Below are 72,089 nucleotides of genomic sequence, written 5' to 3' on the forward strand. Positions count from 1 at the left end.
ATGTGGCAGTGGATACGTCCCTGTCAGCCCAGTACTGTGGTTTGTCTGATCAGGCATTTATTATATTATGGGTCACTTGCTTTGAAACATGCCTCTACGCAAAATGATGAAGTTATGTATGTTCTAGTATGCAGTATCTTTATGACAAGTTTTCACGTTATGGCACGTCTATGTTACGTATGTATGTTCAAGTTTTTGTACGCAAATTCAAGTTCAAGTATGTATGTTCTATTTTAAAGTTGCATGCGGTTTTATTATGTAGTACTCGCTATTTGCCAGTTTATACGTGTTGAGTCTTTAGACTCACTAGACTTGATCGATGCAGGTGAGTATGTTGATGAGGAGACAGGAGGTGGCGACCAAGGGGCAGGCTTGGACTGAGCGGAAGGCTAACCCGAGGACCGCAATGTTTATGTTTTTATGCAAATGTTAATTTACTCTGATTTTATGTTTTGAGGAAAACACTTTGAGCAAACCTTTTGTGAGCGAATTTTATTGTAGTATTTTGAACAACCATGTCTTATGGGGGACTTGGTTGGGATATTTTATGGGAGACTTTGAAGGTTATTTTATGTTTAAGAAAATTTTAAATTTTTCCGCAAATTTTGAGTATGAAAAGTACGGTACTTTACAGTTGGTATCAGAATGGTGTTCTTGTAAAGGGTTACGCCTACCGCCAGCCGCAAGAAGCTCACGAGGTCACACCTCAAGTCTGTAAGTTTTAAAGTTTCAAAAAATTTATGCTACGTAGTATGCATTGAGCCATGATTTCAGCATGTTAATGTTTAAGTTCAAATTTCGTGCATCGTATGTCATTTATATCATATTCATGCATGTTTGGTTTACGTGTTGGGTAATTCATTGGAACAGTATGCCTCCTAGACGTATGATTAACCAGGAATCTAGGGAGGAGGACAGAGAGCCTCGAGATGAGGGAAGAGCCAATCCTCCACCACCACCTCCAGATATGCAGGCGCAGATGCTTGCTAGTATGACGCAATTCTTCGCACAGTTTGCGAGGAACCAGACTGCTGTAGGCCCCGAGGAGAGGCCTAGACCAGAGGCAGTATATGAGAGGTTCAGGAGGATGAGTCCGAAGGAGTTTTCGGGTACTACTGACCCGATGGTAGCTCAGGGATGGATCAAGTCCATTGAGGTAATATTTGACTTTATGGAGCTGACTGACGCTGACAGGGTCAGATGTGCTACATTCTTGCTGTCAGAGGATGCTAGATTATTGTGGGAGAGTGCATCAGTTGCAGTAAACTTGCGGATCTGACGTGGAACGGATTCAAAGAGGTGTTCTACGCCAAGTACTTCACTGAAGAAGTACGCTCTCGTCTGACCAGGGAATTCATGACGCTGAGACAGGGAGACAGTAGTGTGGCAGATTTTGTCAGAAAGTTTGAGAGGGGGTGTTACTTCGTACCCCTCATTGCGAATGATGCCCAAGCAAAACTGAGGCATTTCATGGATGGACAGCGGCCGATCTTGCGCCGTGATGTGAGAGTAGCCGGCCCTACTTCGTATGCCGTCGCAGTATCTAGAGCTTTAGCGGCAGAGCAGGACCAAAGAGACATTGAGGCTGACAGGTAGAGCAAGAGGCCCTATCAAGCGCCGCAACACCAGCAGCAGCAACATCAGAGGCCCCAGTTCAAGAAACCGTATCAAGGGCTGCCAGGGAAGAAGCCGTATCATGGACCACCAAAGGGCAAGGGTCCAATTCAGTAGCAGGGGGCGCCTCAGAAGCCCGTTGCTTACCCAGTGTGTCCTAAATGCAACCGCCAGCACCTGGGGCAGTGCTTATATAGATCAGGCAAGTGCTTCAAGTGTGGAGCTAGCGACCACATGCTGAAGGAGTGCCCGCAGTGGAAGCAACCGACTCAAGGGAGAGTTTTACCCATGCATGCTCAGGAGGTGAACCCAGACACTACACTACTGACCGGTAACCTTTTCTACCTAATCTCAGTATTATTTTGCCATGCATGTGGAAACTTGCTTGGGATTATTAGCGTGCCAGTAATATTTTGTGTGACATAGGATATGGAGTTCTATTATGCTTTAGGTTACTGTTTGTATGTTGGGGATATAATTTTTGTGTGGTGCTAACATATCTCAGGAAACATTTTTGTTAAGAGATTATCCACAACTGCACTGATAGACTCAGGGGCCACTCACTCCTTCATATCGGAGATTTTTGCTAATCATTTGGACCTCAAGTCCATTGGCCTAGACGTGAACTTTTCAGTGACAGTCCCATCAGGGGAAGAGCTGTTAGCTACCAGTGTGGTCAGAGACATCGATCTAGAACTACATGGCCACCTAGTATATGCCGATTTAATCCTATTGCCGATGCCAGAATTCGACATCATATTGGGAATGGACTGGCTGACTAAGAACATAGTTCTTATCGACTTTCAGAAGAGGTCAGTGTTAGTTAGACCATTGGGCATGGAGCAGTTTCTTTTTGAGCCAGCCAGGTGGAGGAGTTTCCCGTGTATGATCTCTTGCATGCAGGCACGGAGACTCATTTCGAAGGGGTGTCAGGCCTTCTTGGCCAGCATTATCTCAGCACCGGACGTGCCCACTCCTTCTATTTCAGGGGTGCCAGTAGTCATGGATTTCCCAGACGTCTTTCCAGACGACGTCGCAGGCCTTCCACCAGATAGAGAGGTGGACTTTGCAATCGATCTCATGCCAGGCACAGTGCCAATCTCTAAGGCACCATACAGATTAGCTCCAGCAGAGATGTTAGAACTTAAGCAGCAGATTCAGGAGCTCTTAGACAAGGAGTTTATCCGCTCGAGTTTCTCACCGTGGGACGCACCAGTGCTCTTTGTGAAAAAGAAAGACGGAAGCATGAGACTGTGCATCGATTACCGTGAGCTGAACAAGGTAACGATCAAGAATAAGTACCCGTTGCCTAGAATCGAAGACTTGTTTGATCAGTTACAGGGAGCTACCGTGTTCTCTAAGATAGATCTTCGATCAGGGTATCATCAGCTGAAAGTGAAGGATGCAGATGTTCACAAGACAGCTTTCAGGACCAGATACGGGCATTACGAATTCTTGGTGATGCCGTTTGGATTGACAAATGCTCCAGCTGTTTTCATGGACCTCATGAACCGAGTATTTCAGCCGTTACTCGACCAGTTCGTCATAGTATTCATTGACGATATTCTTATATACTCGAAGAGCCATGAGGAACACAGCCAGCACTTGAGGACAGTTTTACAGACCTTGCAGAGCCGTAAGTTGTTTGCAAAGTTTAGTAAGTGCGAGTTTTGGCTGCAGAAAGTTGCATTTTTGGGGCATATAGTATCTAGCAGTGGAATCGAGGTGGATCCAGCGAAAGTAGCAGCTGTCAAAGAATGGGTTGAGCCAAAGAACGCATCAGAAACCCGCAGTTTTCTGGGTTTATCCGGTTACTACCGTAAGTTCATTCGGGGATTTTCATCCATAGCAGTGCCACTCACTTCCCTGACCAAGAAGAATGCTAAATTCGTGTGGTGTGATGAGTGTCAGAATAGCTTTGATACGTTGAAGCAAGCTCTTATTTCTGCGTCGGTGCTAGCCATGCCGTCAGGGAAAGGAGATTTCGTATTATATACCGATGCATCTAAGCTCGGGTTAGGCGCAGTATTGTTGCAGCAGGGTCGGGTCATAGCTTATGCTTCCAGGCAGTTGAAGGTGCACGAGAAGAATTACCCGACTCATGACCTGGAGTTAGCCGCCGTTGTCTTCGCACTGAAATTTTGGAGACACTACCTATACGGCGAGAAATGCCAGATTTTCACCGATCATAAGAGTCTCAAATATTTCTTCATGCAGAAAGAGTTGAATATGAGACAGAGACGGTGGTTGGAACTTGTGAAAGATTACGACTGCGAAATTAGCTACCATCCGGGAAAGGCTAATGTTGTCGCAGACGCATTGAGCACGAAAGTGGCAGTTGTAGCTCAGTTTTCAGTGCAGAGATCTCTTCAGTCTGAGATTCAAAAGTTTGGTCTAGAGATTTATCGTGAGGGGAGAGCCCCTAGGCTGTCTAATCTGACAGTCAAATCTGATTTGCTAGACCGTATCCGAGCAGGACAGTCTTCAGATGAGCAGCTACAGAAATAGAGACTGAAAGATGAAGCCAAGGGCAGTGTTCTTTACACAGTGACAGACGGCATTGTGAGATACAGAGGTAGAATGTGGGTGCCTAGTGGTGAATCGATCAGACAAAATATTTTGACAGTGGCACACGCATCTCCGTATTCTATCCATCCGGGAGGTACCAAGATGTATAAGGACCTCCAGATTTTGTATTGGTGGCCATGGATGAAGAGGGACATCCGCCGATTTGTGTCAGAATGCCTCACTTGTCAGCAGGTGAAGGCAGAGCATCAAAGGCCAGCAGGAAAGCTTAAGCCACTTCCTATCCCAGAGTGGAAATGGGAGAACATTAATATGGATTTTGTGGTTGGGTTGCCGAGGTCAGTCAGAGGATCGAATTCTATTTGGGTTGTAGTGGACCGACTCACTAAGTCAGCGCATTTTCTACCAGTGAAGACGACTTTCTCCATGAAGCAGTATGCGGAGCTTTATATCAGAGAGATAGTCCGTCTACATGGATTCCCAGTTTCAATTGTGTCCGACAGGTACCCGAGATTCACATCGTCCTTCTGGAAGAGCTTACATGCAGCCATGGGAACGAAGTTGCTTTTCAGTACAGATTTTCACCCGCAGACAGATGATTAGTCTGAGCGAGTGATTCAGATTTTAGAGGATTTACTGAGAGCCTGCATGATTGATTTTCAAGGAACATGGGAGTCTAGACTACCTCTATTGTTGTTCACATACAACAACAGCTTCCAATCATCAATTGGTATGGCTCCCTATGAGGCGTTGTATGGGAGGAAGTGCAGATCACCAGTTCATTGGGATGAAGTTGGTGAGAGAGCAGAACTTGGTCCAGAGATAGTTCAGTAGACTGCAGACGTAGTGGTCAAGATTCGTGACAGAATGAAGACTGCCCAAAGCCGTCAGAAGAGTTATGCTGATAAAAGGAGGAGAGATCTCGAATTTGCCGTTGGTGATCACGTTTTCGTCAAGATAGCACCTATGAAGGGGGTGATGAGATTTGGGAAGAGAGGCAAGCTGAGTCCGAGATTTATTGGACCGTTCGAAATTTTGGACAGAGTTGGGACATTAGCCTATCGTGTTGCCCTTCCGCCGAATCTGGCCGGAATGCACAATGTGTTCCATGTCTCGATGCTGAGGAAATATCTGGCTAATCCTTCGCACATTCTGAGTTATGAGCCGTTGCAGCTGACTCCAGACTTGTCTTACGAGGAAAAACCAGTCCAAATCCTAGACAGGCAAGAGCGTAGGCTCCGGAATAAAGTGACTAAGCTAGTCAAGGTCCGGTGGCTAAATCAATCGGTGGAAGAGGCCACTTGGGAATATGAAGCAGATATGAGACTTCGCTACCCGGAGTTGTTCGGTAAGACGTAATTTCGAGGACGAAATTTTTATAAGTGGGGGAGGAACTGTAGTGCCCAAATTCAGTACACGTATAACCCATGCATTTATTTAATTAGTAAATCATTTAATTATTTTTACAATGAGTTTTAAGCCATGCATGATTTATTTGAATGCATTATTTTAAATTATTTATGTTTATGTGATGCACGTTAAAATGTTTTTCGAGTTTCATGTTTCAGGCGTTCATCCGAAGCGGGATTGAGGAAAAGACCCGGTGATGATTTCTGGCAATTTAAAAATGTGGTATTTTATTTTAAGTTATGGATGGGCATTTTAAATAAAGTTATTTAGCTTAGCATTTTAAAGCCTAATTTACGTATGTAGTGGTTTAAGAGTTTAAAACTTTTAAAATTAGCCTTTTGGGGTGTGTTATTTTAAATTAAGAGTTTGTTTAAAATTTAGTGTGTGTTATTCCAATTAGGGGATTATATTTAAAAAGGGTGTAGATATAGTATTCTATTTAATTTGTTAATTGAGTAACATTTTAACTAGCGTTTAAATTAGCATTTTATTAGTATGTTAATTATTTAATTAAGCCAAATTTTAATCCCCTAATCTAGCCAAACACACACACTGCACGTAAAACACACAACACACACACACACTTTTATTTTTCAGATTTTTAAAAGAAAGAAAACTAGGGTTCTTGGAGGAGAAAGCTGCCGCCCCCTTCTCCAATAATTTTCCAGCGAGTTTCGTGTATTTTGTGGCAAGAAAATCGTTGCACAATCGTCCCGGATCAACCTCGCTTCTATCTCCGCTTTGGTGACGTCGTTCGGTATTTTTATATATCAAAAGGCATGTATATTCTGTTCTTGATGCAACGATCATGTCATATTATGCGTGCGTTGTTATTTATGCGTAAAACCATGTATGCGACGTGTAGAAGTTTGAGCAATTGTGTTGGGATCACTTTTGAAACCATTTTAGGAATCAAAAATCACGTTTTACTGTTCTGGTTGAAACTGCGAATTTTCAGTCGAGATTTTGAGAAAACTTTCAACTAGAAAATTGTAGAACTTTTTGATGCCTTCGATTTGATATAAAAATCGAGATTTTTGGGTGAAAATTGAGTGAGTTATGATGTTTTTCGTGAGACTGCTCAAACTGTGAATTCCAGAAAATTTTGTTATTGATGCGTTTTTGAAGTTTTATGTTGCAGGCTTCGTTGGGGATCAACGGGCAATCGTTGCTGCGTCTAGGTATGATTTTTATGATGTTGGGTTGGTATTTGGATCACCGTTTGTGTCGTTAGGCACTAGGTTGAATCAAAAGTCGTAGGGAGAATAATGGTGACGAATTTCAGGTCGTGTCGTTGTTGTTGATTGTTGCTCCTGGGAACAATTTTAATGGCTTACATGGGTTGGTACAATGCTGTAGCATACAAGGATGTGTCTCGGGGTATCGATTTGTGGTCATTTGGTTTGGTTGGGGAGAAGGAAACATCACACTAACTTTTGCACGCAGGTTTCGTCGTTCAGTGTCTAGCCGGACCCGTACACGGACCCTGACACGGGGTCCGTGCCTTTGTTATTCCTTCAGTGTTGTTTTTGCGAGTCAGCACGGATCCCTACACGGATGAGGGCACGGGGTCCGTGCCTTTGTGTTTCACTCGATGTATGTTTGCAGTGCTTACACTGATGTTCACCCGGACCTCTCCACGGGGTCCGTGCCTTTGTTCCTTCAGGAGTGTCATTTTTCCGCACCTACACGGACCCTTACCCGGACCTAGAGACGGGGTCCGTGCCTTCTTCTTCTTCACGCACATAACTTAGCGAACCTACACGGACCCGGGGCCGGACCTGGGCACGGGGACCGTGTACCTTCAGTTTTGTGTTAAATTCTTTTATCACTTAAGGTTCGGTTCGAGGTTTTATGCTATGGTTTAATACGATGTTTTACAAGGTCGAGTCATGGGAAAATCTAAAACGTCCTAAGGGATAGAATGAGCATGTGAGTAAGCATGATTTTAAAGTCTAAGTTATGCAAGTTAGGTATGAAATTTCATATCATTATTTGCAGCAACGGCCCCAGTCAGAGTCCAACGAACCCCACAACGCCAAGTAAGTATGTGTGACGTGCAAGTAAATATTTTAAGTTTTTGAGGTATGCTAAATGTCTTGTGACCAAATTATGTTTAGGATTGGAAAGCGTTAAATTATGAACGGGGACCAATCCGCCCGTTAAATTATGAACGGGTTAGATCGAGGTTGGAAAGCGTTAAATTATGAACGGGGACCAACCAGCCCGTTAAATTATGAACGGGGATCTCATGTATGTGGCAGTGGATACGTCCCTGTCAGCCCAGTACTGTGGTTTGTCTGATCAGGCATTTATTATGTTATGGGTCACTTGCTTTGAAACATGCCTCTACGCAAAATGATGAAGTTATGTATGTTCTAGTATGCAGTATCTTTATGACAAGTTTTCACGTTATGGCACGTCTATGTTACGTATGTATGTTCAAGTTTTAGTACGCAAATTCAAGTTCAATTATGTAAGTTCTATTTTAAAGTTGCATGCGGTTTTATTATGTAGTACTCGCTATTTCCCAGTTTATACGTGTTGAGTCTTTAGACTCACTAGACTTGATCGATGCAGGTGAGTATGTTGATGAGGAGACAGGAGGTGGCGACCAAGGGGCAGGCTTGGACTGAGCGGGAGGCTAACCTGAGGACCGCAATGTTTATGTTTTTATGCAAATGTTAATTTACTCTGATTTCATGTTTTGAGGGAAACACTTTGAGTAAACCTTATGTGAGCGAATTTTATTGTAGTATTTTGAACAACCATGTCTTATGGGGGACTTGGTTGAGATATTTTATGGCAGACTTTGAAGGTTATTTTATGTTTAAGAAAATTTTAAATTTTTCCGCAAATTTTGAGTATGAAAAGTACGGTACTTTAATTTAACAAAGGCACGGCGTCCGTGCCTTTGGTAATTACGCCGTGCCTTTGTTAATTTACCGTGACACGAATACATAATGTGTAAAAATATCTATAGGACTTGATTGAAGAGAAAAGAAACAATATATGCGTGCCTGAAATTTTATTTTGAAGAAAACAAAACAATACAACGAATACGTCGCGGCGGAGTCGGAGTTGGGTTTCTTTCTCTATTCCTGCTGCTACCCCACGATTAAAGCTGCTGCTTTCTTTGTTATTTTCGAATGAGAGGGTGGGGGAGATGCTAAGAGATGAGGGGGAGGTTACAAGGAAAATAAAGGAGTTATGAAATGCATTAAGGTGGGAGATGCAAGTGATGAAATGGATTGGCAAATCAAATATTTCTTTCCTTCATGCTGCACGTGATGTATGGGTTGATAGGCTAGATTAGTGGGTTGAGGGAAACTAGGTGGGTAATGGTACTAGGATTTCCAATTATTAGGGAGTTAAAGGTGAGGGAAATCTTTTATACCATAAAGGCCAATGAAAGGTGATTAGAATGGAGGGTTACCAAGTATATTTAAATTAGTATGAGGGGTGGCCGAAATTTGCTTAAGAATGTTGCATGGTATGATATTGCTTAAATCATGTATTTTAAGTGTTTAAGGTTTTAAACCCCCATTATGTATTTTAGTGAATTAATAAATTAAATTAAGATAACAATTTCTTGCATGGCATGACTTGGTCTTACAATTTATTATTAAAATGTTAGGTTTTAATTTCTTGAATTTATTAGGCCTAGATTAATTTACCCCAATTGGTTACACATTTTAATTTAGGCTTTAACTAAATATTGCACATAGAAGAACTTATTTAATAACTTAATTCTAATTAACTTAATAAATCTTAAAAACATTCTTGATTACTAAAATAAATTATTCCTTGGCTTAAATTAAATTTATGAATATTTTCTTATTATTAATCTTATCTCAATTTTTCAAACTCCGGTCCGGCCCCGCGTATTTATCCTAAAAGATAAAACTAAACCTCTGCGATTAAAATAAATAATCATGACTTAGCCAATTTTAAAATGAATTAAACACTTCATATATATAAAAATTATTTTTAATTTAAATAATAGCAATTATGCATGGCTTATACGTAATCTGATTTTCCGGGTTCTACATATTGGATCGTCGATCGGGATTATGATGAGATTAATGTAATGGGAGCATGAATCGTGGGTTTGTAAGAGTATAAGACCATCATGCAAATTTATTAAAGTTCAAATGTGCTTTAATAATTAATTATATTTTAATTGGGTTAAAATATAACCCATCAAGTATTTATAAAATATGGTATTGATTTATGTAAAATGAAAATATTAATGATACCATAATTTTATAAAACTTGCACACAAAGTGAAATAAAAAAAATCGAGATCGGCAAAAATTGGCAAGCAATTTTAGAATCTTTAAATACCTTAATTAATTAGATTAATTAAGTAAATATAAGATTAGAAAATAATGATTTGCTATTATAATGAATGTATTTTTTTCGGTGGAAATATATGCATTAGAATGGCATGCATTCAAGATGTATTTTTTTAGAATCTTTTAATTAGCTTAATTAATTAGATTAATTAAGTTAGAAGGATTAGAAATAATAATGAGGATTATTATTCTTCATTTAACGTAACATGCATCTTCGTTCGAAACATTTTTTTTGGTGATTTGAAAGAAAATGTTTTCGGCTCTTCCATGGTGCTCTCGAAATTCCCTTTCAAAACAAGAAAAATTTGACCACTCCAAGTTTGAGAATTGGTGCCGGTTTTTAGTATTCTATCTCTTCGCAAAACATCTTCTAATTTTCTAGTGCATTTAGAAGAGAAACAAATATTCCTGTCGTAGACCGGATTAGAAGATCAAAGAAAGTTCGTAGGGATATACAACAAGAGCTACATCCGCTTATACCGGAGTTGTTGGTATGGCTCTCTATGAGGCGTTGTATGGGAGGAAGTGCAGATCACCAGTTCATTGGGATGAAGTTGGTGAGAGAGCAGAACTTGGTCCAGAGATAGTTCAGCAGACTGCAGACTTGGTGGTCAAGATTCGTAACAGAATGAAGACTGCCCAAAGCCGTCAGAAGAGTTATGCTGATAAGAGGAGGAGAGATCTCGAATTTGCCGTTGGTTATCACGTTTTCGTCAAGATAGCACCTATGAAGGGGGTGATGAGATTTGGGAAGAGAGGCAAGCTGAGTCCGAGATTTATTGAACCGTTCGAAATTTTGGATAGAGTTGGGACATTAGCCTATCGTGTTGCCCTTCCGCCGAATCTGGCCGGGGTGCACAATGTGTTCCATGTCTCGATGCTGAGGAAATATCTGGCTAATCCTTCGCACATTCTGAGTTATGAGGCGTTGCAGCTGACTCCATACTTGTCTTACGAGAAAAAACCAGTCCAAATCCTAGACAGGCAAAAGCATAGGCTCTGGAATAAAGTGACTAAGCTAGTCGAAGTCCGGTAGCTAAATCAATCGGTCGAAGAGGCCACTTGGCAATCAGAAACAGATATGAGACTTCGCTACCCGGAGTTGTTCGGTAAGACTTAATTTCGAGGACGAAATTTTTATAAGTGAGGGAGGAACTGTAGTGCCCAAATTCAGTACACGTATAACACATGCTTTTATTTAATTAGTAAATCATTTAATTAATTTTTAAAATGAGTTTTAAGCCATGCATGATTTATTTGAATGCATTATTTTAAATTATTTATGTTTATGTGATGTACGTTAAAATGTTTTTCGAGTTTCATGTTTCAGGCGTTCATTCGAAGCGGGATTGAGGAAAAGACCCGGTGACGATTTCTGGCAATTTAAAAATGTGGTATTTTATTTTAAGTTATGGATGGACATTTTAAATATAGATATTTAGCTTAGCATTTTAAAGCCTAATTTACGTATGTAGTGGTTTAAGAGTTTAAAACTTTTAAAATTAGCCTTTTGGTGTGTGTTATTTTAAATTAAGAATTTGTTTAAAATTTAGTGTGTTTTATTCCAATTAGGGGATTATATTTAAAATGGGTGTAGATATAGTATTCTATTTAATTTGTTAATTGAGTAACATTTTAACTAGCATTTTATTAGTATGTTAATTATTTAATTAAGCCAAATTTTAATCCTCTACTCTAGCCAAACACACACACTGCACGTAAAACACACAACACATACACACACACTTTTATTTTTCATATTTTTAAAAGAAAGAAAACTAGGGTTCTTGGAGGAGAAAGCTGCCGCCCCCTTCTCCAATAATTTTCCAGCGAGTTTCGTGTATTTTGTGGCAAGAAAATTGTTGCACAATCGTCCCGGATCAACCTCGCTTCTATCTCCGTTTTGGTGACGTCATTCGGTATTTTTATATATCAAAAGGCACGTATATTCTGTTCTTGATGCATCGATCATGTCATATTATGCGTGCATTGTTATTTATGCGTAAAACCATGTGTGCGACGTATAGAAGTTTGACCAATTGTGTTGGGATCACTTTTGAAACCATTTTAGGAATCAAAAATCACGTTTTACTGTTCTGGTTGAAACTGCGAATTTACAGTCGAGATTTTGAGAAAACTTTAAACTAGAAAATTGTAGAACTTTTTGATGCCTTCGATTTGATATAAAATTCGAGATTTTTGGGTGAAAATTGAGTGAGTTATGATATTTTTCGTGAGACTGCTCAAACTGTGAATTCCAGAAAATTTTGTTATTGATGCGTTTCTTGAAGTTTTATGTTGCAGGCTTCGTTGGGGATTGACGGACGATCGTTGCTGCGTCTAGGTATGATTTTTATGATGTTGGGTTGGTATTTGGATCACCGTTCGTGTCGTTAGGCACCAGGTTGAATCAAAAGTCGTAGGGAGAATAATGGTGACGAATTTCAGGTCGTGTCGTTGTTGTTGTTGATTGTTGCTCCTGGGAACAATTTTAATGGCTTACCTGGGTTGGTACAATGCTGTAGCGTACAAGGATGTGTCTCGGGGTATCGATCCGTGCCTGAAATTTTGTTTTGAAGAAAACAAAACAATACAATGAATACGGCGCGGCGGAGTCGGAGTTGGGTTTCTTTCTCTATTCCTGCTGCTACCCCACGATTAAAGCTGCTGCTTTCTTTGTTATTTTCGAATGAGAGGGTGGGGGAGATGCTAAGAGATGAGGGGGAGGTTACAAGGAAAATAAAGGAGTTATGAAATGCATTAAGGTGGGAGATGCAAGTGATGAAATGGATTGGCAAATCAAATATTTCTTTCCTTCATGCTGCACGTGATGTATGGGTTGATAGGCTAGATTAGTGGGTTGATGGAAACTAGGTGGGTAATGGTACTAGGATTTCCAATTATTGGGGAGTTAAAGGTGAGGGAAATCTTTTATACCATAAAGGCCAATGAAAGGTGATTAGAATGGAGGGTTACCAAGTATATTTAAATTAGTAAGAGGGGTGGCCGAAATTTGCTTAAGAATGTTGCATGGTATGATATTGCTTAAATCATGTATTTTAAGTGTTTAAGATTTTAAACCCTCATTATGTATTTTAGTGAATTAATAAATTAAATTAAGATAACAATTTCTTGCATTGCATGACTTGGTCTTACAATTTATTATTAAAATGTTAGGTTTTAATTTCTTGAATTTATTAGGCCTAGATTAATTTATCCCAATTGGTTACACATTTTAATTTAGGCTTTAACTAAATATTGGACATAGAAGAACTTATTTAATAACTTAATTCCAATTAACTTAATAAATCTTAAAAACATTCTTGATCACTAAAATAAATTATTCCTTGGCTTAAATTAAATTTAGGAATATTTTCTTATTATTAATCTTATCTCAATTTTTCAAACTCCGGTCCGGCCCCGCGTATTTATCCTAAAAGATAAAACTAAACCTCTGCGATTAAAATAAATAATCATGACTTAGCAAATTTTAAAATGAATTAAACACTTCATATATATAAAAATTATTTTTAATTTAAATAATAGCAATTATGCATGGCTTATACGTAATCTGATTTTTCGGGTTCTACATATTGGATCGTCGATCAGGATTATGATGAGATTAATGTAATGGGAGCATGAATCGTGGGTTTGTATGAGTATAAGACCATCATGCAAATTTATTAAAGTTCAAATTTGCTTTAATAATTAATTATATTTTAATTGGGTTAAAATCTAACCCATCAAGTATTTATAAAATATGGTATTGATTTATGTAAAATGGAAATATTCATGATACAATAATTTTATAAAACTTGCACACAAAGTGAAATAAAAAAAATCGAGATTGGCAAAAATTGGCAAACAATATTAGAATCTTTAAATACCTTAATTAATTAGATTAATTAAGTAAATATAAGATTAGAAAATAATGATTTGTTATTATAATGAATGTATTTTTTTCGGTGGAAATATATGCAGTTAATTAGATTAATTAAGTTAGAAGGATTAGAAATAATAATGAGGATTATTATTCTTCATTTTACGTAACATGCATCTTCGTTCGAAACATTTTTTTTGGTGATTTGAAAGAAAATGTTTTCGGCTCTTCCATGGTGCTCTCGAAATTCCCTTTCAAAACAAGAAAAATTTGACCACTCCAAGTTTGAGAATTGGTGCCGGTTTTTAGTATTCTATCTCTTCGCAAAACATCTTCTAATTTTCTAGTGCATTTAGAAGAGAAACAAATATTTCAGTCGTAGACCGGATTAAAAGATCAAAGAAAGTTCGTAGGGATATACAACAAGAGCTATATCCGCTTATACCGGAGTAGTTAGAGCCAATTGAAAATAGTTTACTAAAGGTAAAAGTTTTAAACATCCTATGTATGTTAAATTTAAACCATACGAGTGTCCAAAAAAAATATTGAATATCAAAATAAAAAAATTTTAAACTTCCTCTGCGTTTGGGCACGAGAAAACCGAGATGCTAACAATTATATCAAAATCAATAACTTTAAAGATGTATTTTTATTTATTCAAAAAAAAAATGCCGATGTATCATTAGTTGATTAATGTGATTACTTTTTAACCATTCTCCTATCGAATGAATACAAAAAAGTTAGGTGTATTTGATTTTCATATATCCACGATAAAGTGATTGACTATATATACAAGCTGGTCTATTTTTATATTTTAATTTTACATTTAGTTTAAAGATTGATATTTATACGATAATTTATATCACTTACTTTTAGGCATTTACTCTAAATATTTTTTCATCCAAAAAATCATAAAATTTACGCCCGACAAATATATATTGGTTGCTTTTCACCTCCTACGTGCAAATATTACGATTGCATGGATTAATAAGCCTCCGCGCATTAAAAGCGTCAAAAGATTTGTTTTCGTGATCCTACTAGAGGCAAAAGAAAACAAAGGTACTAGAAATTTTTGCTCAGAAGCTGAGCTTTAACTCTTGATTCGTCGTCATGAGGTTATGCAATCCAAGTTCATCATCATCAGAAGCGCGCGTAGTGAATCAACAATGGATTTGAATTTGATGGAAGAAGACTTATAACATGAAGTGTAACCCTATAGGAAAAGAATAACAAATTAAAATATCATTGATTGGAAAATATAGAGGAAATTGTGATAATCTTATCAACGGAAGAATATTTTTACTGCATTAGATTTTGAGGATTCGATTCATGCATGTTTTATTTTCCAATGTCGGAATTCCAATTTAAAATTCAAGCGAGCTGATTACGATTAAATATGTAGAAATTCTGTAAGGTCTAGATTATCGAACTATGCAATCTATGGTTTTACAAAAATATGTGTTTAAATTTTTTATTGCATGATTATTGCATGGATATGTAGTTTATTTAATGGTTTATTAAAGTTTCATGCATAAGGGCTCACTACAAGAAAAATCATTTTCCGCAGCACGTCATCAACAGCGTGCATTAAAAGCACGCTGCGAAAATTACTTTTAACCCCGTGCACCCATATGTGCGCTGTTAATATTGTTGCACTTGATAAAAAAACTACGTGCATTAAAAGCACGCTGCGGATAGTAATATCTGTAGCCTGCATTTATGTGTGCTGTTAATAAATTAAATAAACGACAACGTGCAGTTATATGTGAGTTGTTAATAATCTATGCAATTATACTGGTATTACACAACACACAATACATATACGAGAAGAGAGAGAGAGTGAAACCCCAAATCCCCAATCTCTTAACCCTTCCCCTACTCCCGTCAGTGTTCCATGTCCCGTCTCCAACCGCCGCTGTGTGCTGTCCGACACCGGAGATCAGAGCGCAGTAGCCAGCAACCATGTTCCCCTAACTTTGCACTTCCTTTCTTGCCTCAAATTGGAAGAACTAGCGCAAGTGAGAGCCCTGTTTAAGTCTTTTTTTGCGCGAGAGTTTTTCCTCTGTTTTCGGTGAGTGTGTCTCTCGATTTCTTTGTTATTTGGTGGTTTGTTGTTGAGAATTCGAAGCCCTAATGTTTTCCCTGTTATCCCTGCGATTTCCAGCCACCTTTAGCTCCGTCCAATCACGATTCCGGCGAGTTTTCCTGCGAGATACAACCTTCGCACCATCTTGAGGCCACCACTGCCCGTTCAACTTCTATTCTTGGTGCATTTTAGCTTGATCTCCAGTCTATATTTCAGGTATACAAGCTGTCCAGATTCGAGTTTTTTTCCAATCCGATTTAATTTGTTTTCTTTGCATTAGTAGCATAATATTGACGCATTGTTAGGTTATTATATGTCCAGCTAGTATCCGAGAATGAGGTCCCTCTTTTTGTATTTGAGGGTTTGTCGCTCCAACAAGTCAATATTATCTGTGCATTTATCTACAATACTTGTTTATTTTTTTTATTCACAGGACGTTGAATCTAATTTTGTTGATTTGTAATTTAGTTTGCACTTCTCTGATCTTGATAATCAAGCTTAGGCAATTGAGATTTCACTGAATTGTCTTTACTATTTTGATGCTTCTCTGCATGAACTTTGCTGCTCTGATCTTTACTGATTTGCGCTTGTGAATACATTTCTTGTCTGAAGCTTTAGCTGGCTCTTAGTTATTATGTTTTTTAAGCTCTATTTTGATTTAATATACTTAATCTCTTCATAGCTCATTTAATGATCTTTCTTTAGATTTCTTCAAATTCAATTGTGCAATGAATATCCCATATGTCTCTTTATATATATATATATATATGATGATACCAAATTTTCTCTGGGTTCGGTCTGGTGAGCTTGAGCTTTAGATCAACAACTTTTGAACCGGAATGGGTGGAACATTATCAGTCTATACAGACTAATGGATATTGGAAGATATCGAAAACTTTTCCGACGCGACCACTTTGATCTTTTAATCGGATAAAGAAATGGGAAGATACGATCTGTGAAGGTTAATATCTTTTTCCCTCGACCCTGAAATAGGAATGGGTATTTTTAATGGTTGAGAGGACTTCTTCCCATACCGTGTCGAAGTCTATTTTAGGTAAATTTCCTTAAATTTTTCTCCAATCACTGCAAGTTCGGGCTGGATTTCTTGTCACATCTAATCAAACGGCGAGATTCTAGCATATTTACAGATTATTCACGCTTTTGACATCTGACAAAGTTCTTAAGATAGGAACATGACACTTGGGCCTGAGATTCATGTCACGAGCACCAGTGCTCGACAGAACCCTGCTCTGGACGCTGGTTGGGCTCGGATACCTGTGGTTCGGCTGAACTCTGTTCAGGGCTCGGCTACTAGGGCTCAGCTACCAAGGCTCGGCCACTTCGGCCGAGCACCAGGTGTAACGCTCCAGATTCGACGACTGTCCTCACTGTACCAAGACAGGTCTTTCCAGCGTGCTTATGTCCTCAGTCACACGCACCCTGGGAAACTTCCCAGGAGGTCACCCATCCCAAAATTGCCCCAAGTCAAGCACGCTTAACTTTGGAGTTATTATGTAATGAGCTACCGAAAAGAAGATGCACCTTCGTGATATGAGTAGTACAAATCAAATCTTTTACGCCCTCTTCAACTGTACAATCCATTACATTGAAAAGTTTCGGAATCCCTCTCATTCCCGTGTGGGTCGGTTCATTCATGTTCCCTCCACCTAGAAGTCTCCCAGGAGCCGCTCATTGTCCGTGCAACTGATGGCACCGGCGATCACCCCCCGCCCTCTTCGGCCCCGGGCCTCACATGCCCACCAGCTTCCGCTTGGTTTGTCCTCGTACCACACCGTACTAAGAGAGGTTGGCTCTGATACCAACTGAAACGTCCTGCCCTTTTTATTGCTTTAAAAGTAGTAGAATTTTTTTTTATTTTATTTAAAACCTAATTAGACTAATGGGCTTATTTAATTGGCTTAATAGGCCAAAGCCTAGTCAGTAGTTAATTAGTGTATAAAATATGTAAATAAACCCTACACTCTAGACACAACCATCGGCCACCTACTTTTATTTTATGAAAACTCTCCTTCGATCACCTCACCACACACGACAGCACATATACAAAGCAACCTAGGAGAGATTTTTCGAAGGGCAAGCAAGAACAAGCCAAAGTCGTCTCCCGTTCTTCGTCGTCAACGGATATTCGAGCGTATTTAACGCAAAGGCACGCCATACATCTCCTTTACTCATCCATCATATCATAGTATTGTTTGAATGATTTTATGCATGAAGTTCATAGAAAAATATTCAGAAAATTTCGGTATATTGCATGTGTACATGATGAACTCGATTTTTTTTAATCCAATAACATGTTTATTTTTTAGTTAAGGGGCTGCCATGATTAGGATAAGTTCAAGTAAGGTTTTTACAGGTTTCAGAGTCTCACACACCACCCAACACTCGACTGAAACAAATAAAGAAAGAAACAAGAACAAGCAGAAACCGTAAACTTGCTGTCAAAAGTTTGAGGGATCAGGTTTCTTAAGGGAGAGGAGGGCACGGTCTTGGCTGGGACCAGGGCACGGCTAGGGGCTTCCATGGGTCAGGTTGAGAGTCCTAGCCAGGCTAGGACTCGAGTTAGGGCCTGGGGAAGAGTCCTAGCCATGCTAGGACTCCACTCGAGAACCCTGCACAGATTGGTGCAGGATTGGCGCGAGCTTCCAAGGGTTGAGGGGCTCAACTCGGGGTCACGGGCTGGGTTAGAAGGAGTCTCTAGGGTCCTAAGCAAGTACATGGGTTGGGTTCAAGCACCAGGGCGCTGGCTAGAGTCACATGCACCAAAACATAGAGTCCATGCGCATTGAAACTCTCGGCCAGCGTAGGGGTGGATTAGGGGTTCTCGTTTTTGTGGTTTGGGTTTGATTCTTAGTGGTCTAAGGGTCCATTAGGTCAATTTAGGATGTTGATCAAGTTTTGGATCGACATGGTTCGGGGGTAACTCGTAAAAATCGAAAGTTGGCTCGGGGTCGAAGTTTAGGTGTCAATTAGGGTTTTTAAATAAAGAAAAATTGGAAAACGGCTCACGGGAATCAAGTCATGGTCCATAAGGGCTAAAATAATATAAAAAGACTAAATTTAGAATTTAGGAATTTTATATTAAAGTTTGGGATTTTTCGGGATTAAAACACCGTCAAAACAATTAATTAAAGATAAATTGAAAAAGTCTAATATTTAAGCTAAATAAAATTATGGAAAAAAATTCACGTAAGCTTAAATAATTATTTGGGACATGTTAGAGTCATGAAATCAAGAATAAAGGTCAAAATCGAAAAATGTCGAGTACAGGGGTAAAACGGTCTTTTTACACCTAGAAATTAGTAAACGTCGTGGCAGTGCCATAAATGCCATTTTTATGATATTATGATTATTTTTAAATGTTTATGAAATATTCACGATTAAATTATGATTTTAAATGTCTAAGGGATTTCTATGATTTAAGAAGACATTTAAAAGACATGTTGCATGCTTGGTTTCAAAAACAAAATGTTATGTTATGCATGATTTTTTTTATAAAGTGATGAGAATGTAAATGTTGAAGGAAGTGAAGTGATTGTGACTAATTCGTTAATGTTGGCGACGTCGTGAGGGTTATGATCCCAGTGGGAGCCCGATGATCGTGTTTCCATCATTTACGTATATGAGGTAACAGTTATGTGGTAACGGTTTTGTGATAACGGTAAGAATGAGAATATCGTGAGGGAAAAAGGCCCCAGAGGGAGCCCAATTATGGGAAAAGGCCCCAGAGGGAGCCCCGACGATCGTATTTCTATTCGAAAAATGATAGGCCAGGGCCCAGTTGACCGGTGAGAGTGTTGCTGGTGTCCCCCGCCGCCCAGTAATGTGGTTACATGTAGATGGATCCATCGATTTATGATCATGATCAGGAAAGTCCCAATTAACGATCTGAATTCAACAAAGGAAGAGGAAAAGGAAAAAGGAAAATGTTTATGATCAGGTTAAAATGTTTTTATGTCATGATAAGAAAAAAAATTAAGATTTATTTATGCATGTCATGAAAATGTTTATGCTTAAGTTTATGCATATTCATGAAAACGATATTTTAAGTACAAGTATTTTTCACTGTTATATGTTGACTGTATTACGTATTATTCGTTATTAAGATTATGGTGTGTTGAGTCTTTAGACTCACTTGGTGTGATGGATGCAGGTGGTTTGGAGGGAGGACTTGATGGGTGATTTTGCTAGACTGTCGGTGCACACAACCCGAGGACCAGCGCTTTTATTTTTGCGCATTACGTTTTATGATTATGACTTCAGTTAAAGATTTTTAAGACTATTTATTTTTTTGAGAGATTTTTGAGATGTTTAGTATGAGCTTTACTTTTCAAATTATTGCTTTTTAGGTTTGGTAAACAGTAGACGATTTCAGTTTTATGACTATTTCACTTGATTTTTAAAATTCTAGTTGGTTGATGTTTTATTTTAAAGAGTAAAATATTTTCATGTGGCAAGTATACATGGCCGAAAATTGAGTGTTTTTTAAAAAAAAAAAATTCTAGTACTTTTAAAGCAATAAAAAGGGCAGGACGTTTCACCAGGGCTCGGCCACTAGGGCTCGACTACGGCTTGGCCGAGCCCTAGAGCCCTACCTCGGGCTTGGCCGAGCACAGGGCTCGGCCACTAGGGCTCGGCCGAGCCCTACCCTGGTGCTCGGCCGAGCTCTGTCCAAGAATTGACCGAGCACCAGGGCTCGGCCATCAGGGGTTCGGCCGAGCTTGGTGCTCGACCGATGTGTTCAAGAAGAACGTCTGAGCTCGTTTGGAGATGGTACCGAATTCGGACGAGTCGTGCCCGATGGGTTACGTTTAAGGTCCTCGAGATGAAATAGGACTCACGCGCGGTTGAATATTTGGGGCATCAGTAGTAACCCCCCCTTGTGGTCTAAAAGAAGTATTGAATTTTAGACCGGTAAATTGTTATGATTGAGCTTTAAGCCCTTGAGTTCAACATTGGTTGCGAGAAGATCTAGACCGTTCAAGTTATTTGCAAGATTTTGGTTGGCTAGGATCAAACGATGGTACGGATCCCGAGACCTTTGAACAAGCATGATCCTAGTCGTCTATTCTTGATTTAATCGGACGGCTCTCCTTCGTCTGACCTTCTTATAAATATGGTCTTCCCTTCATTCCAAAATTTCACCATTCTCTCAATTTCTCTCCCAAGTTACAAAGTGTCTCCCGCCCTTTCGAAGTTCTCGGTTCGGCCAACTGTCTTGAGTTCGGTAACCTCTCGCTGCCACCTCTGTTCTTCTTGACCACTTTGTTAAATTCTTATTCCTGTGTTAATTGCAATACTTTGGTTAAGGCATGGATGAAGCTATAGGCACTTCTTCCCCCTCCCCTTCGAGGACTTCGGTGGAGCTTCCTTGGTACGAAGTTAAGGCTTCGATCCTAAGGTACGATGATGTCTCTAGGATTAGAGAGTTATCAGGATTATCTTCGGTTATTGATATTCAGATCCCTGAAATTACAGATAGGGCTCATCTCTCCCCTGATGGATATTGCACATTTTACTTGGACCAACTGGAGATGGGTCTTCGGTTTCCTATCCCCAGGATAGGTCAGTGCCTTTGTGATCATTATCTTATATGCCCATGTCAATTGGCTCCCAATTCCTTTAGCTCGCTTCTGGCTTTAGGAATATTGCTTAGGTATTTCGATATACCCCTCTCCGTAGCCCTCTTAGATCGCTTTGTGAAAATCAAAAGAAAAGAAATTGGTCGCTTTTACCTATCACCCCGACCCGGGTGTGATTTTCTGGGCGAGAACCCTTCATCTCACAAAGGTTGGATGAACAGATATTTTTATGTGGAGTCCGAGCCTCTTCCTTGGCAATGCGATATGGCTTGGGCCGAGCATTTAACTCTTAGAAATCCCCCCGCACCTAGGCGTGCCATTGACCTAAACCGCTTCCTTGATAGTATCTCGGAAAGATGTTTTGATGTCAAGAGCCTGGTCCAGGATGATCTTCTTTGTGAATTTAGGTTCTGCAAAAAAGGAGTCGAAGTGGAGGGGGACATAGGTATACTTTCCTCAGCCTTTCTACTTTTCCATCGATAACCCATATTACGCTGACTCCATGTTTCTTCTGCATCTTATGTCTCCCCTTCCCCAACATCTTAATTTTCTTCTTTTTTTTATTTTATTTTTACAGACAAAAGGATCATGAAGTCGGAAATGCTCCAAAACATGAAGAGGAGGAAAGCTGAGATAGGAGCCTCTTCAAAATCCTCCACTGCTAATGCCAAAGGGAAACAAAAAAGTGCCCGTAGAGTCTGATGGGCAGCCAATGAAGAAGACTCTCAAGACCACTGCCTCGTTCCCGACCCCCCAAGGCTTTGGGAAGAGGATACACAGTCCCTCCCCCGTTTGTGACCACCATGATTCTGAAGAGGTTGAGCTGGAGGCACCCCTCGACCATGGGACCTCCTTCATAGCCCATCCTTCCGGACCGAACGCTCTAAATTTTGTTCGGCACCTGGTCTCCTCTATAGAACTTGCCGTGGTGAAGGCTGCCACCGACCTTCAAGCCATAGAGGCTATGTCTCTTAACTTTATGAAGGTAACTAGTTTTGTTTCTTTCGCATCACTAGTTTTTTTTATGTGTACCTTCGTTTCGCAGGCTCTGGTTTGGGGAGGCGAAGTCACTGGTCGGATATGTGGAGCTCGGGAGATGGCTAGTTCCTCCCAAAAATCAATGAATGACGTCCTCGGTCGACATGGGGAACTCATGAAGCGGATGGAGGATCTCCACAGGAAAAGTGAGGCAGAGAAGGTGGCTTTCCTAGCCGAACTCGAAGCGCCCGAGCTCATGCACAAGTCTTGGAGGACAAAGCCGCTTGGGCTGAGCAGAAGGCACTTCAATTCGAGGAACAACTGCGGAAAAAAGACCATGAAGCCGAGGTCATGTGGCTTCAGAAGAAGGAAGAGTTCATCCACTCTTCGGAATTTGATTCGCTGTGCTCGGATAAAGCAACTTCTTACTTCGAGCATGGGTTTAATGGAGGTATTGCTCAAATACGGGCCCACGGGTATTCCGAAGCCGAACACCCTTTTTCTTTCCTCGATGTGTTTAAAGCCTTGGAAGACATGCCTGAGGAGGAAGGGATGGGCAACAGAGAATGAAGGCCCAGACATCCGGGAGGAAGTGAGGGGGCCCGCCGAACAACGCCTTTTATTTCTCAAGCTCTACTTGCTCAATACATTTGTATTCCTCGTGTTCTATGTCTTTTTCGTCAGGTTTCCCAATGTTTGGAACTATGTCTTAAATTTTAAGTGACTAAGTAAATGTTTCGTTTTCCTTTATATCTCATTGTCGAATGTGGTATCGAATTTTTCTCTTGTTTTCGAGCTCGAAGCCGGGCTTTAAATCATGCCGAGCGCGATGTCGGACTTTCATTTTATTGCCGAGCGTGAGGCATTGTAATATCCAAGCTTGGTGAACGGTACGGTTTAAGATTTCTTATGTTTATGGACTATTTGGTTAGGTTTAAGTATAGTTTAGATGTTAAGAATTTTGATTTATGATTTCTAGTATTGTTGATATAGATGGTGTGTAGTCTTATTGTAGCGTCGTTACGATTTAATTCATGATAATTTGTATATTGAGCCAATTGGTATGATGCCAATTGTAGTGGTTAGATAAGAAATAGAGGTGCAACTTTCATGTTGAGAGTGTTGCCAAATTATGAGGAGAAGCGACGTTGCGATTCGATTTTAGTTGCAAAGAGTATATTGTTGGCTACTGAGGAGAGTTCACCCGCGGTCAATTATGCAGTGCACCCGTGGTGTTTGGGCAGAACCTCCAGCGCACCCGCGGTCCATTGAGCAGCGCACCTGCGGTCGTCTTCTTTGGATTTTCGGAAGTGGTACAGTATGTGTAGCGCACCCGCGGTCCAAGGGCTAGCGCACCCACGGTCGGTGAATAGTAAAGTCGTGTTTTGGAGTTTAAGTGATATAATAGAAGAGTTGGCTCAATTTTCCTCATTTTTTCCCACTCCTATCGGTTCTTCAGCTCAAGGGAAGCTAGGGTTCTCATTTTCTTTATTTTATTTCTTTGATTCAAGCTCTTAGTTTGGTTATTGAAGTTAGAACAAAATCATTTTGGGTTCAAGGAGCTAAGGTAATCTTGTGGCTTTAGTTATTTCTTGGTTTATGGTGTTGGGGGAAATTATGGGATTATTGATTGTGTTGGTTTTATGGGTTTTATGGTATGGGTTTGTGATTATTAAGTTGTTGATGATTCAATACATGGTTTATTGTTGTAAGATTTGTACCAAGAGATTAGAATCAAGTTTCCATTGGTTGTAAGTGGAATTCTTTTCTTGTGCTTACATGAGTTATATGTATTGTATTTCAATGGTTTTAACATGCTATTCCCTTCCACTTGATTCATGTTATGTATTGATACACTTTGTTGTATATTAGAGGCAATTGTATGTCTCAATTATGTCAAAGGGAATGCAAAAGAGAAGAGTCTTCAAAGTGTTTGATTTAATGTCAAGGAGAGAGTTCAAATGATTTATTGGATTGATAAATAGATAGTAAGAGATTGCATGCAATTAGTTGATCAACGACCATAGGCTTATATCCCAACAGAGTAATCGATTTATATCGATGGGATATAGGTACAGAGACAGAGATTCTATTTAGATATCAATCAATCAGAGAAAAGAGAAATACAATCTTTATTGTCATGTTGTACTATGTTATTCATATTTTCAGAGTTTGAGGGTATTTAATGATTTCAAAGTCATGTTTTACAGAGTATGATATGTATCCATTGTTATGTAAGAGTTTCACTTGCTGAGTTTTATACTCATTTCAGTTATTCATGTGATGCAGATAAGGGCGACGAGCCAGGACGTTGATTGGAGCCGGGGTCATATGCATACAAGAGATGGAAGGAAGAAGATATTTTGCTAGCATTTTGACATGATCAAAAATGATCTTTTGTATTTTGATGCAACACTTGATTGATCATGTATATACTTTTGATTGTAAATATTTTATGTCAAGAAAATTTTAAACCCTTCTTCCCTCTAGGTAAATTTTTAGTTTTCCGCTGTGTTATTTTATAAAATCAGTCGAGGGCGTTACATTTAGTGGTATTAGAGCAACGTTCTTCGGACCAATTCATATGACTTCGTCTACTTTCAACAGTCCGGGTATGTCTTCTTCTACATCTATTTATTGTTATTGGTTGATATGTATTATGTGAGCACATTGTAGGATTTAATGCCTCCTAAGAGAAAATCTTCAGAGGGTGAGGATAGCTCCTCATCGAGAGTTGTCGACGAGTTCGGCAAATTACTGAAAGAGCAAGCCAAGGTTCACAGTGAACAGATTCAGCAGTTGCTCCGTTTGCAAGGTTCAGGTCAGGGTAGAGGCCAAGGGAGAGGACAAGTGGTTCAAGCGGTTGGGACTGATGGGATCTTTATTGCTTTTAAGAGGATGGATCCGCCTGAGTTTACAGGAAGCACTGATCCATTGGTGGCTGTAGAGTGGATTAAAGCACTTGAGACGATATTTGATCATCTCAAGTATGAAGACAAGGACAGAGTTGATTGTGCAGTATTCATGCTAGTTAAAGCTGCACGTATTTGGTGGAATGCTACTAAGGTAAGTGTTGATGTTCCGGCATTGAAGTGGCAAGATTTCACGGATCTTTTCTACGACAAGTATTTCCCGAATGCACTTCGAGCTCGGAAGGTGACTGAGTTATTAGAGCTTCGTCAGGGAGGTATGAATGTTGACGAGTACATTTTGAAGTTTGAGGAGGGCTGTCTGTTTGCTCCATATATTGCTTCAAATGACAAAGACAAGGGTGCTCATTTCATTAGAGGGCTTCGAGCAGAGATCAGAAGGGACATCAATATGTCTAAGGCGGTGACATTTAAAGAGATTGTGGCTAAAGCATTGTTAGCCGAGCAAGATGAGAAAGATATTGTTAGAGAGAGACAGGCGAGGCAACAGGCTATTGCTCAAAGGGGTCAAGGTTCGAGTCAAAGAAGAAAAGGTAGTTTCAAAGGGAAAGTCAAGATGGAACCGAGTTCTAAAGCACCGACAGTCTCATTTGATTCAGAGAAGCCATTGTGACCCAAGTGCAGTAGGCATCATAGGGGTGAGTGCAGGTTTGGTACTCACACATGCTACCGATGTGGTACTGCAGGCCATATCGCCAAGGACTGTCCGAGAGGATCGAGTAAAGAGAAGGTGCAGGGTCGTATCTTCACCATGACGAAGGAAGGTATAAATCCTGATTCTTCTGTGATCTCTAGCACTATCTTAATTTCAGGAAGAGTAGCTACGACATTGATTGATACAAGTGCTACTCATTCTTTTATGTCTGAACTATTTTTGAGATCTTTGGGTTTAGTTCTGTGAGGACCTGGGTGCTAACTCATCTTCTTTAATTATTTGGGACTAATTAGATCAATTGTGTATGCTTCTTTGATAAATTTTTTTTTATAATATCAAAGCATAGCTAATCAAAAGTGTATAAAAGCATAAAACAAATTTAGTTTATTTATTGTACAAGATCAATTGTAAAGTCTACAATACATGATCAACTTGCAAATTTATTCCCTTTACAAACCATCTAACTAGTGTTTGTTTTCCATCACTACACGTCTAGGAATAAACCACCAGTTTTGCATCTAAGCCCGGATCACCACGCTTATCATCACTCGTTCAAGCACTTCTCGGTACTGATCCTGTCTCACCTGTTGCCATGCACATATACAAACACGACAACAGCCGGAAACTCCGGTGAGAATAAATCCCAATATAAAACATGTATATATGCAATGCATAAAATCATGTACACAAGCATAAATCATATATCAAAGAACATGAATCATGATTTTATGACACATTAGTAAATACAGATAAAACTCTTGACTCGACTCCCATCTAAGTCTAGGGATCCCAGTGTGAATAAGACGTAACAATCTCCCACCAGGCGGTACGTCTTATTCCTAGATTTCGGTCCTCTCTGTATCGAATATCTACAATAGGAGTCAATCTTCTCCTACGCACATCGATACCACCGAACATCTAGTAACTTGACAACTCTGCCAAGGACTCATCTATCTCAAGTGCATTTCTATAATTCAATAGACACAATATAAACATCTCAAAGCATAAACAATCTAGGTTGTGGTTTAGGGAAACTCCAGTCCAATCTGACTTGAGTCGTATCTCCCGGTTCAACATTGATTTATACCTTTCTTTTCTCGGTGTTTGGTTGGATGAAACCAATCTCAATCTTCGAAACCTTCAATACCAATCTTAAATGACCGTTGAGAGGCATGAGATCACATACAACTCAATATACTTACGTAACAAGCTTACTATTCGGTCTATATTTATTTCAACGGCATAACGGCTTCATTTCGATATACCGACAACTCAATCATCAATAGATTCAATGTCACAACTCATCATCATCAACCAATAATATACACAAGCCACAAAATCTGTATAATCCCACTCACATATGAATGGAAATTCATAACAATTGCATATAATAACATTTCTTCGATTCGGTTCCGATTCTACTTATCTCTACTTATCACAAACACATCATATAGCTCAAAATATGATTTCCCCAACATAATATTTCCAAACCAAGCAAGAACATAATAAAACTTACATCCTCTTGAAGCTAGTAGCGAAAGGATCAAGAATCTAAGTTCGGATCACAATTCGGTTGGTTAGATGTTGCACAACCAAGTTCTTAATGTATCATGGAGCTTGAGGGGTTTCCTTCCTGAGTTTTCGTTCTTCAGCTGAGAATTGGTAGAGAAATGAATAGGTGTACACTTATAAATGCATGGCAAAGTATGGGTGGTTTCATGTTTGTGCAACACGTCTCGCGCATATGCGCCGAGTAGAGAAATGAATAGGTGTACACTTATAAATGCATGGCAAAGTATGGGTGGCTTCATGTTTGTGCAACACGTCTCGCGCATATGCGCGACCTCATCCGGCGCATATGCGCGAGACCTACTGGTCTCGGCCCTCAACTCCTTGGCAGCTCGCGCATATGCGCGAGGTTCTCTGGAATTGCATTTGGCTTCCCGTATGACTCGTGCATATGCGTGCATATGCGCGAGGTCCTCTGCCCATCTCGCGCATATGCGCGCATCAGTGCCGCGCATATGCACGAGGTGTTCTGTTCTCGCACATACAATCTCACATGTAATCTCATTTCGTGTCTCGGAACGATCCTTCATAGTCATGTCAAATCATCAATCAATAATCACCAATTTACAGCAAATAATTCTCGGGCATTATATTTCTCCCCCGTAAGATACGATTTCACCGAAATCATAGGCAATTAAATCATATCAATAAGAAGGTATAACAGAAGAAGTTACACAGAAAACTCACATCAGTGAAATAACTCTGGGAATCTCTGCATCATGTCTGACTCAGTCTCCCAGGTAGCTTCCTTAATGCCATGACGACTCCATTGAATCTTCACCAGCAGAATAGTCTTCGTTCTGAGCTGTTTTTCCTTACGATCAAGAATCTGAATCGATTTTTCACTATAACTCAGAGTGTCGTCAAGTTCTGCCTCATCTGGATGAATAATATGTGAATCATCAGGGAGATACTTTCGCAACATTGATACATGAAAGACATCATGTATCCCAGATAATGAAGGCGGAAGAGCAAGTCGATAGGCACGATCACCTATCTTTTCCAGAATCTCATACGAACCGATATAACGAGGAGACAGCTTTCCTCACTTGCCAAATCTGACAATGCCTCTAAACGGAGAAATCTTTAAGAATACTCTATCTCCCTGCTCAAATTCTAATGGTCTACGTCGAATATTCGCATATTTGGCTTGTCGATCTTGAGCCGTGTTCATTTTCTGCTGAATCAGCTTCACTTTTTCCGTCATATCTCGAATCATATTAGGCCCAATATCAGGTACCTCGGAGATATCATCCCAATACAGAGAAGATCTGCACTTCTTGCCGTACAACGCTTCAAATGTTGCCATCTCTATGCTCTTCTGATAGCTATTGTTGTACGAGAATTCACAAAGAGATAATGAATCTTGCCAACTAGTGCCAAAATCTAGCACTACAGCTCTAAGCATATCCTCCACTGTCTGGATAGTCCGCTCTGACTGTCCGTCTGTCTATGGATGGTATGCGGTACTCAGATGTAACTTCGTACCTAGAGCCTTCTGTAAACTGTGCCAAAAATGTGAAGTAAATCGTGGATCACGATCTGATATGATAGACTTCGGCACACCATGCAATCTGACCACCTCTCGGACATAGATCTCTGCCATCTTGGTCATATCTGTACGTCATTCTGTACGAAATAAAGCATGCTGATTTGGTTAATCTGTCAATCACAAACCAAATCGCATCACAGCCTCGTGAAGAACGTGGTAGTTTCGTAACGAAATCCATGGAAATGTGATCCCATTTCCATTCTGGAATGGATAAGCTCTGGAGTAAACCCCCGGGTTTCTTCCTTTCTGCTTTCACCTGTTGGCAATTCAAACATCTAGACAAAAGCTTTGCAATGTCTGATTTCATTTGTTTCCACCAGAACTGTTTCTTCAGATCATTGTACATCTTTCTGCCACCAAGATGAATACTAAACCGACTACAGTGCGCTTCTGTCAAAATCTGTTCCTTCAAGTCTGAAATATCTGGCACCACAAGACGGTTATTCACATATAACACAAAATCACGAACTTGATATTCAGACTGATGCCCTAATCTGACCATCCCAATCGACTTCTGAATATTCTGATCACTTTTCTGTGCTTCTTTAATTCTCAATATCAACTCTGGTTCGACTTGAACAGCATATAATCGTAATGGTCTACGATATGTCTCAAATACTAACCCAGACAAACAACAATCTTCTATCAAATTCGGAACGCCAATAGTCGATAAGGATAAAGAACATACCTTACGACTTAATGCATCAGCTGCGACATTGGACTTTCCTGGATAGTATTTGATTTCACAATCGAAATCCTTCAATAAATCAAGCCATCTTCGCTGTCTCATATTCAACTCAGACTGTGAAAACAGATATTTCAGGTTTTTATGAACAGAATAGATTTCGAACTTCTCACCATATAGATAACGTCGCCATATCTTCAGTGCAAAGACGATGGCTGCCAATTCAAGATCATGAATTGGGTAGCGAGATTCGTGTGGTTTTAACTGTCTTGAAGCATAGGCAATGACATGGCCTCGCTGCATCAATATACAACCCAATCCTCTGTGAGAAGCATCACAATAAACAACAAATTCGCCAATACTTGAGGGAATAGTCAGTATCGGTGCACTGGTCAATCTCTTCTTCATTTCAAGGAAACTGGATTCACATTCCTTAGACCAAACAAACAGAGTATTCTTCTGAGTCAGCTGTGTAATCGGTTTAGCAATACTGGAGAAATCTTTAATGAATCGTCGATAGTATCCTGCGAAACCCATAAAACTGCGAATCTCTGGCACTGATGTTGGTCTCGGCCAACTGATCACTGCTTCAACTTTGCTAGGGTCCACTGATATACCATCTCCGGATATGATATGACCCAAAAATACAACCTGTCTCAACCAGAATTCACATTTAGACAGTTTAGCATACAGTTTCTCAGCCCTCATAATTCTCAACACAGTTCTCAAATGCTCAGCGTGATCAATCATATTCTTCAAATAAATCAAGATATCATCGATAAAAATAATCACAAATTCATCGAGATACTTCTGAAATACACGGTTCATCAGACCCATAAATATAGCTGGAGCATTAGTCAACCCAAACGGCATAACAATAAACTCATAATGGCCATACCTGGTTCTGAACGCTGTCTTCGGTATATCAGTATCTCTGACTCTCAGCTGATGATATCCCGATCTCAGATCAATCTTGGAATAAACCGAAGAACCCTGCAACTGATCAAATAAATCATTTATCCGAGGCAAAGGGTATTTATTCTTTACCGCAGCCTTGTTCAGTTGCCGGTAATCTATACAGAGCCTCATGGAACCGTCTTTCTTTCTAACAAATAATACCGGAGCGCCCCAAGGAGAAACACTCGGCCTGATGTATCCCTTGGCCATAAGATCTTCTAACTGAGTCTTTAATTCTTTCAGTTCAATTGGCGCCATTCTGTACGGAGCTCTGGATATAGAAACAGTACCTGGTATGAGATCAATACTGAAATCTATCTCTCGAGCTGGAGGTAATCCTGGAATCTCATCCGGAAAAATGTCAGCGAACTCACACACCACTGGCAAATCTGCCAATGGGGGGCTCGTTTTCAGTACATCTACTGAATATACCAGGAATCTTTCTGCTCCTTTCTGTAGTAATTGTGTCATAGCTAGCCCTGATATCAAAGGAATCCGAGATCTGGAACCTTTACCGTAGAATTTCCACTCATCAGCCATCTCTGGTTTGAACCTGACAATCTTGTGAAAACAATCTACGGTAGCTCTGTACTTGGTCTGCATATCAATACCGATAATACAGTCAAAATCAGACAACCCAAGTACAATGCAATCTAACTCAATCTCATTACCCTCGAACTGTAGCATACAATTTCTAACAGAAGTCACTGATATCAAACCACTTCCCAAAGGAGAAGAAACAGAGACTACAGTAGATAATGACTCAACAGGCAAGGCATGCATTAAAGCAAATTTTTCAGCTATAAATGTATGGGATGCACCAGTATCTATCAATACATGAGCAGGGTAACCACAAAGGAAACAGTTACCTGCAATAACATCATCAGATGTGTCCTGGGCCTGTTCTTCAGTCAATGCAAACACACGGGCCTGTTGTCTCGGAGGTTGGCTCACTGTCTAACTTCCTCCTGGCCTCGGCTGAGACTGTGCAGGTGCCTGCTGAAAAGATTGTACAGAAGATGCCTGTCTCTCCACCTGAGCTACTGCACCAGATGATCCCACACTCTGAGATCGCTGTGCACCTCTCTGTGGGCATACTCGAGCGAAATGTCCTTGCTGTTTACAGACGTTGCATCTACCAGCCACTCCTTGGCATTGTTCTGTGGGATGCCTTCCACCACAAGTAGTGCAATACACACCTATGTAACTCTGGCTAGGACCTCTGTCTCGGGCAACTGGAGCTGGATGAACTGCTGCCAGATTTCTTGGACTGTTTCCCTCTGGCTTTCAACCAATCTTTCTTACCACCGCTGCTATTACCACTCTCGAATCTAGGAGGAGTTTGTGAAAACTGTGCGGTAGGCTGTGGAGGTCTCGAGGTCTGAGCAATATACGATGCTCCTCGCTGCTTAATCAAACCAGCTTCAGCACCTTTCGCCCTATTCAAAGCGTCGACAAAGTTGTTTGGTCGTCCCGTATTCACTAATGTAAAAATGTCAGGATTTAAGCCGTTGACAAACTGATCAGCAACAGCTTCGTCATTCTCTGCCACGTGTGGAGCAAAACATAGCAATGCAGAGAATTTGGCAACATAGTATTCAATATTCAACTGCCCTTGTCTAAAGTTTGCAAATTCTGCTCCCTTGTCCTTCCGATATGACACTGGGAAGAAACGTTGATAAAACTCAGTTTAAAAAACTTTCCAAGTAATTTCTGTACCTCGTTGTTCTAATGCTCTCTTGGTTGTAATCCACCAATTCTTTGCAACTTCTTGTAATTGATGCCCAATCAGTTTCACTCTTCGTTCATCTGTGTAGTCGAGGGAATCAAACAACATCTCGATATCATCTAACCAGCTTTCACAGTCAACAGAATCCTCGATGCCTTTCAGTGTCGGTGGTCTGAATGACTGAAACCGTTTCACCAATGTTTCCATTGGTGTAGCCGTCACATCCATAGGATCATTAGATGTACTGCCCTGTTCTGGCACCCTTACTACTGCTCTTCGAGGAGGCATATCTGATTATCAAAAGGATTAGTTTTCCAATACATAAAATCAGTCTCAATCCTCCTCTAATCATCTTACTTCTGATCCAGAATCGGTTCTGATTCATTCTTTACAAGTACACATTGCAATCAACTAAATAAATCAAGCAAACATGTACTTTAAAAGCAATAAAACATGCTTCCATGCTAGCATAAAACAAAAGTATAAGAACAATACAATATTCCCATACTAGTATCAATATGTAAGCAAGGAAAAGGACTCAATCTACCCCGCTCACTCGCTTCTATCTCAGGCTAAGGAACTTACAGCTCTGATAACACCTGTTGTGGGGACCCGGGTGCTAACTCATCTTCTTTAATCATTTGGGACTAATTGGATCAATTGTGTATGCTTCTTTGATAAAAAAAAATTTTATAATATCAAAGCATAGCTAATCAAAAGTGTATAAAAGCATACAACAAATTTAGTTTATTTATTGTACAAGATCAATTGTAAAGTCTACAATACATGATCAACTTGCAAATTTATTCCCTTTACAAACCATCTAACTAGTGTTTGTTTTCCATCACTACACGTCTAGGAATAAACCACCAGTTTTGCATCTAAGCCCGGATCACCACGCTAATCATCACTCGTTCAAGCACTTCTCGGTACTGATCCTGTCTCACCTGTTGCCACGCACATATACAAACACGACAACAGCCGGAAACTCCGGTGAGAATAAATCCCAGTATAAAACATGTATATATGCAATTCATAAAATCATGTACACAAGCATAAATCATATATCAAAGAACATGAATCATGATTATGACACATTAGTAAATACAGATAAAACTCTTGACTCGACTCACATCTAAGTCTAGGGATCCCGGTGTGAATAAGACGTAACAATCTCCCACCTACTCTCCCAATCGGGGTGGCGGTACGTCTTATTCCTAGATTTTGGTCCTCTCTGTATCGAATATCTACAATAGGAGTCAATCTTCTCCTACGCACATCGATACCACCAAACATCTAGTAACTTGACAACTCTGCCAAGGACTCATCTATCTCAAGTGCATTTCTATAATTCAATAGACACAATATAAACATCTCAAAGCATAAACAATCTAGTATGTGGTTTAGGGAAACTCCAGTCCAATCTGACTTGAGTTGTATCTCCCAGTTCAACATTGATTTATACCTTTTTTTTCCCGGTGTTTGGTTGGATGAAATCAATCTCAATCTTCGAAACCTTCAATGCCAATCTTAAATGACCGTTGAGAGGCATGAGATCACATACAACTCAATATACTTACGTAAAAAGCTTACTATTCGGTCTATATTTATTTCAACGGCATAACGGCGTCATCTCGATATACCGACAACTCAATCATCAATAGATTCAATGTCACAACTCATCATCATCAACCAATAATATACACAAGCCACAAAATCTGTATAATCCCACTCACATATATATGGAAATTCATAACAACTGCATATAATAAAATTTCTTCGATCCGGTTCCGATTCTACTTATCTCTAAATATCACAAACACATCATATAGCTCAAAATCTGATTTCCCCAACATAATATTTCCAAACCAAGCAAGAACATAATAAAACTTACATCCTCTTGAAGCTAGTAGCGAAAGGATCAAGAATCTAAGCTCGGATCACAATTCGGATGGTTAGATGTTGCACAACCAAGTTCTTAATGTATCTTGGAGCTTGAGGGGTTTCCTTCCTGAGTTTTCGTTCTTCAGCTGAGAATTGGTAGAGAAATGAATAGGTGTACACTTATAAATACATGTCAAAGTATGGGTGGCTTCATGTTTGTGCAACACGTCTCGCGCATATGCAAGACCTCATCCGGCGCATATGCGCGAGACCTACTGGTCTCGGCCCTCAACTCCTTGGCAGCTCGCACATATGCGCGCCCTTCTTCCGCGCATATGAGCGAGGTTCTCAGGAATTGCATTTGGCTTCCCGTATGACTCGCGCATATGCGCGCACTCACATCGCGCATATGCGCGATGTCCTCTGCCCATCTCGCGCATATGGTTCTGTCCTCGCACATACAATCTCACATGTAATCTCATTTCGTGTCTCGGAACGATCCTTCATAATCATGTCAAATCATCAATCAATAATCGCCAATTTACAGCAAATAATTCTCGGGCATTACAAGTTCCTTCTGTTCTTCCCCTTTAGTTTAATTTTGTATTGCCTTCTGGGGATGTGTTATGCCCGAAGTCTATTTTACATGCGTGTTCTGTTCAAATTGATGAACGAGTGGTCTATGCCGATTTTATTGTTATTCTGATGGTTGCGTTTGATATTATACTTGGCATGGATTGGCTATCGACTTACCATGCAGTGATTGATTGCGTTGCCAAGACTGTGAAATTTGCAGATGATGGAAATAAGGAAGGTATGCTCGCCAGTGCAGGTGCTTCGCTGGTCCTTCCTTTTATTTCATGTCTTGAGGCTAAGAAGTTGTTGTTTAGAGGTTGTGATGGGTTTTTAGTTTCGATTGTGGATATGGATAGAATTGTGAAGTTGAATATTGACGACATTGATGTTGTGAGAGAGTTCCCTGATGTATTTGAGGATAATGTGCCGGGTTTACCGCCGGACAGAGATGTAGAGTTTGTGATTGATTTAGTTCCGGGGACGGTTCCTATTTCTAAGCCTCCGTACAGAATGGCTCCGATAGAGATGAAAGAATTGAAGATGCAGTTGCAGGATCTATTAGATAAAGGTTTTATACGGCCGAGTTCTTCGCCTTGGGGAGCTCCGGTTCTTTTCGTCAAGAAGAAAGATGGGTCTTTGCGGCTGTGCATTGACTACAGAGAAATCAGCAAAGTGACGATTAAGAATAAATATCTGTTGCCGCATATAGACGATCTTTTTGATCACCTGCATGGGGCTACAGTATTTTCGAAGATTGATTTGCGATCTGGCTATTATCAGTTGAAATTTAGGGAGTCTGATATCCCTAAGACGGCATTTCGGGCCAGGTATGGTCATTACGAATTTCTTGTTATGTCGTTCGGTCTGACTAATGCTCCTTCAGTCTTCATGGATCTTATGAACCGGGTGTTCAAGCCGTATTTGGATAGCTTTGTTATTGATTTCATCGATGATATATTGATTTATTCTAAGACCAGAGAGCTTCATGTAGAGCACCTCAGAGTTGTTCTTCAGTTGTTGAGAGAGAAAAGACTGTATACTAAGTTGAAGAAATGTGTGTTCTGGTTGGAGTAGATTTCTTTCTTAGGCCATGTTTTCTCGAAGGATGGTTTAGCTGTTGATCCAGCAAAAATAGAGGCGATACAGAAGTGGCCTATCCCTACCACTGTATCAGAGGTACGCAGTTTCCTTGGTTTGGCGGGTTATTATCGTCGTTTTATTTCAGATTTTTCCAAAATTGCCCTACCGTTAACCAATCTGATGAGGAAGACTGTGAAGTTTGAGTGGTCCAATGAATGCCAAAGTGATTCCAAGAGTTGAAAGATAGGTTGACGACAGCTCCGTTACTTGCATTGCCCAGTGGTACAGAAGATTTTTTGTTTACACCGATGCGTCGAAGAAGGGTCTCGGTGCAGTGTTGATGCAACGTGGAAAGGTTATAGCTTATGCTTCTCGTCAGTTGAAAGACTACGAGAAAAATTATCCTACGCATGATCTGGAACTGGCAGCTATGGTATTCGCCTTGAAAATCTAGAGACACTATTTATATGGCGAAAAGTGTGAAATTTTCACGGACCACAAGAGTTTAAGGTATTTGTTTTCCCAGAAAGAACTCAATATGCGACAACGACGGTGGTTAGAGCTTGTCAAAGATTATGATGTGACGATTAGTTACCACCCTGGGAAGGCGAATGTTGTAGCGGATTCATTGAGCCGTAAGTCGAGTGCATCTTTGAATTCTATGATCCAGAAACCGTTGTTGTTAGACTTGCAACGAGAAGAGATAGCTTTAGTAGTACAAGAAACCATTGCTCGTTTTTCAGCATTGATCATTCGGTCAACATTGACGGACAGAATCCGTAGAGAGCAGGCCAATGATGTACAGTTGACAGAGATGAGAGCTAGAGCAGAAGAGAGAGGTAATTCAGAGTTTGGGATGAATCAAGATGGTTTGATGACATTCAGAGGCTGTATATGCGTTCCTACTGGTGATGATATTCGGCGAGACGTCTTGACAGAGGCACATACCGCACCATACTCGATACATCCAGGTGGTACCAAGACGTATCTGGATCTTCGTAGACTCTATTGGTGGTCAGGTATGAAGAAGGATATTGCTATGTTTATTTCTCAGTGCCTAACTTGTCAGCAGGTGAAAATCGAACACCAGAAACCTGCTGGGACATTGCAGTCATTGCCGATTCCTCAATGGAAATGGAAGCACATTACGATGGACTTCGTGATTGGTCTTCCCAGAACGCAAAAAGGTTATAACTCTATTTGGGTTATCGTTGATCGATTGAACAAGTCAGCGTATTTTCTCCCAGTCAAGACAACGTATTCCATGAACTAGTATGCCGAAGAGTACATATCAGAGATTGTCAGACTTCATGGCGTTCCTGTGTCGATCGTGTCTGATCGTGACCCTAGATTTACTTCAAAGTTTTGGAAGAGTTTGCACAGAGCCTTGGGTGCACGGTTAGCATTCAGTACAGCATATCACCCCCAGATCGACGGTCAATCAGAGAGAGTTATTCAGATTTTAGAGAATATGCTCAGAGCTTGTACTATCGATTATCCTAGTAGTTGGGATTCCAAATTGCCTCTGGTTGAGTTCACGTACAATAACAGTTATGAAGCGACGATTGGCATGGCACCGTATGAAGCACTTTATGGCACGAAATGTAGATCACCCTTATATTGGGACGAGATTGGTGAGAGAAAGATGTTGGGTCCAGAGATGGTCCAACAGACAGCTGATATTGTTGCTGTTATTCGAGAGAGGATGAAGACAGCACAGTCGAGACAGAAGAGTTATGCTGATGTGAGACGTAGGCCGTTGCAGTTTGAGGTTGGCGATCACGTGTTCTTGAAGATAGCACCTCTTAAAGGTGTGATGCGGTTTGGTAAAAAGGAAAAGTTGGGTCTAAGGTTTATTGGCCCATTTGAGATCTTGGACAGAGTTGGTGATCGAGCTTACAGGTTAGCCCTACCACCAGATCTTGATTGAGTTCATAATGTTTTTCATGTCTCCATGCTCAGGAAGTATATTGCGAATCCTTCCCATGTTCTTCATCACGAGCCATTGGATTAGACGCCGAATTTGACGTACCAAGAGATTACAGTCCAAATTCTGGATTGCAAAGTTAAAGTATTGAGAAACAAAGAGATCGGCATTGTTAAAGTCTTTTGGAGGAATCAATTGATTGAAGAAGCCACGTGGGAACCAGAGGATGAAATGAAAGCAAAGTATCCTGAGTTGTTTGTGTAGTGACATCAATTTTGGGGACGAAATTTCTTTAAAGAGGGGATATTGTAATAACTAAGCTTGGTGAACGGTACGGTTTAAGATTTCTTATGTTTATGGACTATTTGGTTAAGTTTAAGTATAGTTTAGATGTTAAGAATTTGAATTTATGATTTTTAGTATTGTGGATATAGATGGTGTGTAGTTTTATTGTAGCGTCGTTACGATTTAATTCATGATAATTTGTATGTTGAGCCAATTGGTATGATGCCAATTTTAGTGGTTAGATAAGACATAGAGGTGCAACTTTCATGTTGAGAGTGTTGCCAAATTATGAGGAGAAGCGACGTTGCGATTCGATTTTAGTTGCAAAGAGTATATTGTTGGCTACAGAGGAGAGTGCACCCGCGGTCCATTATGCAGTTCACCCGCGGTGTTTGGGCAGAACCTCCAGCGCACCTGCGGTCCATTGAGCAGCTTACCTGCGGTCGTCTTCTTCGGATTTTCGGAAGTGGTACAGTATGTGTAGCGCACCCGCGGTCGGTGAATAGTAAAGTCGTGTTTTGGAGTTTAAGTGATATAATAGAATATTTGGCTCAATTTTCCTCATTCTTTCCCACTCCTATCGGTTCTTCAGCTCAAGGGAAGCTAGGGTTCTCATTTTCTTTCTTTTATTTCTATGATTCAAGCTCCTAGTTGGGTTATTGAAGTTAGAACAAAATCATTTTGGGTTCAAGGAGCTAAGGTAATCTTGTGGCCTTAGTTATTTCTTGGTTTATGGTGTTGGGGGAAATTATGGGATTATTGATTGTGTTGGTTTTATGGGTTTTATGGTATGGGTTTGTGATTATTAAGTTGTTGATGATTCAATACATGGTTTATTGTTGTAAGATTTGTACCAAGAGATTAGAATCAAGTTTCCATTGGTTGTAAGTGGAATTCTTTTCTTGTGCTTACATGAGTTATATGTATTGTATTTCAATGGTTTTAACATGCTATTCCCTTCCACTTGATTCATGTTATGTATTGATACACTTTGTTGTATATTAGAGGCAATTGTATGTCTCAATTATGTCAAAGGGAATGCAAAAGAGAAGAGTCTTCAAAGTGTTTGATTTAATGTACAAGAGAGAGTTCAAATGATTTATTGGATTGATAAATAGATAGTAAGAGATTGCATGCAATTAGTTGATCAACGACCATAGGCTTATATCCCAACAGAGTAATCGATTTATATCGATGGGATATAGGTACAGAGACAGAGATTCTATTTAGATATCAATCAATCAGAGAAAAGAGAAATACCATCTTTATTGTCATGTTATCTATGTTATTCATATTTTCAGAGTTAGATGGTATTTAATGATTTCAAAGTCATGTTTTACAGAGTATGATATGTATCCATTGTTATGTAAGAGTTTCACTTGCTGAGTTTTATACTCATTTCAGTTATTCATGTGATGCAGATAAGAGCGACGAGCCAGGACGTTGATTGGAGCCGGGGTCATATGCATACAAGAGATGGAAGGAATAAGATATTTTGCTAGCATTTTGACATGATCAAAAATGATCTTTTGTATTTTGATGCAACACTTGATTGATCATGTATATACTTTTGATTGTAAATATTTTATGTCAAGAAAATTTTAAACCCTTCTTCCCTTTAAGCAAATTTTTAATTTTCCGCTGTTATTTTATAAAATCAGTCGAGGGCGTTACAGGCTGGGCTTTTAATCGTGTCGAACGCGAGGTCAGACTTTCTTTTTATTGCCGAGCGCGAGGTCGGGATTTTAATCGTGCGGAACGCGAGGTCGGACTTTCTTTTTATTGCCGAGCGCGAGGTCGGGCTTTTAATCTTGCCGGACGCGAGGTCGAACTTTCATTTTATTGCCGAGCACGAGGTCGGACTTTTAATCTTGCCGAACACGAGGTCGGACTTTCTTTTTATTGCCGAGCGCTAGGTCAGACTTTCAATCGTGCCGAACGCGAGGTCGGACTTTCTTTTTATTGCCAAGCATGAGGTTGGACTTTTAATCGTGCTGAACGCGAGGTCAGACTTTTATAGGTTTATTTCGATTAAGAAAGATGATATATCAACTCCCAATCTTATTCATGGTTTTGAAAATAAAGACATAATTTCATAAAATAAAAGACAAAACTAACATGATGGGTTGAGACTATGACTAAGCATAATATTTCTTCAAGTGTTGGACGTTCCACGGGCACTTGGTTTTCTTTCCCTCAGCATCTTCTAAATAATAAGCTGCAATTCTTGCTTTCCCAATAACTTTGTAGGGTCCCTCATATTTCGGGTCTAATTTCCCTCTCTCCCTGAAACTGGATTCTCTTCATGACCAGATCCCTTGTTTCGAATGACCGGGGCCGCACCCTTTTGTTTTATGCTTGAGCCATCCTCTTCTGGTAAGCAGCCATCCGAACAGCTGCTCGATTTCTCTTTTCTTCTACTAGGTCCAAATCCATGGCCCTCCATTCATCATTATTTGGCCCATATCCTATCACCCGAGCACTTTCTTGTCCGATTTCTGCTGGCAGGACAGCCTCAGTACCATACACTAAGTTATACGATGTTTCTCCAGTTCTGATCCGAGCCGTTGTTTGGTAAGCCCACAATACACTAGGTAATTCCTCTACCCATTTCCCTTTAGCAGAGTCCAGACGTGTTTTAAGAGCGTGCACAATGGATCTGTTAGTGACCTCGACCTGTCCATTGCTTTGGGGATAAGCAACCGATATAAATATCTGCTCTATCTTCATCTCCTTACACCATTCCCGAATTTTAGAGCCACAAAACTGTCTCCCATTGTCAGATATAAGCCTCCTTGGTATCCCAAAACGACACACCAGGTTCTTCCATAAAAATTTTAAGATCTCTCCTTCAGTGATTTTAGCCAACGGTTCGGCTTCCGCCCATTTAGAGAAATAATCTACTGCTACTAATAAGAATTTCCTTTGACCTATGCTTATGGGAAATGGTCCCACAATGTCTATGCCCCATTGATCGAAAGGGCAGGGGGAGACAACTGACCTCATAAGTTCGGCTGGTTGCCATTGTAAATTAGCATTATTTTGACAATTCTAACAGGACCTCACCATCATTAGCGCGTCTTTTTCATGGTTGACCAGAAGAAGCCTGCCATCAAAGCCTTCCGAGCCAAAGCTATACTCCCTAGGTGATTACCACAACATCCTTCGTGGATTTCTCGAAGCACATAATCAGCTTCTTTTGGACCCAAACACTTCAAGAGAGGTTTAGAAAAAGACCTCTTATACAGTATTCCATCCAGGAGAGAGAAGCGGAGTGATCTCCTCTTGACTTTTCGAGCTCTTTTTGGTTCAGCCAGGACTTTCCCATGACATAAGTATTGCTGAATCTCGTATCTCCAATCTTCTTCCAACATATCTACTTTCTCAGCTTGAAGATGATCAATTTGCGAGACAAGCTCTTGTCCGACTAGCTCTGATTTCGTGGGATGATCAAGAGAACTGACCATCGTGGCCAACCTATCTGCCGCTTTGTTATCAGTTCGAGATATTTGTTTCATGATTAACTCTGAGAAGTCCTCCTTAGCTTTTTCAATAGCTTGGGCATATCTGATCATTTTCTCATTTTTCACTTCAAACTTACCCTTACTTTGCTGTATTACCAATTGAGAATCAGAGTAGAGGACGGTCCGAGTAACACCCATGCTTCGGGCAGCCCTTAGCCCGACCAAAAGTGCTTCGTATTCGGCTTCGTTATTGGAGGCTCGGAAGTTCAGCCTCACTGCCACCTTGGTCTCTTCCCCCCAAGGAGATATCATCACGATTCCGACCCCACTTCCTGTTCGACAAGAAGAACCATCCACGAAGATCTTCCATTGTTCTTCCTCCGATACTTGAACAGTTTTCGCCAGAAAGTCGGCTAAAGCCTGGGCTTTAATAGCAGTTCTGGGCTCGAACTTGATATCGTATTCACTGAGCTCGGTAACCCACTTAATCAATCTTCCAGAGGTATCTGGATCTGAGACAATCTTCCCCAGGACGCTGTTAGTGAGGACAGTGATAGGATGTGATAAGAAATAAGACCTCAATTTTCTGGCCATGATGACGAGGGCCAAGGCCAACTTTTCTTGAGTAGTTTAATTGAGCTCTACCCCCTTTAAAGCGTGACTCACAAAATAGACCGGCTGATGAACTGCATCCTCTCTTCTGACTAGAACCGAACTTGCAGCCTGAGGAGTGACTGCCAAGTACACGAAGAGCTCCTCTCCAAGGACGGGATTGTTCAAGATAGGGAGTTCCCTAAGATATGTTTTCAGCTCCTGCAATGCTTTCTCACTCTGATCATTCCATTTGAAATTTTTAGTTTTCCGAAGTACCTTAAAGAATGGGAAACTTCGATCTGCGGATCGAAATATGAATCGGGCTAGAGCAGCGATCCTTCCTATCAATCGCTGTACTTCTTGGATGTTTCGAGGAGAACCCATAGAGGATAGTGCCTGCACTTTTTCTGGATTAGCCTCAATGCCTCTGCGAGTCACCATGTACCCCAAAAACTTCCCCGTCTGAACCCCGAACACACACTTGCTAGGGTTCAGTTTCAACCTGTACTCCCGCAGAGTCTGAAAGGTTTCATCCAGATCTGTCACAAACTGGTCGACGGCTTTGGACTTGATCAATATATCATCCACATAGACCTCAACGTTCTTCCCAATATGCTTTTTGAAGACCTCATCCATAAGCCTCTGATAGGTAGCGCCAGCATTCTTTAATCCAAATGGCATTACTACATAACAGAATGTCCCATCGGATGTGATAAAACTGACCTTGCTTCTGTCCTTTTCCGCCAAGGAAATTTGGTGATATCCTTGATATGCATCGAGGAAACAAAGAAGCTCATGTCCTGCCGTGGAATCGACCAATTGATCTATCCTCGGGAGAGGATAATAGTCTTTAGGGCAGTCCCGGTTTAAGTCGCGGAAGTCCACATACATCCGCCATTTTCCAGCCGACTTAGGAACCAGGACCACATTAGATAACCATGTCGGGAAATAGATTTCTTGGATGTGTCCTGCTCTTAGTAAATCCTGCACTTGTTCCTTGATGATAGCGTCTTTTTCGGGGCCAAAATGTCTCTTCTTCTGTATCACAGGTCGGCATTTGTTCAAGACATTCAACTTATGCTCCATCACCTCATTCCTAACCCCTTGGAGTTCGGATGGACACCAAGCAAATACATCTTTATTTTTCTCCAAACATTGGACCAATTGTTCTTTCAAGGGCTCTTCCAAGGTCCGAGCTATCCTCACGACTCCGGATGGGGGATTTAGGATAAGCTCTTCACACACGTCTTCTGAAGTAATCTCCCCTGCTTCTTCAATTAGATGTAGATGATTGAATCTCCTGGATTCAAGTCGACTTGGATGTTCAATTTTAACCGATTTATGCTCAACCCTTACTTCTTCCACATAACACTTTTGGGAAGTCTTATGATCTCCCTTAACCTCTCCTACAGCTTCTCCGACGGGGAACTTGATTTTCTGGTGCAGAGCCGAGGCGATTGCCATGAAAGCGACCATGGGTGGTCTTCCCATGATAACATTTTATGATGAAGGGCCATCAACTATCACAAAGTTGATAATTCGGGTCTTTCTAGTATCCCCACTCCCCAAAGAGAGAGGGAGATTGACGACTCCAAGGGGGTGTATTGCTTGCCCCGTGAATCCAAACAAAGCTGTGGAGATAGGCTCTACCGTGTATTCGCCCAAGTCCATCTGATCCATTGCTTCTTTAAACAGAACGTTGACAGAACTTCCGGAGTCCACAAAGATACGAGCAACCTCGTAATTGACGATCATAGCTCGGATAACCAAAGCATCATTATGTGGATCGGCCACTCCCTTCATGTCCTCGGGTCCAAAAGTAATCATTGGTCCTGAGCGTTTTCTAGTGCTACTAATCTCCATGTTCTCCAACCTTCGGTTGCTAGCTTTCCTGGCCCGGTTGGAGTCTCCGTCTGTAGGCCCACCCAATATCATATTAATTACCCCTCGAGGGGGTGGTTGTTCCCGAGGTTCTGCCCTCCGCATGTTCGGGTTAGCATTTTGAAAATTTTCCCTTTGATTTGGAGCCATTCTCCTTTCAGGACGACATTCCTCCCGAGTTCTCTTAGGGGGTCGATGCTCACCACCTGGACTGGCTAGAATTGCTTTCATCTCTGGATCTCTCTGGATGATCTGTTCTATTTCTTGATTCAAATGATGACATTCATCGGTAGTATGACCATAATCCTTGTGAAATCCGCAATACCTTTCTGACCTGGGGTTACGAGGTCCTCTGTCACTACTCCGAGGTCTTCGAATGAGTTGTCGTTCATCACATAGTTCCAATGCTCGGGCTTTGTTGACTTTCAAATGTGTGTAAGCGGCGAATTGCCCAAGCAGCGTAGGTGGTTCGAAATGTCCGACCCTTGGCACGAGGTCGGTGGGTCGAACGTCTCGCGTAGCTTTGGCCGAGGCCTTCGGTTCACTTTTCCTAGCCATTTGTACTTCTTCCACGTTCATATACTTCTCTGCTCTCGCCAAGAGTTCTTCGAAAGTAGCTGGGGGCTTTTTCACCAACGAGTTGAAGAAATCACCACCTCTTAGCCCTTTTGTAAAGGCACTGATCAGTATATTCGGAGTAGCCTAGGGAACATCGATGACCATCTTGTTGAACCTCTTAACAAAATCTCGTAGGCTCTCCTGTTCTTGTTGTTTGACATTGAACAAACTCAGAGCCGTCAATGGATGTTTCTTGCTGCTTGTAAATTGGTGGAGAAAAGCTCTTCCGAAGTCTTGAAAAGTTTTGATGGTCCCCGGCCTAAGCAAATTGAACCACTGTTGGGATGACCTGACCAAAGTGGTTAAGAAGACCCTACACTTGATCGGGTCTGAGTTTTGGTGCAGTAATACCGTGTTCTCAAACTGGGATAGATGCTCTTTCGGATCCCCCGAGCCATTGTATTCTCCGACGTTAGGGAATCTGAAATTTTGAGGCAATTCGGCAGCCAATATCTCGGCCGAAAAAGGGATCCCCCGAGCCAAAAGGGGTGGAGGAGGGGGTGCATTTCTCTCTTCTCTAAGGCGTTCCATCTCCTCCCTTAATCTTTGTATCTCTTGCCTTTGAGCTTCACGATCCTCTCCTGGAGAAGGATTGTTGTCTGATCTTTGTGCCAAGACTTGTTCGACAGTCGTTGTGATCAGCCGGACGAGCTCTGCCATGTTGGATGTTGGTTGATTGTCCTCTCCCGATCGACTCCTCGTACTTGCCATCTTATCTCTCTATCAAGTTTCCCACAGACGGCGCAAATTTGATGATACCAAATTTTCTCTGGGTTCGGTCTGGTGAGCTTGAGCTTTAGATCAACAATTTTTGAACCGGAACGGATGGAACATTATCGGTCTATACAGACTAATGGATATTGGAAGACGTCGAAAACTTTTCCGACGCGACCACTTTGATCTTTTAATCGGATAAAGAAATGGGAAGATGCGATCTGTGAAGGTTTATATCTTTTTCCCTCGATCCTGAAATAGGAATGGGTATGACTTTTTCCCATACCGTGTCGAAGTCTATTTTAGGTAAATTTCCTTAAATTCTTCTCCAATCACTGCAAGTTCGGGCCGGATTTCTTGTCACATCTAATCAAACGGCGAGATTCAAGCATATTTACATATTATTCACGCTTTTGACATGTGACAAAGTTCTTAAGATAGGAACATGACACTTGGGCCTGAGATTCATGTCACGAGCACCTGTGCTTGACAGAACCCTTCTCCGGACGCTGGTTGGGCTCGGATACCTGTGGTTCGGCTGAACTCTGTTCAGGGCTCGGCTACTAGGGCTCAGCAAATTCGGCCGAGCACCAGGGCTCGGCCACTAGGGCTCGGCGAGCCCTATTCTGGTGCTCGGCCGAGCTCTGTCCAAGACTTGACCGAGCACCAGGGCTCGGCCATCAGGGGTTCGGCCAAGCTTGGTGCTTGACCGATGTGTTCAAAAAGAACGGCTGAGCTCGTTTGGAGATGGTACCGAATTCGGACGAGTCGTGACCGATGGGTTACGTTTAAGGTCCTCGGGATGAAATAGGACTCAAGCGCGGTTGAATATTTGGGGCATCAATATATATATACACAAGAGACGATAAATATCTAACTAACTACATATTTCATGCTATCACCAACAAAATCGATATTTTGTTATTTAAATCCAATTTCTTTTCTGAGTTTGAGCTATATGATGATCAGTAAAAAAACTTTAACCACATGACAAAAAAATTAATCCATAAAAACAAATATATTTCATATAAAATGATAAAGCAAATATTTTTTTAAATAAAAAACAGTTATAAGAATAATCAGCTGCCCCCTCCACTACTGTTATAATATATATTTCTACCTAATAAAGTTTTGGATCAGTGGTGACCAAAATGTGTCTACCCTTGTAAACCAGGAGGTTTTGAACAGATTAGTGGCATTGTTTTCTGCTAAAATTTGTATAGATAAATATTTTATAACCTTAAAATCTTGATACAAATGAGCTATAATGTATTGGATTTCCATGAATCCTCATATTTTGGTTATGTTGCTTTGGTTGGGCAAGAGACTACTAATTTTTAATCTTTTGAACAGTTTGATTATGCGATTTTAACTTATCTCAGGAGAATAGTGAAAGATTTAGAGAGATGAGAAAAAAACAAGATCACATTCAAACAATGAGCCGGAGATGTTATGCTCGTTTGACTCACATAATGGTAAATTTTTTTATTTTTTTATAATTTATGTAATTAGTAATGATATATACATCTTGTATTATGTTCTAACGATTTTGTATATATTTCTATATTAAAAGAAAATAAAAGCTCGGCAGATACAAAAATTACGAGATCGCAAGTCTAGATTGAAGGTCACAAGAAAAAAATGGGGAGCCTATTACTCCAGCTGTTGGAGAGAATATGGTATAAAATAAATATTTTATTTTTAAAATCTTAAACACAATTTTCCCCTTTTCGGTTTTATCACGTTTGCTCATAATTTTTTTTTTGTAGAAAAAAATACAAGAATGTGCACCTGAATCTCAAAACACAACTAACATTGTTGATGATGCAATTAGCCTTGTGTTTGGCAAGCAAGCTCAGGGTAGAGTGTGCGGAATGGGCTTCGGAGTTACACCATCGAAAGTTGCAGCTTCTGTGAAACAAAATTGAACTGTTCAACAACTTCAAACTATGGTACAAAGCCTTCAATAATAAATGCAACAAAATCAGCTAGAAATGCAAGAAATGAGGTCCATGTTTTTACAAAGTATGAATCAACAAAATCAGCAAGAACAGGTTAGTAAGTAAACAACATATAAAAAATATGTTTGGTATATATACACTGAAACATCTACTCGTTTTAAAATTCTACCGAATTTTTTTTTTGCTATGGTCGAAACCATGCCCGTATAAACTATAAAATTCGAAAACATACATTTTGTAAAAATCATCTCACTGCTGAATAAAATTAACTGCAGTTAAAATTATGAAAAGAGTAACAAACCTAAACAATTTACCATTTAAAAATATAAAACGTCCAGCATATAAAAATCTGTTAAAAACCCTCAACAAAATAAATTCATCAATAAATTAAAAATTGTTTAAACGTGTTCCCATAAAAGCATATTATCGCGGAAGAATACAAGGTCCTCAGGTTAACGTGCGCCACCAGCTCCACCGTTCAATCATCATCACCTCCCGCCTCCACATCAATAAGCTCACCTGCATCATTCACACCTAGTGTAACGCCCCTGATTCGACGATTGTCCTCACTGTACCAAGACGAGTCTTTCCAGCGTGCTTCTGTTCTCACTCACACGCACCCTAGGAAACTTCCCAGGGGGTCACCCATCACAAAATTGCCCCAAGTCAAGCACACTTAACTTTAGAGTTCTTAGGTGACAAGCTACCGAAAAGAAGATGCATATTCTTGATATGAGTAGTACATATCAAATCTTTAAACCCTCTTCAACTGCACAGTCCTATACCTGAAGAGTTTGGGAATCCCCCTCCTTCCGGTGTAAGATCGGTTCATCCATCTTCCCTCCGCTTAGAAGCCTGCCAGGAACCATTAATTGTACGTGCAACCTCATGGCACCGGCGATCACCCCTGCCCTCTTCGACCCCGGGCCTCACATGCCCACCAGCTTCTGCTTGGTTCATCCCCGAACCACACCGTACTCGGAGAGAACCTGGCTCTGATACCAACTGTAACGCCCCAGATTCGACGACTGTCCTCACTGTACCAAGACGATTCTTTCCAGCGTGCTTATGTCCTCACTCACACGCACCATAGGAAATTTCCCAGAGGGTCACCCATCCCAAAATTTCCCTAAGTCAAGCACGCTTAACTTTAGAGTTCTTATGTGACGAGCTACCGAAAAGAAGATGAACTTTCTTGATATGAGTAGTATATCAAATCTTTTAAGCTCTATTCAACTGCACAGTCCTATACATGAACAGTTTGGGAATCCCCTTCCTTCCGGAGTAAGATCTGTTCATCCATGTTCCCTCCGCCTAGAAGCCTGCCAGGAGCCGCTCATTGTCCCGTGCAACGTCATGGCACCGGCGATCACCCCCCGCCCTCTTCGGCCCCGGGCCTCACACCTAGTGAGTCTAAAGACTCAACACTCCTGTAACGTTAATAGCAAGTACTGTTAAGAAATTATTATCACCCAAGAATTTTGGTGTATGACAAAAACAAGACAACACCTCACTGTTTCAGGGAATAACTGTATTTCGTATATATAACAGGTATCAGTTCAACCGCCCAGCTTAGCAACTGGAATATATTTCAACCGGCTAAAGCACAAGAAAACTAACCGCTTGAATTGCAGACCACCTACAAATTCAACCGTTTGGATAAAAAGAAGTTTGGACTTGAATGATCTTCCTCAAAACCTGTAAGGTCCAAAATTAAGACGACGTAATTGTCATGCCCCGAAACTCGGGATTGACACCGGCATTGTTAAACAATCACACAATTGAAACAACAAGCCTTTGTACTATAGTGTAAACCAAAACCAGTTTATAATTCATAACTTAAACGTAACAACAACTGTCTTTACAATAACGAAATCCAAACGAAATAGTGATCAATGCGGAAGCGTCTTACAAATCATTAAATCAGAAAATTCGAAATAAAATCTGTTACTATTCTTGCGAATCACCAGCCCCAAAACTGTTCAGACTTTTCATCCTCAACCTGTTCTTTGGACTTGTCTGGGAGGGGAGAGTAAGGGGGATGAGTATTTGGGAAATACTCAGTAAATGGGGGATATTGAACACAACATGACAATTTTATAACATTTTCGAAACATACATATAAATACAGCATGCTTTTCATAATCGTAACATCATATCCGTAACATAACAACACTGCGATTTTTCACCTTTAATGGTTTACTGACGTCAGTCCCTAAGTTTTAATCCTCTAAGGGGGCGATGACATAAAACGGTTCTATCCCACTGTTGAGGGCCATATGTTGGAATTCCACCCATTTTTAGGGAATCCTCACAGTGTCAACACATACACGTAACAATTTTCGTAAAAACGTATAGACGGGAGATGGAGCTCGACCGAATTTTTAAAATCAAAAATCGAAAACTTCATATGCATAAAACCGAAATTTAAAACAGCCCACTTACCGTATTTGAATGCTAAAAAAAACGTGGATTGCACAATGCTAGACTTGGATCTCTTTTTGTCCTTCGATCGGGCAGCACTTCGGCTTAAATTCTTGGACGACTTTGGGACGATTTTTGGAAAGAGTTTTGTTTAGGGAGTTGCTGAAAATTTCGGACCTCTCAGCTCTAGACCTTCGAAAATTTGGGGTGAGTTGAGGAGTGGGAATGATGGCATATTTATAGGTGGATGAGAAGAGGCTAAACAAGGTAGTCAATCATGTCCAAAGTTGGCCTCCAAATCCTATGGTTGACTCCCAAAATTTCATTCCAAGAAAGGTTTATTTAGCTACCAAATATGTGGGTAAATTCCTTATTCTCCTCGCTTGATTGGTTGGCTAGATCCCACGGTTTTCTTGGTGCCAATCTTGATGATTTCCTTCCAATTAACCAAGTATCACAATAATTTGGCATGTAATCTAGTGGGATTTTCGAAAATTCCTAGCAATAAACATGTCTTAATCCTTTTAATTTGTATGATAATCAAATCTTGCAAGACTTTCTTCCCAATTTTCGAAATTGCATGCCTTGGTATAAATATTATTGACTTGGTAATTAAGATTTTCAATAATAAAATTTCCAATACAAGGGTGTACAATATATTCCCAAAAATCCAATATTCTAATTTCCTTGAAAAATATTAATTACAAGGTTGATTTGATTAACCAAAATAGCCGTTCCTCACAGTAATCCAACTGCATGCAAATCTAGGAATTCTGAAAAATGGCTAATTAAATTATTTTAATTGCTTAATTGATTAGGTGAAATGCATGATTATATGTTAAATAGGATTTTATTGTCATTATGCATAAAAATGTATTTTTAAGAATTATTCAAGTTGCGATCGAGGAACCGAGACCGATGGCTAAAAAATGTAAAATGTTTTTTTTAAATAATTATTTTTAATTATTTAAAATATGGATGATGCTTTTTCATATTTTTGAAAATAAGGGGTTTTGAGGTGATTTTATACGTCGGGGCGTAAATTTTATCGGTGTTGGTTTTTCAACAAAAATGCAAATGTGGTGGCAACCCTGCTAATAAATTCACAAACTTATTCAAGCAAATTAATTTTTATTATTTAATTATAGACTAATGGGCCGAATTAAAACCTTTCATGAGCCTAAGCCTAATTAGTAATTAATTAAACTATATAATATGTTAAACCCACCCCAAACCCTCATACATCACACGCCACTCTCAATTTGCACACACCAAAACTCTTGCAATCAGAATACACGACACACACACACACCAAATTTAAGAGAAAAGGGTCGAAGCTTCAAGGAAAGATCAAGCCTAGGTTGTCTTCGCCGTTCTTCGCTATCGTCAACGAATAATCGTGCGTTAAATACGCAAAGACACGCCATATTCTCCTTTTACACGTCCATCACACCATAGTATTTATTTAAATGTGTTTTGCATTAAAAACAAATGACATGTTACTTATTTTCGTTTTTCATGATCATGGAATTTTTAAAGCTTAGGTTTTGTTTCAAATTCATGTTTAATATGTGTTAAGAGGCTGCCATGAATTAGGATATGATCAAGCATGTGTTTACACAAGTTTAAGGGTCTAGAACACTCATACAAACACAGCAAAACGAACGAGCAAAGCTGGAACCGTAGGATGGGATTAGCCAAGAAGGGCCGAGAGTTTGTGTGTCTTCATGGATGCGGTTTTAATGCATGGGGCTTAGGGGCTCGACCAGGTCTTGAGGAGGGCTAGTTGGGGTCGTGGCTAGGTTCTAGGAAGAGTCCTAGTATGGCTAGGACTCGTGGTTCAGGCTGGGAAGGAGTCCACGACAGCTAGGACTCTCCCCAAGCCCTCTCGCGACCAACTGATGTACAAGGGGGTTGTGGCTCGGTTTGGGGCTGGGCTAGGGGTCCATCAGGGTCCTAGGGTGATGGGTAGGGGTCAGGCCAGGGGTTGGTGCAAGTGGGTGCGCTGGGGCTCGAATGGATGTGAGGTTGCGCATGACAGCAAGTGAACGCGCAGGTTGTTGCCTTCTTCAGGTTGCTTGTGCTGGTTTGGGCTGGGTCTGGGCGTGGTCCAGGGTTGGTCAGGGTTGATAAGTGTAATTTATTTCACTTTTATTACTTGTTTTTAACTTAGAATTATGTGATTCTTGAGCATTTTATTTGATTTGTTGTTGTTTTTGTTGTTATAGTTTGGAAGTATAGAATAAGAGTGTGAAGTATTAAGAGTGTTGAATTGGAAAGTGCAAAAAGATAAAAAAAAAAATATAGTAGCTGCAGCGCACCCGCGCTACGTTTTATACCGCACCCACGGTAAGCTAGTGCACCCGCACTGAAATAGGCAGCGCACCTCCGCTCATACACCAGAAAGAGGACCGCACCCGCGGTCTGTTCTTCACCGCACCCGCGGTCTTCGAAAAGCAGAATCCGGAAATTCTGTAACTCTGTGTGCTGCGCGTGGAAGTTTGAGACTTTTGTGTGCTACGACTTCTATCTTGTCTGGACTATATTAAGAGATCATTTGCTACTATCTAGGGTATTGAGGAGCCAAGGAAAGAGAGAAGGAGGCTACTACTAGATTGAAGATCAAATTTATCAAGTTTGGAAGAAATCTTTTGTACAACTCCGGGAACGGAATCAGCTCTTCAAACTCTTATTCTAAGTTCTTCTTTCCTTTGTTTTTCATTTGTTATGTCTTATTTTAAAACCATGTTTTGTTGTTTTGATTGTGTTATTATGAACTAAGTTTTAATTCTAGAGGAATGATGGAACAAAACTAGAAACCATGTGTTACAAGTTATAAATTAAGTTATTTAAGTTCTTCATATTGTTCATTTTTATTGTTCTAATTTTAATACTTTCAATTTATTGGCCATATTTTGAATGATTTATATGTTTACAATTTATCACTCGGAAGAGAAAATTATAAACAAGAAAAAGATCAAATACATCAATGGTATTTATAGAGTTCGGAAGCCTATAATGCTAACGAAGCCTATAAAGAATCTAGTGCTTGTTGTGTTATTTAATTGTAAATTGTTGATGGGAATGTCACAATTCATTTTTAGATAACAAATAGCTACTTATTATTTGGAAGAGGGAGTAGATAATAATAGAATTTTTTGCTAATGAATAAAAAGGATTTTTATAACAAAGCTAATAAGAATTACACATGGTGGATAGTTGCGTGAAATCGGACCTCTAGATCTTTTATCTCATTGTTATTTGCTAAAATTATTTGATAAAATTTGGTGTTATATATATCAATATTTATTTATTTTAAAATCCATTTTCAATTTAGTCATTCATAAAATCAAATCCTTAAATTGATTTTTCTAAATAAAGTCAAGACTATTTTAATCACAAGCATTAATATACATTTATATACACACTCCTCGTGGGATCGACACTTGTATTCAATAATATATTTTACTATAACTTGACATCGTGCACTTGCAAGGAATTAAGAAAACACGCAACAAGGGTCAGCTGGGCTCGGGTGTGGCTTGGCTGGAGGTGACCTAGGTTGACTAGGAAATTACTAGCGTGAGCTAGAAAAGGGTGCAGATTTTGGTCTCCGTTCCAGGAGGTTTTTGAGCGGGCCATGGCTGATTTTTTGGGCTGGTCTTGGTCAGTAGGGTCCCTAGGTGGGTTGGCTCGGGTATGGCTTGAGGTGGCTCGGGCGTGGCTCGAGTAAATTAGGAGATGGATCGGTTTGTTCGATAAAAGGTCAGAAACGAAAATAATAAAGCTAAAATTGAATCCATGGGTCCACATGTGTGGCTCATGACTTGGAAGGGTAGAATAAATAATAAAAATGTTATGTTTAAAATTTGGGATCAAAATAACGAGTTTTGGATTTATTCGGGATTTAATCGCCTCACGAAACGTTAATTAACGAATTAATAGAAACGCCTAAATTTAAGCTTAATAAAATTATGAAAAATTAGGTTTAATCTTAAATAATAATTATAAGTCTAAGTGTTTAATTTAGGAATTTTATGTTAAGGTTTGATTTAATTCGGGATTAAAACGCAGTAATGTGTCTTATTTAAAGATTAATTTAAAAGTCCTTGATTTAAGCTAAATAAAAATATGAGAAAATTCATGTAAGTTTAAATAGTTATTTGGGACATGTTAGAGTCAATGAAATTAAGAAAAGTCAAAAACGTGAAATTTTGCCTCTAGGGGTAAAACGGTCATTTTACACCTAGAAATTAGTAAACGTCATGGCAGTGTCCTGAATGTTGTTTTACAAGCTAATATGATTTTTTCAATTGTTTATGAATTTTTATGACATTGATTTTAGATGTTCATAATTTATTATGTCAAAATGTTATTTTAAAATGTTATGATTTAATATATTAAAATGTTTATTTTAAATGTTTATGATTTAAATTCATATTTTAAATGTTTATGATGTTGAAAGTTTATGATGTTGAAATGTTTATTTAAAAGATTTATGGATTTTTATATGTTAAAAGGTTTCTTTTAAAATGTTTATGGATTTTTATGAGGAAACGATAACGTTAAAAGATATGTTGCATGCTTGTTTTTAAAAGATAAACGTTATATGCATGTTTAAATTTTATAAAGTGATGAGAATATGAAACGTTGAAGGAAGTGAAGTAATTGTGACTAATACGATGATATGTTGGAGACTTCGTGACGGTTATGGTCCAAGTGGGAGCCCGACGATCGTATTTCCTTGGATATAGATATGTAGATGTATACGATGATATGTTAATACATAAAGCCAAGGCCCAGTTGACCGGTGAGAATGTTGTTGGTGTCCCCGCCGCCCAGTACTGTGGTTACATGTAGATGGATTCATCGCCCAACACGTAGACGTAGATGAACACGAAAGTCACAATTAACGAACTGAATTCAACGAAATGAAAAAAAGGAATACATATATGTTGATGATAATATGAACATGAATATGTTGAGGATGATATGAAAAAGGATCATGAAAATGCTTTAAAGTTTATGCATCATGAAAACGTTTATGAAAATGTTTAAGTTTAAAGTTATGCATTGTTATGAAAATGTTATTTTAAGTACAAGTATTTTTCACTGTTGTATGTGAACTGTATTACGTATTACTTGTTATCAAGAATATGATGTGCTGAGTCTTTAGATTCACTAGGTGTGATTGATGCATGTGAGTATGATAATAATGTTGAGGGAGGTTTGGATGCATGATTGGACTGGACTGGAGGTGCACATAACCCGAGGACCAGCGCTTCTACTTTTCCGCACTTATGATTTAAGTTAATGATTATGCTAAAAAATTTTTAAGACTAATTATTTATCCTTTTGAGTGGTTTTGGGAGGATGATACTTTTCAAATTTATTACTTTTTATGTTTGGTAAATGTTAGTCGGTTTGACGATTTGACTATTTCCTTAAATTTTCAAATACTAGTTGGTTGGTTTTATTTTAAAATGGTGCAAAAAGTATTTTTATGTACAGGTATGTGTAGTGGCTGAATTTTGAGAGCTTTTTTTTTAAAAAAATAAAAATTTCTAGTACTTTTTAAGCAAAAACGAATAAGCAAACGTTTCAGTTGGTATCAGATCCAGGTTCTGTAAAGGGTTGTGCCACCATCAGTGCCGGGAAGATCAGTCGTCAAGCCTCAATTTGTAAGTTTTACTTGCTTTATATGATATAATGTTACCTGCATGATGACATGAATAATACGTTTACACTACATGTTTACTAGCTTTTTGTGTATATATGCTTTGCATGCTTAGATTGCTAAAATGGATAAGGATATGTCATATGGTTAGAAAACTTTGATTTAAATGCATGTTGATTACATTAGAAATTGGAAAACATTCAGATAAAATTCCTCCTAGACGTGTCTCTCTTAATGAGAATCAAGCCGAGAACAGTGTGAATCGTTGAGGGAATGCACCCCCACCACCTCCTCCAGAGGATGCTGCTACTCGTGCTTTAGAAGGGTTGGCTCGTTTCTTCGAGCAGCAGTTACATCAGCAGAAGTTTCAACAGATGTAGCAGCAGCAGTTACAGCAGGCACAGAGGCCACATCATGACATTTATGATCGGTTCCGGAGGCTAGGGCCGAAGGAATTCTCTGGCACCACCGATCCCTTTGCTGCTGAGAGTTGGATTCGTTCACTCGAGGTACACTTTCGTTTTCTGGATATGGGGAATGCAGACCGTGTGAGGTGTACCACTTATATGTTTAGGGATGATGCTTCTTTATGGTGGGAAGGAGCCGAGCACGGTGTTAATCTTGCTACTATTACTTGGGCCTGTTTCAAGGAAATATTCTATGAAAAATACTTTACTGCCAATGTTAGAGGGCGACTGATGAGGGAGTTTATGAGCCTCCGTCAGGGAGACTCGACTGTTGCTGAATTTGTGAAGAAGTTTGATAGGGGTTATCATTTTGTACCCCGTATTGCAGGGGATCCTGCAGTGAAGTTTAGACACTTCATGGATGGCCTACGACCTACCATTCGAAATAATGTTATGATGATGCGTCCTATGGATTATGCTACCTCTACTGCTTATGCATTCCAGTCTGAGTAGTCTTTGAGGGACATTGAATTTGAGATACAGCGCAACACATATTCATTCTCAATACACCATGGACAATCTAAAAGTCATATTCAATCTCAATATCAATACCTCAATCAACATGTAAAACATAATGAGCTAAATCAATACATATTAAATGACATAAACGCATTATTATCATTTGTACGAGTAACCGGGCATTACAATTCTCCCCTCCTTCAAAGAATTTCATCCTCGAAATTTGACGTACCATATATTTCAGGATATCTCTGTTGAATCTCGTCTTCTCGCTCCGAAGTTGCTTCTTCAATTGCATGATTGTGCCATAATAGTTTCACCAAAGGTATTTCCTTGCCTCGTAACACTTTTGATTTCCTGTCGAGGATTTGGACCGGCCGTTCTTTATACGAGAGATTTGATGCAAGCTCCAATGGTTCGTAATGAAAAACGTGAGAAGGATTGGCCAAATACTTTAGTAGCAAGGAAACATGAAAAACGTTATGAACATTTGACAAATTCGATGGTAAAGCAACTCGGTAGTCCATGTCTCCTATTTTTTCCTAGATTTAAAATAGACCGATATATCTTGGACTCAATCTTCCTTTCTTAGCAAAACGCAAAATGCCCTTCAATGGTGATATCTTTACAAATACATGGTCACCGACCTGAAATTTCAGTCTACGACGTCGCACATCAGCATAGCTCTTCTGTCGGCTCTGGGCAGTGTGCATCCTTTCTCTGATCTTGGTTAGCAACTCTGCTGTCTGTTGTACCAATTAAGGGCCTAATAACTTTCTTTCTCCTATTTTATCCCAATGTACCGGAGAACGACATTTTCTACCATATAATGCAGTATATGGTGCCATTCCAATGCTTGACTGATAGCTATTGTTATATGTAAACTCAGCCAACGGTAGTTTACTGTCCCAACTACCTGGAAAGTCAATAGTACACGCCCTCAACATATCTTCTAAGATTTGATTCACTCGTTCTGATTGTCCATCAGTTTGAGGGTGAAATGCTGTGCTAAATGCTAATCGAGTTCCCATCGAATGATGTAAGCTCTTCCAAAATGCAGGCGTAAATTTTGGATCTCTATCAGATACAATGGACACTGGGATGCCATGAAGCCTTACTATCTCTTTGATGTATTCTTCACCATATTGATTCATCGTGTATGTGGTCTTCACAGGAAGAAAGTGAGCTGATTTCGTAAGTCGATCCACAATAACCCATATAGCATTAAATCCTTTTTGTGTTCTTGGCAAACCAAGAATGAAATCCATTGTAATCTGTTCCCATTTCCACTCAGGAATAAGTAATGGTTTCAGCAGTCCTGCTGGTCTTTGATGTTCAGTTTTGACCTGTTGACAAGTTAGACATTGTGCAACAAATTGAGCAATGTCCTTTTTCATACCTGGCCACCAAAATAATGGTTTCAAATCTTTGTACATTTTCGTGCCTCCTGGATGGATCGAGTAGGATGTAGCATGAGCATCAATAAGAATATCAGTTCTTATCGTTCCTTGTTTTGGCACTCACAATCTACCTCGATATGTCCATATTCCTTCCTCATTCAATTCAAAGTTCAAATTTCTTTTTTCTTCATCTCGCTACCTCAGTTGTTGTAATTCATTGTCTACACTTTGTTCGGCCTTGATTCTATCTGCAAGTGTTGGTCGAACCATGAGAGATGATAACTGGATTGCAGCTCCCTTCGGCATAACATCAATCTTTAAGTTCTGTAAATCCCATAAGATTTGTTCTTGTACTTGCATTGCAGAAATAGAACTTGATTTTCGACTTAACTCATCTGCAACATTGGCTTTACCTGGATGATAATTAATGACACGATCATAATCTTTCACTTATTCCAACCAATGTCGTTGTCGCATATTCAGTTTTTTTTGCGTGAATAAATATTTCAAACTCTTGTGATCCGTGTATATTTTACACCGTTCGCCATACAGATAATGGCGCCATATTTTCAACACAAATACTACTGCTACTAGTTATAAATCATGTGTGGGATAATTCTTTTCATATTTCTTCAATTGTCTTGATGCATAAGAAATGACCTTCCCGTGCTACATTAGGACTGCTCCTAAACCTTGTTTCGAAGCATCACTGTATACCACAAAATCTCCTGGTCCTTCTGGTATCGCAAGTACTGGTGCTGATGTCAATTTTGCCTTTAACTCTTGGAAACTGTGACCACATGTTTCATTCCATACAAATTTCACATTCTTTCGAGTTAAAGCAGTCAAAGGCAATGCTATCGTAGAAAATCCCGCTATAAATCGACGGTAATAACCAGCTAATCCAAGAAAACTACGTACCTCTGTAACAGTAGTTGGTCATAGGCAGTTATTAACAGCTTCAATCTAACTTGGATCCACTGATATGCCTTCTTTGGAAATGATATGACCCAAGAATGCTACTTGTTCAAGCCAAAATTCGCATTTCTTCCATTTGGCATACGAATGTTTATCTTTCAAAATCGGCAAAACTAGGTTTAGATGTTCTCGATGCTCCTCTACAGTTCGTGAGTAGATGAGAATATCATCTATAAACACAATCACGAACTTGTCTAGAAATGGCTTGAAAATTCTGTTCATTAAATCCATAAAAGCAGCTGGTGCATTCGTTAGTCCAAATGGCATTACAAGAAATTCATAATGCCCATACCTAGTTTGTAAGGCAGTCTTTGAGATATCATCTGATTTCACTTTAAGTTGATGATAGCCTGATCGTAAATCAATCTTCGAAAAGATAGGAGCTCCTTGTAATTGATCAAACAAATCATCAATTCCGGGGGGTGGATATTTGTTTTTGATTGTCACCTTGTTCAACTCCTGATAGTCAATACATAGACGAAGGGTACCGTCTTTCTTCTTCACAAATAAAAAGGTGCACCCCACGATGAAAAACTTGGTATAATAAACCCTTTATCAAGTAACTCTTATAACTATTCTTTTAATTCTTTCATTTCTGTAGGGGCTAATCGATAAGGGGCTTTTGAGATCGGATGAGTTCCTGCCACAATATCAATCACAAATTCGATCTCTCTATCTGGAGGTAAGCCTCTTACATCATCAGGAAATACTTCTGGGAATTTACAAACAACATCTGTATCTTTTAATTCACGAACAGGTGGATCAATAGTTAACATAGATGCTAAATATCCTTGACACCCCTTCTGTAGTAATTTATAAGCCTTCATACAAGAGATTATCCGAAGAGGTAAGGATATACCTGCACTTGCTACTGTGCATGGTTCAGTTCCTAATGGTACAAACTTAATATTCTTCATGCCACAGTCAATAGTAACTCTGTACTTTTAGAGCCAATCCATTCCCAATATCACATCAAAATCAGTCATGTTCAGAACTATCAAATTGGCATACATCTGATGGCCTTGGACATATATTGGACACCCTCTTACAATCTGATCTGTCTGTAGTTCTTTCCCAGAAGGTAAGACTATGGAGAGTTCTCTATTGTACTTGTTGTAATGCCCAGTCTCCTTACAAACGATTCCAAAATAAAGGAATGCGTGGCTCCTGAGTTTAGTAAAACAATAGCAGTAATACCAGAAATCAAGAACATACCCGTTATCATCGATGTATCCGCATACACTTCCTCTTTGGTCATGGAGAAAAGGCGTCCCTGTGCTTACTCAGAACTTCCTTGACAATTCCTGGCGAGATGCCCTGGCTTTTTGCAACAATAACAAACATTGGAACCTTGCATACATTCACCACCATGGAGTTTGCCACATTTAGGACAAGGTGGTATGTCTTTTTCTTTACGTGGAGGGGGACCCTTACCACGAAGTTCCTCTGGTCGAGTACCTTTACTATCGGTCTTTTTGCTTTGTCCTGTTGCTTGGATCCTTTGAAAGTAGTGCTACCTTCGCTGTTGTCTGTCTCTGTCAATATCTTGTTCATCATGTTCAGCCATAAGTGCTCTTTCCACTATCTCCCTATAGGTAACAACTTTCGACATCCGTACATCTCGTTTAATTTCAGAGCGAAGTCCCTGCATGAAGTGTTCGCCCTTACTTGTGTCATCCTGTGCAATATATGGTACATACTGGACACCAGCCTCGAATTGTTGTATGTATTCCGTCATTCACATGGTTCCTTGCTTCAAATTGAGGAAATCGCTGGCTTTCTTGGCTCGTACATCTTTATTGAAATATTTATTGTAAAACGTGGACTTAAATGTATCCCATGTCAATGGTCTCGCAGGTAATGCCACACTTGCACTCTCCCACCATATTCTTGCATGTTTCGTTAACAAAAAGATGGCACACGTTACTTCGTCAGCATCTTCCATATGAAGGTAGGAGAAGATGGACTCCAATGATTTAATCCATTCTTCTGCTACTGCCGGATCAGTACTTCCCATGAATTTTGGAGGATTGAGACGTTGAAAACTATCATACACATCTGTTTGAACAGGTCCTTGTCTGGGTAGCATGGCTTGTGCGTGTGCCTGCTCATGAGTTTTCCGTTGCATCTCAAGTAATTGTTGTATATATCTGCTCCCCATGGACTTTCGCTTGTTGTTGGAGCAGTTGTGCAAAATCATCTACAGGTCGTGGCGCATTGCCCTCGCCTTCTACTGCTGGGGCCTTGCCCTTAGATGACTCTCCTTCATGTACCTTGCGTTTAGGTGGCATGGTCTTTTATCTTAACCTACATATAGGTCACGTAGAAACACATAACTTAGCATAAACTATGGGATACAAAGAAACTTACTTGCCGAGCTCCCCAGGTATGGTTGAAGTGCAGTGTCTTCCCTGTCAAACAACCGTGGGCTCTGATTCGACTCTAAAGTGTCACACCCTTACTCTATACATGACATGATTAATGATACTTATACTTGTAATCAAAATAGGGTTTAAATGATATACCTATATTATGAAGTAATTTCAAATGAGGGGCATCAATTTGACGGTTCATAAAATTTTTGGCATGATGTCCCTATATTTTGTAAAAGCCAAAAACTCAACTCAAGCAACAACATCAAGCATACTTTGTATCATCCTAAAAATCGTAAAACTTGTTCAAACCCTGACATATTTTAGTACAATACATATGCGGAAGCTATACAATAATAAGTCTTGGTTCTTGTCGAGGTGAGACATGTCACAAGCATCCATTGACGAACCGGCATCCTACGTCTCTTCACTACCTGATCCTGTAATACATGAGCTACGTGAGTTTATAAAACTCAATAAGTTGGCACTTGTACGTATCAATATGCGTCGAAGGAACATACATATCAAGTCGTGACAACAATGAATCTTTAAACCATGTCATATCATACCGTATATTCATGTTCATTTTTGTACTTGAGCCTCATTAGTTAACATGTAATACTGTGCTTGCTTTATTATATAGCTACTACTGTGTTGGACGTCAGGGAGCAGCCTTTGGCAACCCCATGCCCCATGAACATATATTGGCTAATAGGTTTGGTGGACTTAAAACCACCCATGATGTCAACAAGCTCTATATCATGTAAAAATCAATCTTTTCCTTTCATGTTCATGTTAATGTTCATAGCATAGCACTCATCTTCAATATTCACGAGTTTCTTTCACATTTAATACATAACAATGGAATATGGTGCTATGTTTTCATCAATAAGATGCTAACAATGTACATATAACAATAATCAATGGGAAGTATTTGAAATCTTAATACTACTCATGTATTACTTCAAGAACATGCCAACTTACAGTCCAAGCGTAAGAACACTGGTTTGAGACGATGTTTCTCACTCATATACTGTCAAATATATCAAAATCCAATTACTATGTCTATATGGTCTTCTACATATATAACAACCATATAAAAAGGTGAATACTTACAACCCTATGATGCTTTTGTGGTGAAGAGTTCAATTATATCTTCAATTTGAGGAAGAAGAAAAGATGGAGGATCACTTGAGGGAAGAACTTGGCAAACCCTTCTTTTCTCTCTTGGTTTCTCCTTGAGATTTGATGGTGAAATGGTGAAAATGGTTGAAACCCTCGACCCTTATCTATGTAAGTCACAAAAATCAAGCTTCTAACTCAAACTTTTGTCCAGGGGCGCTAGGACGGTGAAGTTTGTCCGCCCCAGCGCGAGCCCTACTGTAAAAACGCCTAAAAATTGGTACAGGGGCGCTAGGGCGGTCAAACTTGGCTGCCCCAGCGCAGGCGCTTCTGCTCCCTACGCGCAGACTTCTCAAAGATTGCTCCAGAAACGTCTCTTCCCTTCATAATTTTAAAAATTGATAAACATGATAGTTGTAGCCCTATGTCTTGGCCTGAATCTCCAACTGGTTTCATGTCATTTGGAGTCTGAGTAAAAAGTTATGCTTATTCTCCCAACATGTGCCAGTGAAGGAATGACGATATACACGACACACTTCAGGGTGGTTTTGGCTTGTCTTCCACAATGATTTGACAAAACCCAAAACATGAAAGTTGTAGAATTATATCTTATCTTTCTAATTGTTATGGCCTCACACAATTTGGATCAATATTCAAATAATTATGCTAAAACTCGTAAGAACTACAATATTTTCATCTCATTTCCCACCAACTTCATTACACTACTTTACCTACACATCTTACTATCACTATTCAAACACATATTCATTCTCAATACACCATGGACAATCTAGAAGTCATATTCAATCTCAATATCAATACCTTAATCAACATGTAAAACATAATGAGCTAAATCACTACATATTAAATGACATAAAAGCATTATTATCATTTGTACGAGTAACCGGGCATTACAAAAAAAGTCTTGAGTACTCTTCTACCATGTCATGCAGTGCATTAACCAAATCAGTTCGTGTAAATTCATTAGAGTCAAAGTCAAATACCTCTCCAGATGTCGAGGTTGATTCAGTGTCTGCCATGAGACATTTGATCTCTTCTGCGTCGCTATCACTGGAATGACTTTCTGAGTCAGAAGACTCAGAACTAGAATCCGCCCATTTTGACTTGCTTTCTTCTGCAATCATCACTTTGCGGTCTCTTTTGGATTTCTTGTCATTCCTTCTGTATTCCTTTTTCTTTCGATCATCCTTCTTTGGCTTAGGACAATCAGCAATAAAATTCCCAACTTTTCCACAGTTGAAGCATGCCATGTCACCAGGTGGTGAATCTTTCTTGAAGTTTTGGTTAGGACCCTGGTAAGCTCGATGATTCTTCTTCATGAATCTTGAAAATTTCTTCACAAATAAAGACATTGCACCGTTGATGATCTGTTCAGCAGTCTTTTCAGATATGCTTTCAATGGAAGTAGCTGGTGATGCACTTGCAACAACTGCAGCAGTAGCAGTAGCAGTAGCAGTAAGAGCCTTGGTAGGTGGATTTGATGAGGGCTCTTCTCCACTTCTCACTTCGAGTTCAAACTCATAGGCTTTTAAGTCTGCAAACAAGTCATGTAGTTCTAACTATTTCAGATCTTTAGATACTCTCAAAGCCATAGATTTTACATCCCATTCTCTGGGTAAAGCTCTCATAACTTTGAGTGCTATTTCTCTGTTGCCATATTCTTTCCCCAAAGCTGCTAGCTCATTGACTAAGCTGCTGAAACGTTCATCAAACTCATTCAGAGTTTCTCCAACTTTCATTTTGAGATTTTCAAATTTTTGCATTGCTACAAACTACTTATTCTCCTTTGTCTGTTCATTTCCTTCACAGATTTGGATGAGTTTTTCCCAAATCTCTTTTTCAGTAGAACACATCTTGATCTTGCTGAAGGTGTTCTTATCAAGTGTTTTGTAGAGTATGTCCTTCGCAACATTTTCTAGATTGTCTTTCTTTTTATCCTCTCCAGTCCATTTACTTATGCGCTTCTCAACCATCTGAGGTGCTCCCTTTCTTCTGTTTCCAGAAGGTATTACTAAAAGACTTTGGATATTACAGTACAACACTTGTACACACCCACTTCAGCAGGGCTTACCCTTAGCCTACTGAAACTCTTAGTTACACACACAACTCAGTAAAACGAATACAACAAAGATCTGGAAAAGACTGTTTTCCAGTTTACAAATTCTTCTCAATGATATAGTAAAATGTTTGCTTTGAAGAGGTTTTCGAAACAGCAACAGCACAAAGTGATCTCAGAAGATCAGATATAGATAATAAAGCATGTGCTGCTTTTCTGTATGTTGAGCTTAGAAGATAAGTAGTTGATGAAAGCTCAAAACTAATGTTGGAATAATGATTGCGTTGATAATGATAATAACGTTGTTTTTTTATAAAGGATTGACCTCTATATATATAGAAAACATGAGTCCAACGTAAACAAAACGACTCTTTTGTCTTCTGATAGAATAAGCTTTATCACCTAAAAATGGTCCTGCAGAAAGCTATCAGAATAATCAGTCTTTGCTTTATACCAAAACTGGTAAGGCGTAATAAATAAATTTGTACACCATTAATCGTGCAATTAATGCTAGTACTAGGCAAAGTAACAGTAACATTTAATATTGTAACGATCAAGTAAAGACGTTAAGTTACTTCTGTTTAAGCTAAGTTTTGCTTATAAAGCTACGTTCTGCTTCTGGTTTTTCTAAGTTGATAAGTACTCGAAGAGTACTGCTTTTTTTAACGCGATACGAGAGCCTCTGCTTTTATATTCGGACATTGTACTGGACTTGCAATTACCTTAGCTTCCCTGTGGATACGATATTCGGACTCATCGAATTATAATACTTTCGGACAACCTGCTCTTGGGTGTGCAATAATCAAAGTCGCTCATAATGGCAAGGCTTCCTAATACGATTTAAAAATGATTTACTTTTTCCTAAAAATGTTAGAGTTCGAATTATTTTAAAAGTCGAGATCGATTTTTTTCCGGGAAGCCGGTTTTGAGCAAACAAGGAGTTCTAAAAGATCAAAAATATATTTTTTGGAAACTAATTTTATAAAATTTTATGTTTTAATTAAATAAAAGTTATTGGACCCAATTTAATTAAATTAAGTAGGCCCAATTACCCTTAAGATTGCAAGCCCAAAACCAAAGCCCATTAGCATGTTGTTTAAATCTATAAATAAGTTACCCAGGCTTTCAAAACACCACAATCAAACCCTTGTAGCAGCTGAAATCACTACTTGCACACACCTACAATTTTCGAAAAATAGGAAGGAAGAAAGGCTTGTGTTCTTCGTTGTCCGGTCGTCCAACGTCGCACCCTCGCCAACGATCGTCTATTCGAGCGTTATAAACGCGAAGACACATTTTCTAAACCCTTTTAAACATCATACAATTCATAATATGCATGATTTATTTGTTTATGCAAGAAAAATATGACTGTGGGATTATTTTTACTGTAGATCGTATATTTTCAAAAACACGACGTTTTTACTCTTATATGAAAAACATTATGATACCCAATGAGTACGCTGCCAATACATGATAAAATATGAACAAAACATGATAAATTTTTAAAGGAAGCATTGTGGAACCGATGGGAAAAATTCAGAAAAGGAACCGTGGGTTGTATGGCTTGTACAAAATTCAAGGGACTTGGCTAGGGTGCATGGGCACTTGGGGATCGACCAGGTCTGGAGGTTGGGTCCTAAGAGTCGTGGTTAGGTCCTAGATAGAGTCCTAGGCGGGCTATGGTTCGAGTCATGGGTTGGGGAAGAGTCCACGTGAAGTGGGACTCTCCCCCACGCATGCTAGGGGAGTTCAGGAGAAGAGGGGGAATGCGGCTGGCCTGGAGCAAGCAAGGGTGGTCCATCAGGGTCTTGGGGTAAAGGCCAAGGGTCAGGCCAAGGGCTGGAGTGGATGGGCATGCTGGTGGCTCGAGCAAAACGAGAGAAACGTGAGAGAGCTTGGAGGCGCGCAGGTTGCTGCTGGGTGTTGGGGCTGTTCGCATGGCTTGCTGCATAGGGTAGGGGCTCGGTGGTGGTCTAAGCTTGGTCTGGGTTGGTATGGGGTCAGTAAGCGTCATGGGTAATCTGTGGTTTGAGGGCTGGAGGAGTCCTAAGCCAACTAGGAGTCTTGAGCGAGGATACGTGCACGCACAGATTTTTGGGTCAGGTTACAGAAACGTTTGAGCAAGCTAGTGAAACATGTGCCCTTTTTAATGCTTTAAAAGTACTAGCAAAATTTTTTATTTTTTTTAAAGCCTACCCACTAGGCTGAACCCCCAACACCCATGAAAATATTTTTATAAAATATTTTGCTCCACTTTAAAAATAAACGTCAACAAACTAAAATTTGAAATACCACAGGGGAACTTCAAAACGTGAAATCGTCAATTGATTTACCAAACCTAAAAGCAAAAAATTTTAAAAGTATAGCCCATACTAAACCTCTCAAAATCTCTCATACGCATAAATAAATAATCTTAAAATCCTTAACGTAAATCATAAAACATAAATCATAAATGCGGAAAAAGTAGAAACGCTGGTCCTCGGGTTGTGTGCACCTTCAGTCCAGTCAGTTCATCCATAAAGACCTCCCTCAAACTCACCTGCATCCATCCCACTTAGTGAGTATAAAGACTCAACACATCATAATCTTTATAACAAATAATACGTATAAAATCGCATGCAACAGTGAAAATAATTTTACGTATAAATAACTTTTTCATGACATGGGAAGATATCACAATGGACCTTGTTGAGGGATTGCCAAAGACTGTTAAGGGATTATATGTCATTTGGGTGATAGTGGATCATCTTATGAAACCAGCGCATTTTCTACCTATTAAGACGACATTCACCACGATTCAATATGCAGAGTTATATATTCAGGAGATAGTTCGTCTACATGGGATTCCAGTGTCTATTGTTTCTGACAGAGATCCGAGATTCACGTCATCTTTTTGGAAAAGTCTTCATGCAGCGATGGGAACCAAGTTATTATTCAGTACAGCATTCCATCCTCAAACCAATGGTCAGTCAAAAAGAGTTATACAGATTCTGGAAGATCTACTGCGAGCATGTGTTATTGATTTCCAAGGTAGTTGGTATCAGATCCAACCTCTCTTAGTACGGTGTGGTTCGGGGACTAACCAAACAGAAGCTGGTGGGCATGCGAGGCCCGAGATCGAAGAGGGCGGGGGGTGATCGCCGGTGTCATGAGGTTGCACGGACAATGAGCGGCCCCTAGCAGGCTTCTAGATGGAGGGAACATGAATGAACCGATCCCACACCGGAATGAGAGGGATTCTGAGACTGGTCAATGTAATGGACTGTACAGTTGAAGAGGGCTTAAAAGATTTGATGTGTACTACTCATATCAAGAAGGTGAATCTTCTTTTCGGTAGCTTATAGCATAAGAACTCCAAAGTTAAGCATTCTTGACTTTGGGAAATTTTGGGATGGGTGACCTCCTGGGAAGTTTCCCAGGGTGCGTGTGAATGAGGACATTAGTATGCTGGAAAGACCCGTCTTGATACAGTGAGGACAGTCGTCGAATCTGGGACGTTACAGTTACTCGACCCAGACCAGCCCAACCCCTATAACCCAGCAGCGAAGCCACTTGAGTTCAGAATCATACATGCGCACATGCTGCCTCCCAAGTGCCTCCCTCACGTTTTCTATGTTTGGCTCGAACAACGTCGAGCCACCCTGCACCCACTCCTGACCAGCCCCTCTACGGACCCTCTTGCACCCTTAGAACCCATAAGCCTCGACCCCAGCCCCTGAAACCGAAGCTACACCAGCAGCACCTGTCATGGCCGAGAACTTCACTCATGCTAGGACTCCTGTTTTCTGTTGCTAGGACCTAGCCAACCCAACCAGGCCCTGACCCATCCCATCTAGCACCCTTCTAGGACCCTAAGGACCTAGCCTAGCTCAGCCCAAAGCCCCCAGGCCGAGCCCATTCTTTCCTATACCAGCTTCCAACTTGCGCACAAATTGATCCTCTCTCTCGGGTGGAAGAGCCCTAGGCTAGCTAGGAGTCCTAGTACAACTAGAACACAAGATACACACACATGCAGAAACATGGGTCAAGTTCCAGCAGAGTTTGGGCGAGTTAAGGTCTAGGTCCAGGGGTCAGGGTTGATCAGTAGAGTCCCTAGGTGAGTTGGCTAGGGTTTGGCTCGAGGTGGCTCGGGCGTGGCTCGAGTAAATCAGGAGATGGCTCGGGTTGATCGGTAAAGGGTCAAAAACGAAATTAATAAAGCTAAAATTGAATCCATGGATCCACGGGTGTGGCTCATGACTTGGAAGCTAAAATTTATGCTTGCATGTCATGAAAAAGTTATTTTTACGTAAAAGTACTTTCACTGTTGCATGCGATTTTATACGTATTATTTGTTATAAAGCTTATGGTGTGTTGAGTCTTTAGACTCACTAGGTGTTATGGATGCAGGTGAGTTTGAGGGAGGTCTTGATAGATGAACTGACTGGACTGAAAGTGCACACAACCCGAGGACCATCGTTTCTACTTTTTTCGCTTTTATGATTTATGATTTATGATTTATGTTAAAGATTTTAAGAATATTTATTTGTGCTTATGAGAGATTTTGAGAGGTTTAGTATGAGCTATACTTTTCAAATTTATTGTTTTTTAGGTTTGATAAATCAATTGACGATTTAATGTTTTGACGTTCCCCTTTGGTATTTCAAATTTTAGTTGGTTGACGTTTATTTTTAAAGTTGTGCAAGATATTTTATAAAAATATTTTCATGGTAGTTGAGGGTTCGGCCTAGTGGGTAGGCTTTGAAAAAAAAAATTTGCTAGTACTTTTAAAGCAATAGAAAGGAACAAGAGTCCTAGCAGGAGTGAAATTCTCGGCCATGACAGGTGCTGCTGGTGTAGCTTCGGTTTTAGGGGCTTGGGTCATTCCAGGGCCTGGGGCAGTGGTTATGGTAGTGCCTTAGGTTCCTAGGTCGAGTCTTGTGGTGGTGGTACATGGGCTGGATGGTCGGGTAGAGCACTGGAACCAGAAACTCGAAAGTTGCACAGAAATTGGCCTCACACGAGTGGCTGTCACGTTTCTGTTTTGGGACTTAGGCGCTGGTTCTGAGTAAAAAAGGGCTTAACCATGGTCTTAATTTGTGTCTAAGGGTAACATCTAGGGCCTGGTTCGGGTCCGGTTTGAGTCGGTTTAAGCATGAAGAGGTTAGAAGCATGTATGTTTCGTTTGCTCAAGGGTGCCTAGGTGGGTTTTTGGGCTATTTCTGCAGCTTAGGTGTTGCTTCGGATTTTGAGCTTAGGGTCAGGTCCACTGGGTTTTAATGGTTCATTAGGGTTCACAGATGGGTTGGCTCGGGTTTGGCTCGAGGTGGCTCGGGCGTGGCTCGAGTAAATTAGGAGTTGGCTCGGGTGGTTCGATTAGGCGTGAAAAACAAAATTAAAAGGCTAAAATTGAATCCATGGGTCCACGGGTGTGGCTCATGACTTGGAAGGGTAGAATAAATAATAAAAATGCTATGTTTAAAATTTGGGATCAAAATAACGAGTTTTGAATTTATCCGTGATTTTGTCGCCGCACGAAACGCTAATTAACGAGTTAACTGAAACACCTAGTTTTAAGCTTCATAAAATTATGAAAAATTATATTAAGCTAAATTAATTATTAAAAGGCTAAGTTTTTAATTTGGGAATTTTATATTATGGTTTGGCTTAATTCGGGATTAAAACGCGTTAATATGTCTTATTTAAAGATTAATTGAAAAGTTCTCGATTTAAGCTAAATAAAAATATGAGAAAATTCTTATAAGCTTATATAATTATTTGAGACATGTGAGAGTCAATGGAATTAAGAAAAAGTCGAAAACATGAAATTTTACGTCTAGGGGTAAAACATTCATTTTACACCTAAAAATTAGTAAACGTAACGGCAGTGTCCGGAATGATGATTTATGTGCTAAATATGATTATTTTCTCTAGTTATGAATGTTTATGGAATTTTATATGTTAAAACGATGTTTTAAATGTTTAGAGAATTTTATATGTTTATGATTTAATATGTAAAAATGTTATTTTAAAGGTTTTGAGGTTAAAATGTCATTATAAATGTTTATGGATTTTTATTATGTTCAAATGTTTAGGTTAAACGATTATGGATTTTTATGATAAAACGATAACGTTAAAATATATGTTGCATGCTTGTTTTTAAAAAGAAAAGGATATTAAATTCATGATTTTTATGAAGTGATGAAAATATAAAACGTTAAAGGAAGTGAAGTAATTGTGACTATTGAGGATATGATGATTTGAGGTAAAAATGGGAATATCGTGAGGGGAAAAGGGCCAGAGAGAGCCCATTTTCGGAAGAAGGCCGCAAAGGGAACCCATGCGTGGGAAAAGATCCCAGAGGGAGCCCGTCTACGGGAGAAGGCCCCCGAGGGGGCCCCGACGATCGTATTTCCATTCAATGAGGATAGGCCAGGGCCCAGTTGACCAGTGAGAGTGTTGCTGGTGTCCCCCGCCGCCCAGTACTGCGGTTTCATGTAGATGGATCCATCTACTTTTTGAGGTTTGAGAAAAGTCACAATTAACGATCTGAAACAATAAAAAGAAAATATGCATATGATCATGATGAAAAGATTTATGTTATGAAATTAGGAAAAAGGAAAATGTTGAGGTTTAAGTTATGCATGTTCATATGAATATGTTGAGGATGATATGAAAAAGTTTACAAAAAGGATATGAAAATGTTTATGTTTAAATTTGATGCATCATTATGAAAATATTTTTAATGTTTATGCATCATGAAAATGTTTACAAAAATGGTTATGTTTAAAGTTTATACATCTTTATGAAAACGATATTTTAAGTACAAGTATTTTTCAATGTTGTATGTGATCTGTATATGTATTACTTGTTAGCAAGATTATGGTGTGTTGAGTCTTTAGACTCACTAGGTGTGATTGATGCATGTGATATTGATTATGTATATGTTAATGGAGGTCTTGATGGTTGAATTTGCTGGACTGAAGGTGCACATAACCCGAGGACCGACGCTAGTTTTCCGCACTAGTTATGATTTATGGTTTTAAGTGATGTTAAAGATATTTTTACAACGATTTATTTATGAGTGATTTTTGAGAGGTTATAGTATGAGCTATACTATTCAAATAACGTTTTAGGTTTGGTAGTTGTTTTACTTTTAAAATGGTTCCAAAATATTTTATGGTTCGGCTGATGCTAAGTGAGGTTTTAAAAAAAAAATTCTAGTACTTTTTGAGAAAACGAATAAGCAGACGTTTCAGTTGGTATCAGAGCCGATCTTTCCATATTGTGTGGTTCGGGGACGAACCAAGCGGAATGTGGTGGGCATGTGAGGCCCGGGGCCGAAGAGGGAGGAGGGTGATCGCCGGTGCCATGAAGTTGCACGGACAATTAGCGGCTCCTGGCAGGCTTCTAGGTGGAGAGAACATGAATGAACCGATCCCACAGCGGAATGAAAGGGATTCCGAGACTGTTCAATGTAATGGACTGTAGAGTTGAAGAGGGCTTAAAAGATTTGATTTGTACTACTCATATCACGAATGTGCATCTTCTTTTCGGTAGCTTATCACATAAGAACTCCAAAGTTAAGCGTGCTTGACTTGGGGTATTTTGGGATGGGTGA

The 72,089-nt window shown here is 39.8% G+C and overlaps 2 protein-coding genes across 2 annotated transcripts; both read right to left on the minus strand.

The window, feature by feature from the left end:
- Positions 1-41,352: 41,352 nt before the first annotated feature.
- On the minus strand, positions 41,353-42,339 carry LOC142550140 (uncharacterized). The gene has a single exon (XM_075659375.1). It carries the CDS (start codon positions 42,337-42,339, stop codon positions 41,353-41,355), a length of 987 nt encoding a protein of 328 aa, XP_075515490.1.
- A 1,500-nt stretch (positions 42,340-43,839) lies between these two features.
- On the minus strand, positions 43,840-44,778 carry LOC142550141 (uncharacterized). The gene has a single exon (XM_075659376.1). It carries the CDS (start codon positions 44,776-44,778, stop codon positions 43,840-43,842), a length of 939 nt encoding a protein of 312 aa, XP_075515491.1.
- Positions 44,779-72,089: the final 27,311 nt, after the last annotated feature.

This window comes from Primulina tabacum, chromosome 6, assembly GCF_025594145.1.
Source record: "Primulina tabacum isolate GXHZ01 chromosome 6, ASM2559414v2, whole genome shotgun sequence".
NCBI classification, from domain to species: domain Eukaryota; kingdom Viridiplantae; phylum Streptophyta; class Magnoliopsida; order Lamiales; family Gesneriaceae; genus Primulina; species Primulina tabacum.

What these genes read in the sequence shown, in the direction of transcription:
- LOC142550140 (XM_075659375.1), bottom strand. Translation starts at nt 42,339, where the DNA reads ATGGCCAGAAAATTGAGGTCTTATTTCTTATCACATCCTATCACTGTC.
- LOC142550141 (XM_075659376.1), bottom strand. Translation starts at nt 44,778, where the DNA reads ATGGCTAGGAAAAGTGAACCGAAGGCCTCGGCCAAAGCTACGCGAGAC.